Source organism: Homalodisca vitripennis, chromosome 2 (genome assembly GCF_021130785.1).
Source record: "Homalodisca vitripennis isolate AUS2020 chromosome 2, UT_GWSS_2.1, whole genome shotgun sequence".
Taxonomy (NCBI): domain Eukaryota; kingdom Metazoa; phylum Arthropoda; class Insecta; order Hemiptera; family Cicadellidae; genus Homalodisca; species Homalodisca vitripennis.
Genome location: NC_060208.1, coordinates 95990805 through 96062893, shown reverse-complemented (window position 1 = coordinate 96062893; position 72089 = coordinate 95990805). Strand labels below are relative to the sequence as shown.

The following is a 72089-nucleotide window of genomic DNA, read 5'->3' as shown; positions in this document are numbered from 1 at the left end:
GTAGTCTCTCTCGCATCAGTGTCGGCTGGATACGAAAAATAAACGGCACAACTTATTCTGCTTCGGCGTGTTAATTCAGTTATTTCTTCTGGCTGCTTTGTTGGAGTTTCGAGTGAGTAGGCGGCTAGAGACGGTCGGTAGTTCGGTTGTTTTATTGGACGCTGCTCTTGCTGTTTCACGAGTGAAGTATGTGGGAGGGCTTACTCTGTATGTAGGTATACAAAAAACTTTCCTTTCCTTTCTTAACGATGGTTAAAAAATTATTAACGCTTAACCGAAGTCGGTGGTACTCTTATGTCTTATGTCGGTGGTATTCTTAGCGTATTTTCTTTAACATTTTCTGAAACACTTCGCTAAGCTTTCCATGGTTACTCTAGAAGTAAATTACAGATTTATTCCATCCCACCTAGAGCTACATTGAATAGTCACTGTTTAGAAGAATATAATTTTCAGAAAAACGTATACATATACTATCTTGATCTGAACAAAACGTCAAATGCTACAACGACACCTGAATACCTTAGACAGAAACTATATTATTTCAAACCGTACTAGATGCATTTGGCCCAAGAATACTTTTCAGACATTTATATATATATATATTAAAGCAACAATGCAAACGCTATTACAGCACTGGAATCGGCATATACTGGCTGGAAATACAGTCTTTTGGACCATAGTACACTTTTCAGAGCAATTTTCTTCATTGGCACTATGGTTTCTAAGTTACCTTAATTTTTAAGAATGCAACTATATGCGTTTAGACGTCTAAACAACATCTGACCGGAAGTAAATTACAATGACATGAATTAGTCAATTTTGGCCAAAGCAGTCCATTAAGACCAGGATATTATTTATTATCTTAATTGAGGCAACAATGAAAATGCTACGAGCGAATAGAGAATAACGTAAACGAGAAAAAAGATTACACTGGCCGAAAGTTAACCTTTCTTTGACTGAAGTAGGCTACTTAGACAAATATTTACTTATATTTTTTAATCATGGCAATTAGGGAGTCTCTACTATGATGTCTAAGGTATAATTTAATCGAACTCAAAATAGACTTACTTTTTCACACGATTACTCTCAAATAAGTATCAATAGAAATGGGGTTAACTTTCCCTTTAATAATGAACAGTGAACACAGCATATATACCAAAAATGTGTCTACTTCCGAATCAAAATTATTATAGAGTTCCATTTTATTAAATCACAAGTTCTTCATCAAAGATTTACTACGACCGGATCAATACGCACCCACTCCGCCGTAAACTGCTGCAATTGTTACTGAAATTGTTAGAGGTAATACTTCAAACATTATGGAATATTGCAGTGAAATTTGTTTATTTCATAGATACTCATAACACTGTTCTTTACACTTAAATCCCAATCATCTTGAAGTTGAACAGGAGACGAGAATATCTTCCAGAGACCATCACTTATTTTCAAGAGTGTTTGTTAAGCCAGTTAATAAGGGCACGCCTATGACATATATCTACCATTCAAAATGATATCGCGTATAATGCCCCGGATACTTGCCAGTTATATAATGGCCAAGAAAATGAGGTAAATATATTATTAACGGACGCGTCGTGTTGTTCTACTTCAATAGGTAGACTATATATAATTCAAATCAAATTTTATTTTGTAAAATAATTATTTTCTTTATAATCAACGTGGTAAAAATGCTATATAATGTGTGTGTGCTAAAACCAACGAATCCACTACTTCGAAGTATATATGTGACTTATTATACCATTTTAGGTGGAGTATTTAAACCATTAAGTATAAAACTATATTCGACCCCACTTGAAAAGTAATAAACTTTTCGAGGGTATTAAAATATGCTTCCAATATGTAAGCCTAGATTCTACGAAATTCATGGCTCTAGGGCGAATCTATTTAAGGGTGACATATTTCAAGAATTTATATCTTATTTTTGAATATTGAGTTTAGCTTCATTTTACCTCCAAGTTGGTGCAGCGAATGGAATCTGACGCTGTCACAGACTTGACGCCTGTACTAAAAAATATATACCATGTCTAAAAAATACACTCAATTGAGGACTTAATGAGACAATGAGAATACCTCTTCCCCTAAATTGCACTATATTTCTTTAGATTTTGTTTTGAGCTTCTTCGTCGCCGAATGTTTTAAAGTCTCTTCAGACAAACGTGATACCAGATTCCAGGAGTCATCTGTGACAGCATCAGATTCCAGACGTTAGTTGCACTGAGGAAGGTGAACTGGAGTTAACGCACATAGAATAAACCCTCCATACCATAATTACGCTATTGATTTTATATTTACATCTTTATTAATATTCACGTAAAAATTCTGTTTTTACACCATACATCGTAAAACGTATGTATTCGAGTTTTTGCGAATATTATTAACATATACTGCAAGAATAAAACACTTCAGTCAAAAACCTTTTCTTGTAAAATTAAGTATGATTATTAAGTAGCTAACCACGGCCTTCTTGAGATACTGGTTGTCCATCTGTCCGTCCGAGAGTCTGCCCCTTTATACATCCGTCTGTATATGTGTCTTCGAAGAATGGTACTAGAGTCTTGAAACTTAATGGCTCAAGAAATTACGCTGCTGATTTTGGGGTTGCAAGGATAACGGACATTTCGTCTGTCTGTCTGATTGTCCATTTGGTCGTCTGTGCGATATCGTAGTAGTAAGATCATAAAACCTGGAATCCGAGTGCCTAGGTTTCTATTGGCCCAAGGAAGAACGTTACTGACGGTCAAAGGCATGTCTATGCGTCTGTGCGGTTACTCATGATAGATACGTCTTAGAGACTTTAAACCTGGCATATAAGTTATTTTTGGCCTAAGGAATAGCTCTGTTTATTTTAGCACCAAAAGACAATCTTCTATCTGTCTGTCTATTCCTCTTTCATTACGTTCTGTTGCCTCCATTAGTACTCCGTTGCATTATACTACATTCATGTCGTCATAGTTTACATTATACAAAAATTTAATGTTATCATATTATTATCAGTTAAAAACCGTCAGAACTTAAGTAGCGGAAGGCCATTAAAAATATGTAACAATTAATAATATGATATGCGTACCTTAGTGTATTTTCTTAATTCATCTAATTATAAATAGGCTCATTAATTGGTTTCTTCTAATGTTCCATATAAAGTATAATATTATTGTTTACTAAAGCTCAGTTCGTGTTACAGTTCTTCCTAATATACACTGTAACATTAAGAATATGTACATTAAAGAATATGTACAGTAGTACGTTAAAAAGAGCGTATTTACTATAAGATATTTGTACCTGTCTAAACTAAAACGTAGGTTTCAATACTCCACATACAAATATTTACTATACAACATCACACACGTTTGTGTGATGACATGTGACAATCTAAACATATAAACATTTCTGAATAGGAAAAGAAGCGCGAGATTCAATTGAAATGTTGTCTTCCCTTTCTGACAGGTAGAATAAGTGTCTCAAAACAACACTGGGTTGAAAACATTTGTATATTGTTGCATCGTTTCCTGAATTGAAATTCTTCTGTATCATTACTTTTAAATCATTGCAAACATCTATGTAGTTTTAATGTACCATTTTTGCTTTAATATGTATTACTGCTTTATATGACATATTTGTAAATATGAAGAATGCTTTATCTAAGTCGTCTCATGTCATATAAGAGTGACTAAGTATATTCTTTTGGCTTGCTATGGAAGTATGTTTTGAACGTATGTTAGTGAAAGTATGAAAGTATGTTAATCTCTTGGAGCCAAACAATAACACAATCGATTTCAATAATATTATTAGAAGTTTTGACTTAATCACCACAATTAATGAGGCCACGAGAGAAACTGAACACTCAGCTACATGCATTGATAATTTTATCACCAGCCTGGAAAACTGCAACTGTACAGTTATTGAACCTTTTATATCTGATCATCATGGAATTGTTTTAAAATTTGATATAAAACCATAAAAAAAATCAGAAGATTAAAAAGACTATTAGAAAGCTAAATCAAAACAATTTAATGGAATTAAAGGCTAGACTCAAAGGTGAAAGTTGGACTGATTTTGACAGAGAGACAGATGTAAACCAAAAATATGAATCATTCATTGAGACATTTTTGTATCACTATAACATATCATGGCCCAGTAAAAGAAGTCTATGAAAGAGAAACTAAACAAATTAAGTTGCAATGCAATCAGATTGAGGAATCTGATAACAAACCAAAAGAGTCATGGAATATAGTAAATGGTATAAGAGGAAAAAGCAAAACAAATTCTGAAAACATGTGCATCATAAATCAAAATAAACAAATATACAATCCAATTCAAATATGTGAGCACTTTAATAAATTTTTTATCAACATTGCAAATGAAATTAAAGGTGATCTACAAGTCAATCATGATGTACATGTTCATGCCCAAGTAGAAAAACAACCTCACACTTGACAGTTTTAAAACAATTGATGAAAAAACTATAAAACAACTCTTTGTCAACTTCAGTCCTAAGACTTCCTCTGGAGTTGATGGCCTCTGTATGAAGGCACTCAAATTCTGTCAGGAAGAAATTACTCGACCACTGGTGGATCTTGTAAACACATCAATTAGTAGCTGCACCTTCCCAAACGCCTGCAAGATTGCCAAGGTCAAGCCTCTTTTTAAGAAGGGGGATGTTATGGATGTGTGTAATTATCGTCCAATATCGCTCCTACCAGTGGTCTCAAAATTCATTGAAAAAACCATCTGTAACCAGCTGATTGACTACCTTGACACAAATAAGCTTCTGGTGAAGAGACAGTATGGTTTCCGAAAATCAAAATCAACCAAATTGGCTCTTATTGACTTTGTGAATTGTGTCATTGGGGCAATGGAGGCTGGTGAGACTGTAATGGCTTGTTTTGCAGATCTCTCAAAGGCCTTTGATTGTGTCAATGCTGAAATTCTTATTGGCAAACTTTCGGCCCTGGGCGTTCAAAGTTATGCCAGAGATTGGCTTGCCTCATACCTGTCAAACAGGTATCAGGTAGTTGAAATTATGCACAAAACAAAATCCAAAATCAAAACCTTTCAGTCTAAGCCAGAATTGATCCTAAATGGAGTTCCACAGGGGTCAATTTTAGGTCCCCTTCTTTTTTTGATCTACATAAATGACATCACAAATCAAATTCCAAAAGAAAACCTTTAAATTTTTGCAGATGATACCACTCTTGTGACCAAAAGTAGGGATTGTGAAATTATTGAATTAGAATTATTTCACAAAACAAATGTACTAGCCCAATTTTTTTCAAAAAACAGTCTTAAAATGAACCCCGAAAAAACAAAATGCATTTGCATCCAAACCAAACAAATGAAAATTTCTAAAAACTTTTGGACTCCATCCTTGTTCATTGGTGACACTGAAGTGGATATCTCAGAGTCATCTGAGCTGCTAGGAGTGGTGTTGGACGATGTTATGGAGATCAGCATGTCTAGAGATCGCACAGTTAAAGAGCGAAATCATCTTCAGAAACTCAGAGCAGACCTTGAAGCGAGGAGGAATGCTGGCGAGAATGACCTGACTATAAGGTACATTAATGGAGTTCCCTCTATTTCCAAGTTGAAATCAAAAAACGCTTAGACTCCAACGGTCAAAAGAAAATCAGTGTGTTTTTTCAAAACGTCAATGGACTGAGATCTAAACTTGTAACCCTGCGCCAATCTCTTAGCCATTCCGTATATGATGTGATTGTATTGGTGGAGACCAACCTTACAGGGGATATAAGTAATGTTGAACTTGGTTCCTTCAATTACAGGGTGTATAGATGTGATAGGACCTCTCTATCGAGCCAGAAAACCAGTGGTAGTGGGGTGATTGTGGCAATGCGGGACCGGTTTGATTCCTGGGAACTCTCTCAGTCTTCTCTTAACATTGAATGTGTCTTTGCAGCCATGAAGCTAAAGAATTCTATTCTTGTCCTTGGTGGTGTATATCTGCCTCCTAATCAGAACTCTACCCAATACATGGAATTTGCATCTATTCTGGAGGAACTGTCAATTACCGTTCAAGACATACACCCATTATTGATTATTGGAGATTTTAACTTGCCGAACGTGGACTGGTCCAGTCTCTTTACCCACCTCAACACATCAGCCCAACGTATTTATGATGTTATGAATTTCCTTGATCTTAAGCAGTACAATAATATCTACAATGATCGAGGTGTCCTTCTGGATTTGGTCTTTTCTTCTGTGAACTTGCGAGTCCTGAATGCCTCAGACCCTCTTCTTCCTGTGGAATGTCACCATCCTGCGCTGGAAATGGACCTGGATATTAATACTTCAGAAAACCTCTTCTATAGTGCATTTGTTCCCAATCTAAGGAAATGTGATCTAGCCCATGTGTTTGACTGGGTTCAGCGTCTGAACTATCCTGTGTTCGATAACAGTGTTCCTGTCGAAGACTTATTTTCAGAATTTTGTTTCCAACTTAGCTGCAATATCAGGAGCGCATGTCCATCTAAATACGTTGGTAAACGAGCCTTTCCTGTTTGGTTCTCCCCCTGAACTAAAAGCTGTGATCATCAGGAAGAAGATACTTCATAGGCGCTACAAACAAACTCTTGATAACCGTCTTTATTATCAATTCTGTGGTGTTCGTGCAGCATGTAGTAGACTAACGAAGGAATGCTACTCAACATATATCCAGTCCATTGACTCATCTCTGAAGAGTAACGTTCGAGTCTTCTGGAGTTTTGTCAATTCTTCCAAGAGGACTCCATCACTTCCTTCTCGATTGCAGCTCGATCATGAATTTGCTGAAAATCCTCAAGACATCTCTAACATGTTCGCCAAGTTTTTTTCCTCTGTGTACAAGGCTCCATCTTCATCTCCACCTATATATGACCTCAAGGCATGTACCACTCTCTCTTCCTGCTGTGTAACCTGTGCTGAGGTGGAGGGTGTACTGAATTCGCTTGATGTGAACAAGGGAGCTGGCCCTGACGACATCTCTCCATTGATTATGAAATTCTGCAGTAGCGTTTTATCTCCTCACCTTACCTTATACTTCAACATGCTCATGGCTGCCGGAATCTTTCCCTCTAATCTCAAATTGGGTTATATAGTACCTATCTTCAAGTCTGGTTCTCCCGCTGACGTCAAGAATTATCGCCCGGTAGTTATTCAGTCATCAATTGCCAAGATCTTTGAATCCCTGGTTCTGAAGAGGTTGTCATTCCATCTGAAGGGTGTTATCTGTGCTGAACAACATGGCTTTATGAAAGGACGCTCGACTACTACTAATCTACTAACCTTCCAAGATCACATTCTTACTGCCTTCTCAGAATCTCATCAGGTGGACTCCACATACACAGACTTCTCTAAAGCTTTCGATCGTGTAAGCCATGAACACCTGGTGGCCAAGCTTGAAGCTATTGGACTCAGTGGAAGCCTCTTGATGTGGTTGAAGAGCTACCTTCGGGATCGTTCTCTTCGGGTTCGGGTTGCTGGCTGTTTGTCGAAGCCTTTCTCTGCTATATCAGGTGTGCCTCAGGGATCGCTGTTGGGCCCTGTTCTCTTCTCAATATTTATAAATGACTTAGTCCAGTACAACCCAAGGATCAAAAGTTTTACTCTTCGCCGATGATGCTAAATTTCTTCAGAACAATAAAAACCCTCAACGATTGCCAGGCTTTACAGAACAGTATTGATCTGTTGATGAAGTGGTGTTATGATAATGACATGTCATTAAATATTTCCAAATGCTCTGTGATATCTTTCTCCAGGTCTAGCACACCTATCATGTTCCCTTACACACTTGAAGATCAACCCCTCTCGCGTTCTCTGATGATAAGGGACCTTGGAGTCATGCTTTCTCCTAATTTAAACCCTCAAGAACATATCAACTATATTTGTAAGAGAGCTAATTCTGCCCTATACTTCGTCATACGGAACAGCCGCAACATGTTCTCTATTCATGCTCTACGGATCCTTTACATCCATCTGGTGAGACCCTTACTGGAATATTCTTCACCTGTTTGGAGCCCTTACTTGATTGGCCAGATTGATGGACTTGAGAACGTTCAAACCCGTTTCGTCGTCCGTTTTGTTGGTGTGCTGCTAGGCTTCGACTACCGCACTGCTCCAGTTCATGATCTGCGACTTCAGTTAAACTTGATGCCACTTCACACAAGACGAATAATCAATGACCTACTGTTCCTGAGGAAGCTGATTAACTCGAACATTGATGCCCCTGATCTACTTGTCAAGCTGGACTTCCGCACTTCTCGACACCTGCGCCACACCTATCCTTTCGCTAGACGTCAGTATTCGACCCAGTACTTGTTCCACAGCACCTTTCCTCGCCTCCAGCTGCTGGCCAACAGCATGCCGGACGACATTGATCTGTTTTGTACAGGTGAGGAGGCCTTCAAAAAGAAGTTGTTGGACTGGAGGGCGCTGCATTGAATCTGTATTCGGCAATCAAAACTGTAGTTATTAGTATAACATATGGTGCATGTTCATTAGTTTTTTTTTCCTAATTCTATTTACTTATCATGATCCTCAATATTTATTATAAATTATTGTTATTTATTTGTTATCGTTGTTAAAATTTGTTATGTATTCTATAGATTCTATTTTGTTACTCTAATACTGTTAATATTTATTACAATAATGTAGATTTTATTTACCTTTACTAGTATAGTTATATTTATTGTAAATCATATAGCTTTATTATTGTTATTGTTGCATAGTGTTGGCTGTATTGTTCCCTGCATGTTTGGCTTGGTGCTTGAGCTAGGGCTTAAGCACCAATTAGTTTAAAGTCCAATTGCATGTTTGGCTTGGCCCTCTGTGTTTATAAGTGCTAGTCATCTTGAGAAACTATGTAAAACTGTAACCCGTTGTAAATTGGTCTTTTGACCGTTGGAAGTTAAATAAATAAATAAATGTTATGGACTGGGGCAGGCAGTTGGGAAAAGTCGCTGGAAAAGTATCCAAGGGCACCTTTGTTCTTAGGTGTCTCTCTGGACTCAATAACTTAGACCTAGTCAAAAGCGTATACCACTGCCTGCTTGAGTCACACATATCCTATTCAATCATCCTCTGGGGTGGCAAAACAAACAAATATCAAACAGATTTTTACCTTGCAAAAAAGAGCAGTCAGAGCTATGCTGGGTTTACCGCCTCTGACTCACTGTAGAAATCTTTTTATTGATTTAAATATCCTAACAGTACCATGTCTGTATGTCTATGAGTGTGCAGTGTATATTAAAACACAAAATCTTGAATACTAAAATTATGTTCACTGTCGTTATAACACCAGGCATTGAAACAATTTTGCTGTATACCATAGGCTTACTATTTTTGAAAATAGCCCTTATTATTCTGGAAACAACATTTTTCAAGTTCTGCCTTCTAGTGTAAAAGATTTAAATTCTATAAAAAAATTCAAGTGTGAGCTAAAGAACTTTTTAGTCTTAAATTGTTTCTACAGTGTAGAAGAATTTTTTTTAATTTTGTGAGGGCATTGTACCTTACCCACCCTGACCCTTTCCTGGGGCAGTTTGACCTGCAGAAGCCCAGTTTGGGCCAACTCCTGCGGAATTGGAAGTACGAAGTACGAAGTACGAACGGGGTAAAAAAACTTTCGCTTCGCGTCACGGAATGTCACGCATCACGTATATTCACTCTGTAGCCAACAGGGGCGGGACTATCGCGGCCATTTTGATGTAAGTTCGTTCCTCCGTTCAGTGGCTATCAAGACTTGTTATTTGGATTCCCCTTGGATTTGTTTATTTCCTTTCAAGCTTATAATAATATTTTTCAAACAAGACATGTAATTGTAATTAGAAATTTGTCTTGGGATTAAAAAACACACTTTAACTGAGGTAGAAGGATTCTTCAGAAACTAAATGTTTATATTTTGTGTGGATAGCCTACATGTATTTAACAAAGAAAAGTTACCAGTCCTACTTTATAATGTAAGTATAGCTGCAATTACATTGTTTTATGTATTGGGGATTCGAAAATTAATTATATTATTAAATGTATTATTCTTCAGAAACTAAATTTTTATATTTTGTGTGGATAGCCTACATGTATTTAACAAAGAAAAGTGTTACCAGTCCTACTTTATAATGTAAGTATAGCTGCAATTACATTGTTTTATGTATTGGGGATTCGAAAATTAATTATATTATTAAATGTATTATTCTTCAGAAACTAAATTTTTATATTTTGTGTGGATAGCCTACATGTATTTAACAAAGAAAAGTGTTACCAGTCCTACTTTAATAATGTAAGTATAGCTGCAATTACATTGTTTTATGTATTGGGGATTCGAAAATTAATTATAGGCCTATTATTAAATGTATTATTCTTCAGAAACTAAATTTTTATATTTTGTGTGGATAGCCTACGTGTATTTAACAAAGAAAAGTGTTACCAGTCCTACTTTATAATGTAAGTATAGCTGCAATTACATTGTTTTTTGTATTGGGGCTTCGAAAATTAATTATATTATTAAATGTATGACATTTGACATCAGAAGGTTATAAAATTGCATTTGTATAAAACGTTGAAAGTATATGATCTTCATTATTTTTTTATATAAAATACATATTTATAAACAGAAATTGGTTTTTCGAGTTTCTTTGAAAAATGCACATGTAGTTAGATACAGGGTTGCGAAATAGTATGTCGTTCGGATAACCTTAAGGGGAGTCGGATGGGCCTATCCCCGCAATGTTAATTTGATGAATTTTAGGTACCATTATCTTAAAAACTATAAATGGTAACCAGTTAATTTTTTTTATTCTGCTCCTTGTACTTTTCTTAACATTTTGAATACAGGATTATAAAAAATCTTTTCAGATAAACGTGTGACATTTTTTTTTTTCTTTTTATGCAAATAATATCATAAAAAATTACAATTTACTCTGATGTATGAAATTAAGTACTGAACATAAGGCAATAATATGTATTCAAAATGTAGATTAATACTTAGGGAACATATTTAAAAAAGAATCAACAGGCTACCTATAATAGTTCTTGAGAAAAGTGTACCTATCGAACAAAAAACATAGTTTTACAGAAAACGCATTTGAAGTTTATTGTAACAAACTCTATAAAAATATAAAAATAAACTACAGTTAATAGTGTCCAGGGGCACGTGCTGGGTTATCTGGATCCTCTTCTTCCTAAAGCAACTCTTCCAGTCTTAATTTGGTTAATTTTGTCCTCTGCCGGCACTTCTTTTCTAATTCCTCGATGGCATTTTCTACTTGTCGGATTTGGATCTCATCTCTCTGTTTCATTTGTCTGACCAAATTGTTGCCAGGCTTGTAAGCCTAATTGTTAAAGCTAAACATCTCACAATATTACCTTGATTGAAGCAAGCAACAGCCTCATATACACCTAGTTCAAGGGTTGACCTTAGCATAAATGTATTTTTAGGAAGTGGAGACCAAATTATGCTTTTGACGGATTCATTGGGGATTTGTGTACCTCCGTGTAAACATTTCCTTAGAAGGTCTGGTGAAGCCAAGTCCCTAAATATTGGTTTTATTTTGTCCATTACCACTTTAGGCAGGTGGAAATGATCTTTATGATCATAGGCCTCCTTATTAGCCATCGCTCTCTGGTACTTCCACGTCAAAATCTCTTTGCAATTCTTTAGAAAAACATCTATAAAAAATAACTAACCATCAGAAAATCTTAAGTGAAGTATTTTCTGAAAAAGAATGAAACAGGGAATACAAAATCACAAAAAAACAATTTTTGGTAAAAAAACTTTTTTTGTCCATCTGAGTCCTCAATCGCGTACTAATAAAAAGATTATGTTTGCAAGTGTGAATAACTATATTTATTAGTTTAGATAATTAAACTGAGTATCATAAACATTTAGAAACAAGGTATGTGATTATTATAATAAATAAAATGAAAACATATTTATACTATAAATATATATATTTAAAAATTAATATTTATATATATATATACAGGGTGTATATTATGTCTGGAAACACCCAAATATATCCTTTAATAATTTAAATATAAATTTGAAACCTCTTACAATCGTGATAGAGATTGGGCATCTACTTTTTGGAACAATGTTTTGTTATGTCACACCAACGGGGGACGTCCTGCCGAGGGTATCGTGAATATTCTTAATGGAAGCCTATACCTTGTGATACATAATTTTAAAGGTAATAGCTTACTGAATTGAATGCCACAAACCGCATCTCAAAGGAATTATTCTATCAGAAAATAGAGCATTTTTAGTATTGAAAATTTACTGATGTTCAACAATGTAATTTTAACATGGTTCTTGCCACAAAATGTGTTACACTAATTTTTTAGCATTTTTTAAATGTTCAATTAAAATAAAATAAACAATTTATTTTTAAGCTGGTTTCATTAGTACAAATTTACCAGTTTTTATTACAATGAATAAAACTTATGAGTCACTTTCTCTGATTACTTATGAATCTGTACTTGGTGTTTTCCAGTCAGCAGGAAGGTTTAAAGAGACAAAGGTCACTAGCCTATGAGAAACATTATTGTGTTATTAATCATCTGGTCTACAGGTTTCAGTTTGTTGAGCATGGAGCTTTCACTAGACAGGTCTAAGCTTGGGAATTACAAATGGACAAAGGTCATATCATTCCTGTCGAGTTAATCAGTGTCTCTGAAGCATTGCTGTCAACAAGTTATCTAATTACAGTAGTTCAGTTTTTATTTGGCATTTTAATGGAATTGTCTGAAAGAGAACGAATTACTCTGTTGATGATGCGAGGATATGGCGATCGTCAAAGATCTTATCGGGAAGTTTGTAATTTGTTTAATGACACTTTCCCAGAAAGGAATCCCATAAGTGTTTCAACAATATCAAAAACTATTGAGCGTTTTTGAAATGACAGGGAGTGTACGTAATCGGCCAAAGTCGGGTAGGATACAATCTGCAACAGATGAAGAACATGCACTAGATGTTTTGCAAACATTTATTGAAGACCCACATACATCGCTCAGAAAAGTTGCACAGCAACATGATATGCACCCTATGTCTGTGAGTAAGATTTTGAAAATTAATAAATACAAACCATTTAAAGTTCATTTAGTACAACAGTTAAGTGAGGATGATTACGACAGAAGAGTTGAGTTTTGTGAACTTGTGATGCGCAAATGTGATGACAATAGAGATTTTCTGACCAACATACTATTTTCTGATGAGGCAACTTTTTTCATAAATGGCAATGTTAACAGGCACAATTGCCGTTACTGGGCTAGTGAAAACCCACATTGGATTACTGAGTCCCATTCACAGCTACCACAAAAACTGAACGTATGGTGTGGAATTTTAGGTAACAAAATTGTTGGACCCTTTTTCATCAATGGAAATTTAAATGCCGAACTTTACTACAATATGCTCCAAAATGAAATAATCCCAGCTATTCAAATTGCATCAGGAGAATACTTTGATAATGTATGGTTTCAGCAGGATGGTGCTCCACCCCATTATGGGAGACAGGTAAGAGAGTATTTGGATTTAAGGTTTCCTCATAAATGGATTGGCCGAAGAGGAGAAATCGAATGGCCTCCAAGATCTCCGGATTTGTCACCAATCGATTATTTCCTATGGGGTCATTTAAAATCCAATGTTTATAGAAGAAAGCCTCATAATTTGGAAGACCTAAGAAACAGGATTATAGAGGAGATTGCTTTGATAACTGAAGAAATGTTAGGCAACTCTGTCGAATCATTTTACACAAGATTGGCTCATTGTCAAACCGTAGAAGGAACACAGTTCGAACAATTGCTTTGACACCAAATGCAGGTAAAACGTTTGTTGTAAGACTTTTCTAACAGCATACATTATTTTTTATTTGTAATAAGATCTGTAATCAATAACATAAGTATTTCCATAATTGTACTGTAATAAAAACTGGCAAATTTGTGCTAATAGAACAGCTTAAAATGAAATTTTTGTTTTATTTAATTGAACATTTAAAAAAATGCTAAAAAATTAGTGTAACACATTTTGTGGCAAGAACCATGTTAAAATTACATTGTTGAACATCAGTAAATTTTCAATACTAAAAATGCTCTATTTTCTGATAGAATAATTCCCTTGAGATGCGGTTTGTGGCATTCAATTAAGGTAAGCTATTACCTTTAAAATTATGTATCACAAGGTATAGGCTTCCATTAAGAATATTCACGATACCCTCGGCAGGACGTCCCCCGTTGGTGTGACATAACAAAACATTGTTCCAAAAAGTAGATGCCCAATCTCTATCACGATTGTAAGAGGTTTCAAATTTATATTTAAATTATTAAAGGATATATTTGGGTGTTTCCAGACATAATATACACTCTATACATATATATATGTATGTATGTATATATTAATTTTTAACTTATTAATCTTATTTATTAAAAAGGAATTTATCTTTTATCATTGTAAAATGTAAAAAATAACCATTTATTAATTAACAAACGTACTTTTTCAAGATATATTCACAGCACGTTTTAAAAAGTAGTCACTTCTGCCGGTCAGATCCGCCACTGCCTTACATTGTTTATTGTAGGTTGTTGTCCTTTCAGTTTTTCACTACCTCAGTAAAATCATGCAGTGGGAAATGAGAGGCTTGTTAAGTTATATCTCATTATTTTAAACAATTGATTTATTTACGATATTTTATCAACTTTAAATTTAATTAAACAATATTAAACATTGAAAAAAGAATTATAGATCGAATCATACAGGGCGACGAAAATGGTTGGAAGAAATTTTTTCTGCAGGTTACATTCAGGCCCATGTGAGTGGTAGTAAATGCTTGTGTAGATTGAACATTTTAAAACAAACTTGTAAGTAACCTTAGTACATATCAAAGAACATATTTGCCTATTTGTGTTGTGGTTGGTATATTAGGCTTATATCATAATTGGTAAAGTGATACATGTTATTACTAACTAATTTCAGATTTTTTAAAGCTTTCCAATATATAGATTATAATAAATTGTAATACCAAATGCTACGATAAAACAGTCAATTATTATCTAATTAGCCTTTCTCAGTCACGGAGAACATTTCCAAGTGGTATGACTGTATATTTTTAATCACACGATGGCCAATGACCAAGGAGAAGGAATGGCATTACACAATTAAAGTGTATTTATTAAAATTAATATCTAACTGTGCACAAAAAGGGAAAGAGTGTGTGTTTGTTTAGTAATGGCATTAGAGGTTATACCGTGTTATGAAAATTGAAATTAGAACTGTTAATACAATCAGAAGGGAGAATGCTATTCGTCCTATGCAAAATACCTACTTTACAATCAGAGTGGTGTAGTACCTAATTAATAAATTTCGAGACAGGGTATGGTTTTCTTTGCACTTGCACGCTCCCTGTAGTTTGGTACATAAATATTTACATACAGACAATACGGGGTGCACACGAAAGAAGTAAACAACTTTGTATATCAATTTAACAAAAACTAAATGTCCGATATCGCTGCGGTTGGTATTAATTGGTTGGAAAGAGTCCCAAGTTTTTACCACACAGCGGACTGTTGTCAGCAATGCAAAAAAATTTAGAAAAAGTAGGTTGTTTCGTTATTTGGTTAAAAAATGGTCAATTCTCTTACATGAAAGTCTTTTTGTGTGCTGCAGTTTGAAGTAACTCGATCTCCTACCACTTTTCAATGTCGTTTTTGGAGACATTATCATTGAGACCCTCCAAATTGGAATACCATCTACGATTGGTATAGTTCAAGGCCACTGGTTGTTTAAGAAAAGGAAATAGTTTCGAGAGACAAGCAACGTCTGTTGCTCAGGTTGAGTTAGTCCGTGCATTTAAATACGAGTTTTGCGCCAATTTCGTATTCTTTTTCAAAGTTGATTGCACTAAAACTGTACATAAGATTAATAACTATTATATTGTAATAAGGTTTGAATTTATTGAATTATTTCTCATATTGAGTGATTTTTCTAAAATTTTATTTGAATATTACGTAGAGAATTTATTGCATATTACGATGAATCTCTTGATTTCCTGAATGATGTATTTTCATTATTGAAATTCGTTAATAAAAGCAGCTACAGTTGTAGAGTAAACAGCAGACGCTATCCACTTTACTAAGAGAAACAGTCCTACTTAGAACGGCAATAGATTGCTAAGTGTTATTGAGACCAAGTAAAGTCAAGTCAGAGCAAGTGGTAATAGCGCTGAAGCACAGTTACTATTCCAGCACATTTTATTGAGTGAAGAAACAGTATTGACTATTCTATAATGCCTATGGATAAAACACAAGTGAGTGTATGTATAAAATTAATGATCACATTATTGTAAGATATTTACAATGTTATAAAACTTTTCATTATTTCAAGAATAACGACAATTTTATTTCAAACCGGTTTAAACAAAATAACAACACCTCACTAATTATACCTAACTCGTAAAATAAAAGTTACCGTGCAATTTTTGTTTAAAAATAAAACCTAGAAATATCTAGGTGAATAAATAATAATTAATTTAGACATTCCACGGCATTGCTAAGAGAGTATGGGCCGATGGTTTAACTTTACCTCAGCCTCTTAAAAACATCCACATCAAAAATATTAATATATTATTTCCATTAATTGCTACAGAACTAGATACATATGTCATACTGATTTAAGGGACGAGTAGGAGAGATATATTTCCAGTTAACTTTTCCTTATAGTATGAATATGATAAAAATTTTAAGAGTCATAAAGTAAAACCTTTTCAATAAAGACCTTAATTCAATAAAGCTTCATTACAGAATAATCTGATGGAGATAATTTTTGTTTTTACTCGATAAGATAAACTAACCTTTAGAAAAAGATATAACAACATAAAAAGTATTTATCAATGACAATATGATGGAAGATAAAAAGAATAACATAACTATATAATTACTTTAACCGGTTAGTCGTTTATAAATTTATGCACTTTTATTTTACCAAGGAGGAGCTTTTGTTTGAAATTTAAACTCTTTTAATATCGACAGTCATGCAGCTTAGTGAATAACTTAGTGAACGTCACTTCATAGTATGTTAACAAAGGTATACAGCTACTATATTATAATACTTTTAGCCTTAAATGATGTGGACAATATTCATTAATACATTATAAACATCACGCTACGAGTTTACAATTCGATTACAAGCTCCCGTTTATTTAAACAGAATGAAGTAAAACTTGCATAGTACTAATGCCGTTATTTAATCGATTAGTATGTGGAGTTGAGGGCAAAGGTTAGTGGCAAAAAAACACCCAAATGAAATATATTTAGATTCTTTTTGTGCTTGTGCGTGTGTGTGGGTGCTCACTTGTAGCAGGATTTGCCAATTTTGCATACAAACAATCTAATTTTACTCATTTTATTCTTGAGATGCCCTGCAGATAGTACTCTGCTTGTAGCAATGAAATGTATGAAGAATTTTAATTCTACTGTTGACGTTTTATACGATATATTTTTGTCATAAAAAACATTCCGGGTTTTGTTGATTAAATTGAGTTTCATATCAGTTTTCAAATAATAAAAGTTTACTACATACCAAGTCACTGTAATACTGTGCTGCATGTGTTAGGATAGTTGGGCTATATATGGTTACATATTTGAATCACTAATTTGTAATTTTTATTGTCTACAAATTGCTATAATTTTGTAATTTTTTTGTTGCCATCAAGATTACCCGTAAGAAATATTTAAAAATGATCGCTTATTGATGGAGTGACATGCGCCATTATCGAACTCCCATATATAAACGAAGCTTCATGGAAAATTTGAAGTCTATAGGTAAGTTCACTTTCTATGTATCGTGGAGACAGAAAATACACGTTTTCAGTCCTATAAGTGATAGATTTCGCTAAAGCTCAGGCAATTAAATTTTATATCAATCTGAATGTTCTAATCCTTAGTAAAATTCGTTATATCTTGAAGTTATATTGGGAAGACTACACTTTATATGATTAATCCATCTTAGTAATAAGTATCTTTTTTTATTAAACAACGGGCTAATCTTACGGAAACTCTTTCCTTTTGCTTAACCCGTGGCTTTGAACTCCTGATGCCAATTGTAGATTTTCTCAAACTCAAGTGCACAAAAAGACTTTTCTGTATCAATATTGACCATTTTAACCAAATCACTACACACTTACTTTTGCTACATTGTTGGCATGTTTGACAACAGTCTGTTGTGTGGGAAAAAACTTGAGGTGCTTTCCAACCCATTCATATCAATCACAGCGATGCCGGATCTGTAGTTTTTGTTAAATGTATATGCAAAGTTGTTTTACTACTTTTGTGTGCACTCGGTACTATACATTTCAATACGATTCTTGCGTCAATTTTACATTATTTTTATAAGTTTCTTACACTAAAAATATATACAGTTTATTAAATTTTAATAAACTTTTTTAATCTAAAATGTTTACCTCAATACTGTAACAAAGAGGTATTTGTGTAATGGACAAAAGATTTTATTTCAAATAATAAAATTTGACTCTAAACCATTCAATTTACCAGTGAATAATTCGATATATTATAGTCCCCTGAGATGAAGAATCTAAAGGAAGGCTGGCAAATGCAATAAATCTAAGGAATACCTTCTGCCAGCAAACTTTCTGAAACCAATTAATAATCCATTTATCGGCTCTTTAAAGTTGAAGGCAGTTATTATTACACCATTATCAACGCTGCTGTTCAACTGTGGAAATCTGCTGACCTTTTAACCGCCCGTGCTTAACTTTTTGCTACGGATAATTGCACAGTTGCAGATTCTTCACCAGATCTACAGATTGAACTCTTCTTGACTGAGGATTAGCGAACCCTATTATTCGTAGGTCATAGTTTCTCTCTGTATGTTTTTTAACATCTGGAAAACGAAATGACCTATATATTTGAAATATTTCCAGAATATATATTTTTTTATATGCAAAACTGAATTCGATGATAGTGAATGTTACTTTAAGTTTCTCTGAGCGTTATTGAGTTTTTAGAACGGTCTTATATGTTATTTTAATAGCAACGAATAAAAAGCAGAATAAATAAATATGTAAAGAATTTGAATACAGTTACACGAGATTTGACATTCGACATTTTGTTTTAACTCATCTAGCTTCATAATAAAAAAATAGAACAGAAAGTCAATGTTTAAAAGTTGATGATAATGTTTATTTTATATACTAAGCAATGCTATGAAACTTAGCTAAAGAAATGTAAATGTAGTTTGAAGCAAACAAAAGGATCAAATTTTACTGACAGTGTGTAATCGGTTCATGATGGAGAAATCTTTGTAATATCATTATTTCACTGCTGTTTAAAGATTTAATATTCTAACCCTTTTCATGACAGTGTGACAGAAGAAAAACTTATCATGTCCCATAGGCAAGAGATATCATCTAAAAAGAAACCTAATGTTATAAATCACTAACTGTTGTAGACAATGTAAGACTAATGGAATATGGGGGTCTTTTAGCTATTGATGATTATTTAATATTGACAAGATTTCCCTTCCAGGTGACAAGCTTCATTATTTTTGCAGAACAATCGCCATTCAGATAATGGTCACAGCAATTACCGTTGCCAAGTTATCGAGTGATTGCGTAATACATTGTTAAAAACCATTTGAGGCGACTGTTGTTGTGGGTTTAGTCGAATTGCTTTGTTTATTTATAGGACTCGTTATCTATTAAATATTTGCTATAGAGTTCTTTCAATAAGCAAACTTATGTATGTATCAGCCAATTTTTAAATATTAGGATATTGAAATCCTATAATAAATCAACTAATAATGTATCCAAAGTGTAAATGTATTAGACAGTACATGTTTTACCTATATTTGATTAACAATCAATGGTCAATTGTGGTTGAAGGTTTCACAAATTTCTAGTCATTAATATGATCAGTCAGTTTGTACTGATTTTGACTTCAGTGTATTATCGTTTCCAGGTTGGTGTCACCAGTTTCGTCCTAATTGAATTTGTGGGTAGCTCATTAACCCCATTAACCACATGATATGATTATACTTTTATAATCAAGCAACACCAACTGCATTACTTCTTTATCTCACACCAAGCTATATTAATACACTTAATATTGTATTTTTATTAAATAAATTTATACCAACATGTGTATTATCTCGTTAGAAAACATAAAATCTACTAATATTAATATTTTAGGCTTTAAGTTATAAATTCAAAATGTAAGCACACACATATATTTCGTACATTAGTTGAAATATAATATTATATTTGAATGATATTAAATATTTCGTCATTTATATAATTACATGAAATTGGCGAGTATTGCTTAAACAGCACTAATTTGGTTTATTGATTTTATGAAGTTTAAATACATTAGTTCTACAAAAGAATTGACACATTTGCTTGCATAGGATGGAAACATGTTTCAGCCCTGTTAATAGCTAGCTATAGATAGACCCCCAACCGAATTTCGGTGTCTTACTTTGCAATAGCATGTGTTGTTTTTGCCATTGATTACTTCATAAGTTACTCGTTCTTTCTTTTACACATGCTATGTAATTTTGACCCTTTATATTTATTTATTATTAGTTTTGATATTTATAGTGGATATCTTTAATATCTTCACTTGAATGAAATGTAAATTAGTGTTTTTAAGATATATAACTTTAAAAGTTATTGATATAAGGACTCAAGCAATAAACAATAAATATAACAGTTTTTTGACATATTGAAAATAACATTTTATCGTACACATTCAAAGCGGATTACTACGTTCCCTTTCTCTATTCATCTTCTTTGATATATACGTTGATATATACCATGCATTTTGGTTTCTTTAACTCATTGACAAGAAATATGAATCTAAATTACAAACATATTAACAAAATTTTGATACTTTTTACTGCTGACCTTGTAAATTCTTCAATATACAGGGTGGTCCTAGATGATAGGGAAAAAATGTAACTGGTAATTTTATAATTAAAAACTAAACAAAACTGTTATATAAACATATGTCTGGAAATGCTCCATAGCGAGATAAGGCTAGCGAATGATTTCGCCAAGATTTCCACTCCAAGGATAAAATGAGACCGGACTGAAAACATTAGAGCGGTAATTAAGACAAAACTTGTATCGTTTTATATGAGTTCTGACTAGAAAATTTGAATGAACTAGGTTCCAGAATTGTAAACCTCTTAGTTTATAATATATTTAATTTGCAACATAAAACATACTTTGAGGCGCTACAAATAAACACAAAGAAAATAATTCACTATAATTGGTGGATAATTGGTGGAATATATATGATATATGTATATATATATATATATATATATATATATATATATATATATAAATATTTGATATATGTTTATACACGCACACACACACACACACACATATAAATACATAACATAAATATATATATATATATATAATAAATACATAACATAAATATATATATATATATATATATATATCTATTTATTTATTTATTTGTGGAGTCGCCTGATGATAAAACCATTGGTTTCGAGAGGCCCATCCAAAGAATAAACAAAATGTTCTGAACTTTTTGAGCAGCAAAAGATTACCTTTTGCAATTTTATATAATTAAGGGTTGCTTGAACATGTGTTTATTGTCACTATTTAGTGGTGAGTCTGAACTCTGAAATCTAATATAAACTGACCATTTGGTACTCCTCAGTTATACGTAAATACGACTATAAGCTCATCTTTTGGATATTTTTCTTGGATCAATAGAAGTACACTCATATTTAATAGCATTCTTGCTATTGGATCATAGACTTCCTAAACCCATGGACTCCATCTTAAAGACCCATTAAAAATAGATATATGTGAACAATTAAGCTATTTTAAAAATTACCTGATAATTCAAAACTCTTCTGTCAGGCAACCTCTAAATCAGACATGTAACTCAAATAATAACATAAATACTATAACATTTTGAAAATTTTAATGGTTGCTATATTAAAATCCTACGATAAATGAACATTAATTTAAACTACATAAAGAACATTTTAATTTAGTACATGCTGCACAATATTTGAGATCACAAGAATGAAACAAATTATATTAAAGCCTTTTATTGAGACGCTGGGAAAGGACTTATTCAAAACAAACATATTTTTATATCAATTTCAGCATAACACATTCAGAATATGAAAACAAGTTTTATACTGCATAAGCCATAGACTAGGTATAGTTTTGCAAACGGGTTGTCAGTACAGATTAACATATACAAAACTGTTCTTCAGAAATTTGTTTTAAGGATCTTATAACAAATGGTTATAGTAAAATCTATCGAAAAAGAGGTGACACTCTTAATTTAATTTATTAAGATTTATGATATAAATATCGACCGTTTAAAGTATGTTTTTCGATTGCATAACCTTGAAAACTATTTGTTAACCTTTTGAGATATATTTATTCATTAATTATACATTGAAAGATAGGTAAAATTATAGAACCCAAAAAAAATATATCAAACATAATTTTGTAACTATTATGCAATTTGATAAATTGGTATTGTACAATATACTGTAATAGTTTGGTGAAATAAAAAAAATTAAAAGCAATGAAGAAGCCAAACTAAAACGGAAGTCACTTATAAACCAAGCAGTCGCAGATGTGGTAGAGGCCATTTCCGCTTCTAACTTGTTTTTACCTGCTTCCGGTTGTTTATAAACTAAACCCAAAACCTGTCACCAAGATGACTGCTCTTCACTATTTTTTGCGAGGCTTCTCAATTCCATATTATTCCATAGCATTATATGTAGATACGACGATTTTTGGAACTTTTATTTGTATCAAATAATAAACTAATGTTTGACAGAAATTTATGAATAAAGCTAACATAAGATGATAAATTAAAGATTTCACTGAGTATCCAGATGATTCACGTTACTATAGCTTATAATCTATAAACATCAATAGATGAACTAGTAGGGCATTTCATGTAATGCTACTTAGTAGGCCACATTACGTGTCGCGTTAAAAGGTTCACTGAGGTTACTATACAAATTTCAAATCTATATGTGATTTCATTCACGGTACGTTTTGTTGACCGATAGAGAGTCAATCATACAGAAATTTTTACATCCCTTTTTCAGGAAGAAGGAAATTTGATTAGTCTACTGCATGATATATATAGGCTTCAATGACGCTCAGTCAAATTCTATAGATGGACATGTAACATCACACAACTCATTCTCTATTTTTTTTTTTTTTTTTTAGTTAAGTTTCATGCTAATTTAATGTTTACTAATACAATCTTTCTCGTGATCGTTCCAAAATGGTGGCAATCCCCATGTATGCAACATCTGATCTCGGCTACGTCACAAAAAATCTGAGTCAGCACTTTTATAAATTTTTAAGAAGTTTAAACATTTTTTACTAGATTTTTGATAATTTTTAAAAATGTTTAGGATGACGGACCTTTAAAGTTTTAAGAGAATACTACTAAAACGAATTTAAGAAAATGCTTGAATGGCGTCACCAAGATTGCGACTAACGCTGAACCTTATAATATGGTCGCGGGTTATGGATTTTGTAACCTTTAAAATGAAAACGAATGTATGAGGCGGTTGCATGTAACGATACATGTAATTTTGCTAAATTCCAGAACTTTAAGAAGTGGGCATATCTCCCGGTCACAACTGTAAAATGCTATAAAAATGTTCGGAATACAGAGTAAATAAAACTGAGAAAACAATGGAAGAAATTTTAGCAACATTTCTCAAATAGACATATTAGCACAGGTATAAGGAAATTACAAAAATAATATAATCAGATTAAGCCTCCTTATAGAGCTAGAAAGTACTATGGTAAATTATTTTCATTTAAAATTAACGCCGATGTTAAGATATCGGCGTTAATTTAGATAGTCGTTCTAACTGGTTTATAGTTTAATTTACAAAGTGTTTATAGTTTAGTCAATAATATGTTATTAGAAGTGTAGTATCCGAAATGAATTAAACATCATTATCCATTTACCCTTATTTGGAATTATGAATAGTAACCTAATATCTTATACATATAGATATAGATGGAAAGCATTAACAAATAAAGGATAAACTTGAGAATTTTCCTGATTGTATTCCTACTTGCCATACTAAACAAAGGCGTACTTTAGTGTACATTTCCTTTATTCACGGATCTTGTAATGAAAAAGAACGAACACGAAGCGTAACACTGCAGAGAGTTTGCCCTAGGGCCCCAATTATAAGTTAGAATTAGCTGAAAAACTTCCACATAATGCTATTTTGTAACTGCAAAGTCTAGTGTATGAACTTTTAATGGCGATACACCAGCTTGTGAGCATTTCTCTCAACTGGATATTCAAGAGTTGTTCAGACTTTTATTAGTAAAGGGAATGTAATGTGCTATGTGCATTAACGCGTTATTAGGTTAACATGAAATGCAAGACTTAGAATTTATTACATTTACAACTGGCTATAATAAATTATTAATTAACTAGTTGTTTAATCTAATGAATCTGAAATTACAATTTGAAAATACTTTATTAAATTAAATTGTAAACCATTAACAAAATATACTTTAACAACTAATAAATTCTAAATTATTTTTCAAAAAGTAACCACTAATAAGGTTCTGTTATTACTTCACTCGTTTATAAAAAGCATATATTTATAAACCTACATATAAATTATAATATTTTTTATAGTAATTTTAAAGAATATATATATAATTCTGAGAAACATCCTGAAATATAAAATAATTCTTGAGAGATATCTAACAGTAACCGAGCACTAACTATGGAATTATTACCAATACTGGAGTAGTAACAGAGTATTTACTCTCCGTTCCTAAAGAGATACTTGAGAAATAATCAAGCCTTATTTTATAAGACCTATTTTTTCTTGGCTCAGCTGTTATATTAACCTTTCCCAGAACATGTTTTCTTTATCACTGTCGAATAGAAAGAAATACTAATATTTACATAATTATATATGAAGTTAGTTTTTAAACATACATATTATAGGTGTATGTATATATATACCTTCTTGCAATAAGAATATTTCTGGTACTTGTGAAGTTACAATTTTATTTATTTTATTTTTATTTATTTTATTTTCCAACGGCAGCAGCCAATTTACAAATACAAGCATGGATAGTAGATGCAGCGGAAAATAAAAATTAATACAAACAAATGAAAATCTACATAAAGTAATAAAATAGGTATCATACAAAATTTGATAATAAATAATTAGTATTCAAAGATGTAACAAGTAATAAATATCCAAAACATAACAAAAAATAAAAATAAAGATTAACAAACAACAATAACTTATTCAAGTATGGAGCGAACATAAATAAATCGTGCTAATAAATTAAAATATAATATATAACATTTAACAAATAACAGTGAAATTAAATAAGTACAACATATAATACAATGACCATGCACTTAACACAAATTTTAATTGTGGTAACTGATTAGTGCTAACTACTGTAGGTCTTAATCACTAGTCCCTCACAGAGAGTGGTGGGGGGGGGGGGGGGTGGGGGGGGGGGGGGGTGGGGGGGGGGGGGGGTGGGGGGGGGGGGGGGTGGGGGGGGGGGGGGGTGGGGGGGGGGGGGGGTGTATATATCATAACACTAGTTTAATCTTAGTATAAGTTACATTACTAACCAAATAGGTATTGCATAATAAGTGATGTTCTAGAAGAGTAACATTTGTAATGTAGGAGTTTTTTCAAGTTTTATTTAACATTACTGTTTAAATTGAAACCATCCGTTAGAAAAGCTCGCCTGCTTTGATAATAATGAGCAATTCTTTTATTAACTGAGCATTTAACGAAACTTCTCCCGCCGATTGTTTAATAAACGAAATCCGATTTCTGTCTATATGCACGGTAAGTGTCGAACAGGTTTGATCTAGAGGGTTGAAAATTTGCTGTAAATTCATACTAGGAATGTGAGCGCAAGAATAAGAGTTCTAAAAAAATAAATAATAAAATAAATAAATAAAAATGCCTTTATTTACGAGTGACACATCAGCTCAATACTGCTTTACAGCACAACTCCTAGTCAAAGAACTTACACTAAAAATAACAATTAAAAACATATTCAACACAAATTCAAAACTGACAACAAGAGTAAGAAAGTAATTAACACACAATCAAAATAATATCAAAACATATGAAATAACAAATAAATAAACTATCTATATATGTGAGACTGATATTGCTTCAGTCTCTCTTTTTGAAAGCCGAGAACCGATAGCTGCTTGAGGTCACAGGGGAGATCATTATAAAGTTTTAGGCCCGAAGTAGGAGAACCCTCTCCTTCCCACCTCAAGCCTAACCCTTGCAAAAATGCAGTAGCGCGTCCTGTCGGGTACCGCGGAGAGCAACCTCCCCCCGGGTCACAAGTCTATCCACCAGGTACCACGGCTCCCGCGCCGCCAGCACACGGTGGAACTAGAGTGCAAGTCTGCATCCTGCACACGGCTTTGTGTTTGGCAAAAGTCCGGCAGCATCCCGAAATGCAGACACATGCTCCCGTCCACGGAGGCTGAAAACAAAACGGACAGCTGCGTTTCTGCAGTCTTTGAATACGGCTCATTTCATCATGCGTGATGCTATTGCCGTATGCAGGAAAACAGTAATATAGCACTGACAGAATTAATTCAATTCAATTCAATTTCAAAACAATCTTTATTTACAATTTGTACATTATACATTATACAATTATTGATTGTAACCAGTTGGAGCTTAGCTGCAACTGGTACAATAAACCAAAATGTTTGGTTTTCTTCTAAAATCGGTTTCCTTCCCATTTGGCACTGTTCTCTGCTTAACAGAAATAGTTGACACATGGTGTAACATGAATGATTTTCTAGCTGTGGAATCTTCAATTTGTCAAAATTCTGAGTTGAGTACTAGTATTCTTTCATTAGAGAATTTGCTTGTGCACTTATGTACACAAGTGTTGTTGCAACCAGGTTTAACATTGTGTTTTAGTACAACTGACTTAAATTTATTTATTTTTCTCTGTTCAAGAGAAACATTATGCTTTTTTCTCTTTCTTAATGTACCCTTTTTTGTATAATCAAGAACATTATTTTGTGCGTTATCAGATACTGCACTGCCACTTCTCAGTATTGGTTCAGATGGCTTGGTATTTTGTAACACATTCAAATTGGTCATTTCGGTTGCAACTGTTTGAAGAGGTTGTAGCTGTACTAAGTTGTTTGCTTCCCTGTTGGTAATGTTATCATTGTTCAAAATTATACTTGGATTTTCATTTTCATTAAGTACTACCTGTGTACATGTAGGTGGTTGAGGCATAACTTCAATAAGGTTTTCTTCATAATTAATTTGTAGGCCTAAATCTTCCTTATCCTTAATACTAGACGTACCTTAAATTTCCAATGAATTAGATATAGAGTCCTCACTATCAAACACAAAGTCTGGGATGTAGTCATCATCATCACTTCTTTTTCTTTTTTAAAGGGGGTTTTGCCTGTTCGATCCAGCAAAACTCCTTTTTCGTTTCTTGATTCAGAGCTGCCATAAGCATTTTTCTCCCTCTAGATCCCTCCATGACTGGGCTGGAAATAAACAGAACAATTAGAAATCAATTAAAACAAACAAGAAATTAGGCTAGGCTACCGAATCCATTAGGGTCTTTAGATTTGTAGGTTAGAAAAGTATAAGTTTGCATAGTAAAATGGTAAAATTTGGGCTTCAATCTGAGAAGTAAGTTAGTAGGCCTACTTGCTTAACGGGAACAACTGCAAGCCAGTGCATTAAATATATATCATTTAACAAATGTAAAACAGTAAATCTTAATACCTTAACTATCTAGTAAACTTGTAGGCCTATCAACACTCATTTCTAAACCAATTACTTGCGTAGATTTTACTGCCTCTAAAGTGAAAACAAGTATCTGCCCAACATAACCTCTCTTAAAGTTTGAGTAAATAACCTATTAGTTTGTTAATTGAGTAAGCTTGAATAAGCTTATGTTTAATCACAATTAAGAAGAGGAAATTTGTTTCAAAGAATATAATACTAATAACTTAAGATGAGGACAAAATGTATTGCAATTTATATTTACCTGTATACTGAAGAGTGAAACCAACAAAACTGTTACTGACACAATTAAAACAACACAGCCATCAGCTGATTACCCAGCATTCTCCACTGTGAGCATCAGTGTCTCCTAATCAAACAAGACGTATATTCTAGATACGACTATTTTGTTTAGGAAAGGACAATCATTTTATTTCTAAGTTGTGAAGCGGAAAAGTCGTATCTCTGAGATGCGACTTGTTGGCTTAGGAAATCGAGATACTGCTAAAATGCTTAGGATTTTCATGTTATTTTGAGATAGGTCTTATTTTTTTATCGATTTTATACTGTTTGGATGTGAGATACGTCTTTTCCGCTTAGGGAAAAGATGGGTTAGCTCCCCAACATTACTTAGACGTCAAAAACGAAAAATCGAAAAAAATAGAGATAAGTCTTCTACGCTTAGGAGGGCAGTATAATCTAATTCAGTTCATCATTTTAGTAGTTTAGATAGGCTATTCAGAAATATGTATAATTCGATTGTGATGGTGGCCACTTATTATACTTCAGCCCTATAACGGAATACTTATTTAGTATTTTAGATAAATTAAATTCTGTTGGCCAGTTTCGATACTATACTGTAATTTTAAATAACTATAATGAAATTCGGTAGTTATATAGGCTATTCAAAAATATCAATAATTCGATTGTGATGGAGGTCACTTATTATACTTCAGCCCTATCGGAAAATCATCTAATTTGTTTGTGTATACTCCTGAAGGATTAACAAAAAATATTGTACATTCAATGGCATTACGATAAATTAAGTTGTAAATTTGAAAAAATATACCTGTTATAAAATAGTTTGTTTCCACTTTTTTACCTTCAGATTAAGTAAGTTTTAATTTAAAACATCTTCTACATTTCACATCACTCATGTTATACTCACTCACTTTCGGTTGGTCGAAGTGTAATTAAATGTACATGTGATGAAGTTAGATATGGTAATAACTTTTTAATAGACATTTTTATCAAAACAGTCCAGATTGTTACAGATTAATCAAAGTTTAAAATTTTCGAATTAAAGACGTGTGTACAGGACAACGTCTGTCGGGTCTGCTAATATATATATATATATATATAATATATATATATATATATATATATATATATATATATATATATATATATGTATAAGAGTACACTCCTCTTCATTTAGGAAATCCTGACGTGATTACTAAATGGCAACCTTTATGGCCGTTGAATTGGTTTTGGAAGTGACTTTTTAGATTGGCCACCCCGATCCCCAGATTTAACTGTGTGATTTCTTTCTATATAGGGTTACACAAAGGAACAAGTTTATACTCGTAGCTTCATTACTGACGAGGAATTAAAACAATCAATTAAGGAGGAACTTCTCCGGATACCACACAATTTTTTCGTAAGATCTTAGGATTCATTCTTAAGGCGGTGTTATCTCACTGTGGATAAATGACAGTTCAAATAATTGTGGACTATAATTTTAGGTTTTAAAATTGGCTGTGTTCTAGTTTTCTGATTAAAATGCTTTAGTTCTCTGGTATATGTAACAAGGTGTTGTTGGATGTAATTTCTTGGGAATTGGCTAAGCATTAGGGAATATGTTAACATTAATCTAATGACATAATAACAACCAGAAAATATCAGAATACAAAAATTTATAAAAAAGACTGGATACAATCACATTATATTAGAACATGTAACATTTCTATTTATTTGCATCTATTATTTATATAAGTAAAACGGAAAAATTCTAGAGAGAACGTTGAGGCTCGCTTTAGTGGAATCGACACAAAAGCATACAACTTTTTAATAACATTTAACACTCTAATTTATTGTTCAATGTCAAAGTTAATTCATCACTATGCACTAACAAAGAAAATGTGATGCAACTCTGCAAAGACTTCCTGTTCCTGTTTGTAGCAGCTTCCGTTATTACAGAGTGACTTCCGGTATGAGACTTTACTGCCAAGATAAACATTGAAGGAAGTTGTTCCTCTGTGTACCAAACTGTCCTAAACATTGTTCTACCTGTTGTTGACGGTTAACTAAAATGTAAGTGTTATTTTTAATTTTTAAAATAATTCATGCACTTAAAGTAGCTATTTTAATTAAACTATATATACAATTTAGTATTACAAATATTCGAATACTAAATTAAGGTAGAAAGACTTTAAGTACTTAAGAAAAAGTACTAGGTAAAAGACCACAATCAAATCTGATAAATACTATATTGAGATTTAGAAATTAAAAAAATAGTGGTGAATATAAATGATATATGAATAAAATTTGATCAATAATACTTATTAGTGGAACATCTAAATAATAAATCTAAATTGGAAACGTAGAAACTTTTGTGATGTATTCAAATCAGTAAAATACAATACAAGTAGTATTTAACCAGGTGTATGTTTCTGTCCTTTATATTATTATCAGATTAAATGAAGAAATGCAACAAATCCTAAATATCTTAACGTTTTTATTTCAGTAACAAATTTAGTACCCTCTGATGCTAAATGTTGTGCTATATAAAGCATTAAATGTCATGAGCCACATTGTAAACCCTAATACGGTTATCCAGATGCGTATATTATGCGTATCCATTGGCAACACTGATTGCCTGAAGAATACAATCATAATTATGTGTCTGAAATTTTATTGATTAAGAGTGGTTTTTACTCACTGTTGGGTGTTGTATTCGTGCTGTCTGGAACTGGTTATTTATGCACGATCGAAATCTGCTTGAACGTCGATCGGAGGAACTGTGAGTAGTTGGTGCATATTGACTTTGCTGATGGTTGTCTTACGACATTATCATCGATCTGCATGCAGTAGACGGTAGCTGGTCTGTTGATCGGCGAAACTGATCTGTGGCGCATGCGCCGCGGTGAACCACTGCTGCCACGCGCACGGCCTGACCTGTACCTGCTCAACTCACGGCTGGCGGAACGGAGCATTTACTGCTGCGCCTGCCGCTGACTGAATACGTCCCGCCTGACATCGCTGCCTGCGCCGTGCATCGCTCCGCATCGGGCGACATGGTGATTCATACCCGTTCAACTTTAGCGCAGCTTTCATTAATTGAGGCTGTTCTAAATGACGCCACGGGTTTTGACGACGCTACTGAGTGCGTGATTACTCGTATATGTACGCAATTAAAAAGATTGCGAGTAAATTTTCCTAACGTAGATTTTGATGAGCTCGAAACTGATTTTTGCGAATTATTAAAAAAGCTGAATGACTCAAATATTTTGAGTCAAACCTTACATTCTGAAAATGAACATTTAAAGTTGCATACTGGTGCCTTGGAAAAAAAAAAACTCCAAGATGAGAAATGTCAAAGACGTTCTGAGCTGAATGACTCCTTGAACGCTCAAGATGTGATTTTAGAAGAGAAAGACGCTATTTTAAGTGAGAACTTAATGTTTAAAAACTAGTTTCTAGTAAACTTAGGTCTAAGTTAGATGAACTTATGATTGATTATTCATGTGTAAATGCATTGCAGTCCGAAAAAGATATGTTAATTAAACAACTTATTTGTAACATTGATGAGTTAAACAGAAAGCACGCAGATTTATCCTCTTTGGTAAATACATTGAAAAATCAACTAAAATCGGCAGAAGCCGGGACGTGGCTAATGAATAGATGGGTAGACGATAGAGTCCTAGACTCATACTTTGAAACATTTGCAAAAGCCTTTTCTGATCTACCTCGTAAAAATCTTATTTTTGGGCCCAACTCTTGTTCAGATGGTAAAATTGGGGGCAGAAGATGATGCTAAGGCGCTTCTGTCGCAGGTGTCCCTTTCATCTTCGCATTATGTTTTCTGTTGTGTTAGTAACAACGTCGCGACCCTGAAAGACGACTCAGGGACGCACTGGAGTTTGTTATTTGTGGATGTTGCTGAGGGAGCAGCTTATCATTTTGATTCCCTAAACCAGTCAAATAATTTATCTGCTAAGTTAACGGCCTCAAAGTTGGGGGTGGAAGAATGTAACTTTACTGAAATTAGCTGTATGCAACAAAAGAACAGTTTTGAATGCGGTATAAGTGTGCTAGTGAACACTAGACTTGTAACTGAGGGGTTTTGTGCTCGGGGGCCCACGTCTCAATGTTCTTTCATGGACTGGTACAGGAACTTCTTTACGCCGGACTTTACTGCTGACGAGGAGTCTAGTGACAGACTGTCTGATGGTTCTTTAGTGCTACCCCTGCTGAGTTGTGCAAGCCCTAGCAAGGTTGAATCATTGCCTGTAAATAATGTAAATAGAACTGTAGGTTTAAGTAAAACACAACCTGAATGTAAAAATAGCCAAAACTATGAGTCATACAATTTAGATCCCAGTGAATGGAATGTTGTCAAACGAAAGCGAAATAAGACTACTAGTCATAAATCCCAAACATACTGTGTAAAAAAGAGGCCTGGGCCGCTATGTAGAAATCGTTATCATGTTTTAGATGGTTCAAATAATATAACATGTGAAAATGATATTAGAGTTATTAAAAATGTATCAGGTGTATGGAGAGAAAAACCTAAACAGAAATCGCAGTCTAGAAATAGTTTTAAGCGAATAAAACGACTGAGGGCAAATGTAGTAACAGAGTCAACCGAAAAGCCGGCTTCACCCTATGCATGTTCTGTAATGGGATCAAACGGTGAAACACCAACAATTACTTGTAAGTGAGGGTTGTACTCCTGAGCGGTCGCGGGGTGGGTACTGATCGGCAGGTTGGCGGTGGGACATTAAAGAATGTCTTGGTCATCGGTGACTCATTGTTGCGATATGCTGGGAATCTCTGCTTGAAAAATGGGGCCACCTTAGATATCAATCCAGGTGCAAAAATTGAGCATATTAAGCAAAAGCTTTTGAAGTATGTGCCAAACCAGCCAAAAATTATTTATATTCATGTTGGCACCAATAATCTTGTTGATGGTTATAACGGACGACCTGGGTACAATGGCGGTTGGGGGAAGCGCGCGGCACTTCATAGCATGGCGGACCTGTTGAGTACCGCAAAAAAACACTTTCCAATTTCTGACATTATGTTGAGTAGTGTTTTAACTAGGCGAGACATTGCACCACTACCACTTTGTAATTTTAATGAACAGCTAGAAGTTATGTGCATTAATTTTAATGTCACTTATGTTGACGCGAACTGCCTGGTGAGGGGGTATCACCTTGCTCGTGATGGTCGTCACTTAAATAGGGCAGGAAATTTCTGGTTCGGGAATTTTATTTTCAGGTGTTTGCACGAGAGAAAAACTTTTCCGGGTGGATGTTCGCCGGTTTCCGCAGTTCCTGGCGACTTTAGAGCTGTTCCTGAGGTGTCGCAGGCTTCTGTTCAGCATAAGGAGTCGGGAAACGGCATCAGAGGGGCGAGTTGTTTTCCAGAGTAGGGCACTTAAATGTGAGATCAATGAACACAGGTTTCCAGGAGCTGTGTGCGGTTATTGATGATTTCAAATTTGACATTCTTGGTCTCTCGTAGACGTGGTTGACTCCAGATGTTTCCTCAGATTGTTTCATTGTAGATGGCTACTCTTTATGGCGCAAGGACAGACAGGGCGCTGAGGGTATCCCGGGAGCCGCTGGTGAAGGAGTGGCACTCCTGGTTGCAAATCATCTGCAAAAGACGCAGGTTTATTTGAACAATGTTGATAGTCGCTTAGAATATATCTGTGGCAAGTTTAGTTTGAGAAACAAGAAGCTGTGTGTGTGCGTGGTATATAAACCACCCTGTGTTATATATTCCACCCTGAGTTCTATTTTGCATTCTTTGTTTATTGATCAGATGTTGGATGTTGATGATGTTGTTTTGTTGGGTGACATTAATGTAAATCTTATGGATACTGGTAAGGCCGATTGTAGATTCCTGAAAAACCTGTATGAATCGTTAGGGTTGGTACAACTCATAACCGAGCCCACTCGTGTCACCGAGAGCTCTTCGACATTGATCGACCATATTGTTGTGAATAAAGGTCTAGACATAGTCAAAGTTGGTTTAGTGGATACGTCCAAAATTCTTGATTCAAGACGTAAACAAATTACGGACCACCACCTGGTATATTGTGATCTCAGGTATGGCAACTATAGGCCAAAGGAGAAATTTATAACTTATCGAAATTTTTCCAATTTCGATGTGTCTCTTTATGTTTCTTTATTGTCACGTATTGATTGGGATGATATTGAGACAAAGACCTCAGTCGAGGAAGTTATTCAATTGTTAACTACCTACATTGTCCAACTGCTTGACACCTGCGTACCGTTAACAAGAAAGCGAGTCACCAAGAAGAAAGCCCCATGGCGGAGTGACGAGATAAGAGAACTCACAAAAGAAAAAAATTATTTCAAACGCAGACTGCATGATAGTGATGTTTCGGCTGCTAGAACGTTGTACTATAAGGCACGAAATAAATTGAACTGCGCCATCGGAAGAGCAAAACGAAATTACTTTCACGACAAGCTGAATTGTAAGGACTCTAAATCATTCTGGGGTGTTTTACGGTCCGGTGGAGTGCAGGAAAATGACCGTAATAGTGACGATATAAGATTCTCAGCTGATGACCTCAACAGGTACTTTGCAGGCATGGGTGGTGGAAGCGGGATTAGCCTCGAGAAACTGAATTTCTACATAAACAATGTTTGTGAGGATCTAGCGCATGGTTTCAATTTTGTGCCAGTTACTGAGGGTGAGATCAAATGCATAATGAATAACATTACGTCAGTGGCTGTGGGGACTGATGGAATATCTATCAGGCTAGTGAAAGCCATGAGCCCATATTGCTTGGGAGCTATTACGCATTTGGTTAACCTGTTCCTTGCTTCTGGGTGTTTTCCATCATGCTGGAAGCAAAGTCTTGTCACGCCCATAACCAAAATAAAGAATCCAAGTGTGATTTCCCAATTTAGGCCGATATCGATCCTTCCGGCCATGTCAAAAAATCCTTGAGAAGGTAGTGGTGAATCAGTTGACAGCTTTCATTGAGGCTGAAAATATTCTTCCTGTACATCAGTCTGGTTTTAGGAGGTCTTTCAGCACTACCTCCGCCTTGATAAACATTATGGATGAGCTGCATGTAGCGAAAGATAAAGGTTTTGGAAGTATTTTGGCGACGCTTGATTTCTCTGAAGCGTTCGACTCAGTGAATTATGAACTGTTTCTTGCCAAATTAAATTTCTATAGGTTTAATGAAATCGCTATAAAATGGTTTGGCTCATATTTGAGCGGACGGAGTCAGGTGACGAAGGTAAAAGAAAACTGCTCTTCCTCGCTGTCGAAGGATACAGGGGTTCCTCAAGGGTCATGTTTAGGGCCTGTTATGTTCATTTTATATACTGCTGATCTTGAACTTGCATTGTCCTCGTGTTCACTCTACTCCTATGCGGATGACTCTCAGATGCTTCTAACATATCCCCCTCCAGGTGTCCATGAAGCGGTGCAGTGTTTCAATGCTGATCTGCGTAGGGTTAAAGAGTGGTCGGAGGGACATGGCCTAAAGTTGAATGCAGATAAGTGTTCTGTGGTGCATTTTTGCTCACCATACATTAAAGAGACCATGAACAGGAGTATTCTCTCTGTTTCTGTTGAGGGTATTTGTTTGGAGGATCGTGTTTTTGTTAAAGTCCTGGGAGTTATAATTGACAATCAGCTAAACTTTCTTAAACATGTTGAATTGATTTCTCAACGTGCAATGTGTAAATTGAGAGTTTTGAATAGATACAGAGCGTTAATTCCAATGCTTTCAAAGCTGCATATTGTAAATTCTCTGGTATTTCCATCAATATATTACGCCCTTCCAGTGTTTGGTAGCTGCTTAACTCAAGAGGCAAATGTCATCCTTGCACGGATACAGAACAGTGCGCTGAGGTTTGTTTATAATCTAAAAAAATTTGACCACATCTCACCTTATCGCAAAAGAGCAAATTTACACTCTGTTCAAGATATTTGTAGGCTCCAAACTGTGACATTCGTGCATAAGGTTTTGGTAACTGGTGAACCCTCTTACCTGAGACGGAAACTAGTGGCGCGAGCGACTCTAAGAGAACGGCACACTCGACAGGACGACAAGCTGCAACTGCCGCGTGTGCGGTTGGAGGCTACAAAAAGGTCCTTCTCGTACTTTGGACCCCAGGAGTACAATGCCTTACCACCAGTTATAAAGACTTTGTCTGTTTAAAACTTTCAAAAAGGAAGTAAAAACTGTATGGGTACCTTAATGATGTATTGTTGTTTAAGTATGAATTTTCTATGTAAATTACCAGCACGCAATATTTGGGTGTCACAGTTTTAAAATAAGAATTGTACTGTTATGATTAGTTTGACGTGAGCCGATTTGTAAAACAGATTGTAAACTGAAATCCGCTCAAGAATAAAGGCCTTATTTATTTATTTATATTTTATTGAGCATTATTGCATTTACATTTTTGTGTTATGGGTATATTAGTTTAATAATTACATATTGATATTTACCACAGTTTCATTTATAACAAACATGTATAAAGTAATTTAAAACTTACAGGATCAAAGATATGGCACGTGCTCACAAAAGTTGATGATTTTAACATAGGGTTAACATTCAAATACGAATAAATAATTGCAGATAAAGAACTGAGAGTGAATTGTGAACTCTAAATGAAAACAAATATAACTGTAGTTGGGATAAATTATTATATTACATAGTAATCGTATTAGATCAAGCAGTTGTCATGTCAGCGTTACATCAAAGCGTTATTAAAGTCTATCACTCGAATGGCGAAAAAAATCATTTCTGTTTGTCTCTATTCCGCATGATATCTCGTGAGCGAAATGGTCTATGGACTTTTAAAACATCATATCTATAAAGGAAAAATCGAGTTTAATGATGGAGCGTGCAACTCCATTCTATTTTGTTGAGAGGTAACATGTATATTTTAATTGATCTTATAGGTAACCATTGCCCACCGAAAGAAATAGACCTACCGTAGATAAAACTAATTAAAAAAGCAGAGTGTACATTTGACCTTTTAACACATAGCATAGTAATACATGTAATCTAATTATCGAAAATATCTCGAGGAAAATTTCGTCTGTGACGACATTTTTGATGGGACTGTATTTATAAAATAGATAAGAACCAGTACGTCGATAGTGTATATCCATAGGATATTGGTTGAGCGTCATTAAAAGCTATTACCCAGTAAGTTCTCGCAGTTTTCGTCTGCTTACCTGGGTGCTTTAGAAATATCTTCATTGTCTCATTTCCCGCCTATCTGTCTTTCTTCAGGATCTCAAGAATTAAAGAATTCTACAAAGCGTCTAGCGTGACGTACATTTACCTCGTGTTATAACAAATTTGGTGGAAAACTTTAAATTTTATTGAGTGAATGTTTGATTGTTATATTTGCTAGGATAGAAATTGTTGTTTAATTATCACCGTTTTCACAAATAAGAACAATTAAAATGTACAAGTCACTGGAAGGTGATGTTATCTGTAGGTAGGATGGGCGTGATCCACCCAATAATCCTTAAATGATAAAAATGCCTCTCGCACATGTCATGATGATCTATCAATCTTATGTAATAAACCGGTAAAGTATCTGAATCTTCTGTGAGAAAACTTTATTTCTCATTGCCAATGTTTTGAACAGAGACAATAAATAAAATTAGTAGAAATTAACATACGATAATATTGTAAAACTCTTAAACTATGATTGACTCTATGAACAGCAGTTACACAATACCGATAAGTTATAAAATTCAGCGTTCGTAAGAAAAGATTCTAATATGAATATATTATATAAACCTAAGTCAGGAACTTTTAACTTATTTTTTCTTGTATTATACTGGGGGTGAAATGAAATATGGTTTTATGATTGAAAGCGTGAATGGAAATACATTTAGTAACAGTGAGATAGAAGACAAGATTTACTCACACCGAAAATATCAAAGAGGTCATGTTTCTGTACGTTTGGGATCTACCTATATGCCAGTAACTATTTGGTTTATTGATAAGTTTGCCGTAGCTAAAGTGGAGGATGCCCTTATAGAATGAAAGTGAGAACTCGACAATATCACGAGTTAGACAGCGTATCAAACCGTCTCACATACCCGGGCCAAACTTTCTACTGAGACGCATTGTGTTCTGCTATCAGATTCCCATGCTACTATTAAAGGATTCTCCTATACACAGCCTATATATTAACTGAAAATAACAAAGAAATATTGTTTCTAGTTACTTGATTTTAACTTAATTTTGATTAATTTTAACTAAATTTAACCAATTGTTAATTAAATTTTAACTGTTTTATGCCAGTAAAGCACATTTTCCCATGTCTTAAGGTTTAAATATAAAAACATAAATAGATTGACAAATTAGTAGAATGTTTTAAGTCTTAATGATTCTTAGTTTAAAATGACCTAGGAGAAAACAGGTAAAATAATCTAGATTTTCTGATGATTTGTATTGTACTTTAATCTATAAACATGTTGTCAATAATTTTTTAATAAAGTTAAATAGATATGGTAAAAAATCAACTAAAATATTTAGTTACTATAAATGTAGTGCTATAATTTTAAAATTAACGGGGTAAAACGGAAACAAAATAAAACTATTACAGTATTATTTATTTGTAATTAACTGTTGATAAATACCACTATAGAAGCATGATGTCTTTGAAACTGGAATAATGATTAAAAAATGTCCATTAACACCAAGAAGATAAATCAATGTATCTTTAGACTTATAATTAAATCATCGCGAAGTGAATAATTGAGTTCTTGTCTTAGTTAAAGACTTCTCAACGAGAGAATTCAAACGGGATAACTATCAAAGCATTTTTACTGAAATATATTTTGTATTACTTATTTTAACAGATCATAAATACTAAAGTAGATGAATATTCCAGCCAAAAGTTTAAATTTACAGTTAGTTTAAACCATTAAGTTAACAAATCTATTATTGTTTTCACCCCTTCAAACCTTTGCATATTTAGCTAAATTAATCTTCTTCAAAACAAATTCTAATCACGAATCGTTATTTTTAAATTGTAAAAGCGTCTGCCTGCTTTCAACTCGAATATCTTTAGCAACAGTTTATTATTGCTTCTATTCTTTTTGACCTAATATTATAGGTTTAATTGTAATAAAGAACAATATTTCCTGAGTAATGAGTATGTTCTCTCAGAATATGAAGTCTCATTGTTTCAGTAATTAGTGTTTAGGCAGAGTATTAACTGAAAGGAACGCAAATCAGACAACATGCCTCTGCCCAAGCCATATTTGCATTGTGTCATATCACTCATGTATGACATAACAGGCTTAATTCTGAGTTGTTCGTATCCTCGGTGGCTGAGTGTTTAGCAAAGCCTCTTCCACCAATTACTGATGACCTAAATCGCCGCCTGGTCGCACGCTAAATGTATAACAAGTTGACCAGGAGCAGTGGTCTCCAAACTAAGGCCTGCGGGCCATATCTGGCTTGTGAGTGTGTCTCAACACCGTTCTGTTCTGCCCGCCAGTAAGTAAGAATTATTTACTTCAATAGTGATTTGCGATGGTTTTTAGTGGTGTGATTGAGGGATTTGCACCAGATAGTGTGACTAATAGTTATCGCTTCTTTTAAATAACATTTCTTATATGTGTGGTGTGTGCTGTAATTGTGTATTACTATTAAGGTATACATGAATATTGGCTACACCAGAAATGCTCAACTTAGCAACCTGATATCAAAAGCCATTAACCAGCCTATTGTTGACGGTGACTGAACGCTGCTTCTGCTAGTAGTTTTCAGCTCCTGCTTTTTATGTGGTTTTAAACATTTCTGCAAGGGTTAAGTTTCGTCCTTGGCTTAGAATTTAAAAGCTTTTAGTAAATGCCATGTGATTAACAACATTGTGGTTGAACACAATGTTACTTTGTGTTTTATTTATAGAGTAAAAAAATACCCGTGTTGATAAAATACAGATTCATAGTCATTTTAATTAAAAAAGAAAATATTTTAAGATAAAATATGCTCAAACTATGGGACAGACTTGAGGGGATCGAGTGACAGAAAAAGTACTTTTCAAAGTGCCATTTTTTATTAGGAGTACACAACAATGGCAGTTAACTTTAGAGCAGTTCTAAGATATATTACATATTCGTCTTAGCTGGCGAGCCTATTTATAGGAATTAGTAAAACATTTTAGGAGTGATGTCCCTAAAACTAAAATACGTTTAATTCACTCGAGTTGTCTATAAATACATTTGCGCGCCCAATATAATATATAAACACCTACTGACATTATTCATCACTTTGAAAGATTAGAAGAAACTTTGAAACCATTAAATAGTTGGCTATTGTTCATCAAGGACAAAAAGCTTTCGGGTGATGGCTGGCTTTAAAAGCCTGCATTTGCAGTAGTTTTTACCACTAACTACAGTTTTCAAACTTAAAACTTGATCAACCACCAATGTTTGTAAATGATCAACCACTAAGTATACCTTTTATTACATTAAGACCAATTTGATTACTACTATTGAAAAAGAAACAAATAGGAAATCTTGAAACAACGCTCAAACAAACCTCAACAGTAGAGAGGAAATGTATGTTCTAGAACACAAGGTCACATGACGTCATCACTTAGGAATGCGGAATCAACAATCCCCCCCTCCCCCCTCCACCCCCCTCGCCCCACAGAGGTCAATGACCTCCCCCCTCCCGCCTACTCAGGTCGTTTGACCCCGCAAGGTCGGTCGTTGACCCCGACAAGGTCGGTCGTTGACCTTGACCTTGGCATTCAAGGTCACGCGATGACCTTGACCTTGGATTTCAAGGTCACCCGATGACCTTGACCTTGGCCTTCAAGGTCACCCGATGACCTCGACCTTGAGTTGTAAGAACATTTCGTCATAAGGCTTGTGTCGTCATACAACTGCGACAACACACGGCTATACGTAGTTTACTTATGACGTCAATATGAGATCATTGTAATAGTTTTGTGGTATTACTGATATTGTATGTTGGTACAAAACATGGGCAGGAAGTAGTTTTCCATCTGGAGTTTTCCATCATTCATTAATAATAATAGAGCGGATGACTAGAGTGATTAAGCCACGCGCGCAAGTTTGTTGCAACAGCATAATAATAAGTATTTATTCACTATGGTAATGGATTCGACGAAGTGTGTAAACAAGTGTAGTTATGCAACGTGTGATACAGCCTTGAGGTTTCTATATAAGCTGAGGAGTAAGTGTTTAGCCAGCAGTGCAAGGTTGTTTGTTGCATCAGCACAGGAAATACCAGTGTGATTAAGTCATGCGCCCAGAGATATCAGGTGATTAACAATATGTTATTATTATATAAGTATACATTATAGGATTGATATGATTGGTTAAAAATATTATAAGTCATGATTCATAAGAATGACGTCATAATTTTAGTATAAAAACCGAGTTATTTGTGAACGAAATCATTAGTAACGAACAACATTTCATATAGTGATTATTTAGTTTTTGTGTGTGGTGTGTGTTAATACAGGTAATTAAATATGGAAACTTCCTAAAGAAAGGCTATTTCAACTTACCAATGTGTTTAAAGTTTTTGTGCGAGAACATTTAAATGAAACAAAAGTTGTTTTAGAATTAAACAATCAAACTCTCATATTAGATATTGATAATTGGAAAAAGTTTAAAAAATATTTTTCTGTTATTGATACTGAATTTAGACTGAGACATAATAATTTTAATGATGATGATGATGATATAACTGATTGACTTGATTATAGAACAGTATCATTTTCCAATCCTGTAGTCAGTAAATGTTATATGTTAGATGAGTATGAAGATAGAAAATCCGAATGGGAACAAATTGCAAGAGACAGAGATCGTTTTAGAACAAGAATAGCTGAATTTGAAGAAGTGTTTAAATCAATTTTGAAAAAGCCAAGTGCAACGTGAGTGGAAAACTTTCATGTGTGTTAATGAAAGACGAGTTGTGTGAAACTTATACCGTCTCAAAGTCGCCAACCTTGTGAATAGTAATGAGTGATTTAATAAACCATTATATTTCTTCACTTCCACTTGAGGTTAAAATTTAAAATATTGCTTAACCTTTCATATGAAGATGTTTATTTTATAGAAAACGATTACTTTTGGTATCTATTTTGTAAAGAACACTGTATTGAAAAAAAACATGCAATATTTTCTTGGAAAAGTAATGTTATTCTTAATAAAACTTTAAATAAAGATTGTGCGCATGTAGTTTCTTTTTATGCATCTAGATTGTATTTGGGTCAAATTTATTCACATCAAATTTCTTCAGATTTTGTAGCTTACGTAGGTAATCATTTACATAAATGGTTACATATATTTTATAAAAAGGGAAATTGTTATGTTAAGGATGGGTGTATTACAAATTATGCAATATTTGTAGGTGATACTGAATTTAGTGTTTAGATTATTAGATATTAATATATTACGAAGTGTTACAATAGATTTTTTTAAGAGTCAATTTTTATGATAATCTTAGAATTATAGACTTTTCAGAACACAATGATTATTGTTATGTATCAATATATAAAAATCTTCCAATAAATAAGATCATTTTTCAAAAATTTAACGATTTAATATGGCTACTTAAAGAAAATGAAAATGTAGTTGGTTTTTTTAGTTTCAATGAAACTGCTACTGTTATTGGTTAAATATGCTTGAGTGATAATATTTTAGTTCATATTCATTCTACTTGTTGAACTGAACAGGTAATATGGAGTATTCTTACAGTAAAACTTTTATTGTTACAGGAGATATGAAAGTAGTTGTTAGCGGCTGGCAAAACCAAGTTCAAATTTGTATTGTAAATAAAGATAATAAACATAATTTCGCTTATATGGATCTTGATAAATGGACTGAATTTAAAAAACAAATTAATACTATTGATGGTGAATTTTGGAAAAGATTAAATTACCAATATAGTACTTAAAATATATTATTTTAATTTTTTGTTTTATAGGATGGAGTTTATACTGGATTTCCAAGGATTCAAAAATATTATCAACGATTTTGTCATAAAAGAGCTTGCTCTAATATCAACGGACGAGCAAGTGTACCAACTGCAGTTGTTTCAACCACCTTGTAATTTTAACAATCTCCCTACACATTTACAAAAACAAGTCAACTGGTTAGAGAAACAACATCACGGTTTACAATGGAGTTCTGGTGTTAAACACTATTCTGAATTGAAAGACGTTTTTAAAAATATAAAAAATACAAGGTAAAATTTATGTAAAAGGCACTGAAAAAGAAACGTTTACAAAAAAATTGCTATCCGAATTCAATGTTGAAGTAGTTAATCTTGAAAATCTCAATTGTCCTAGTTTATGTAATTTAAGAAAACAAATGAATGTAGATATATTGAAGCCATGTGTGTTTAGTCATAATTCATCAAATTGCGCATATATAAATGTACATGCAATTTTAAATTGGTGGAAGAATACAAAATATGTTAAGGAAAATTTGGAAAAAATAAATACAGCAATCAAACTTTTGTTCCACAATTGGTTACACAAATTTGTCAAAAGATCAATTAGAATATCTACCAAAAGAATATATATTAAATCACATTGTTAACATTGATTGTATTTATGATAAGTTACCTGTTTATTTGAAAAATGACAAGGACATATTAAAATCACTACGTTGTCAAGAACATTTTTTTCCAAGACTTTGTGAAAATGATGGTCCACAACCGAAAATAAAGGACTGTTACTTTTGTAACTATGGTGAAAATTGTGTATAATAAATAAATGTGTGTGCTTTTGAAAAAAAAAAAAATGTTTTCTTTCTATTTACCTTGCACTTATTCTTTATAAATATAAATTAGTGTTATTTACTTTTTCATATCAGCTATGAGTGTAAAAGAGGAAATAGCAAAAGAACTGCACAGACAAGCACGTAAAAATTTTCCTCGACGATATGTAGAATTGAAGGGATTAAAAGACTTATATCAAGCGGATTTAGTTGAAATGATACCTTATTCTAAATGTAATAAAGGTTATAAATATATAATGACAATGATTAATTGTTTTTCCAAATTTTGCAATAGCTGTTCCGTTAAAATCAAAAAGCGCTACTGATGTTGCGCTAGCATTAGACCCGATTTTTATCCAAATTTCCAATGAAACATATTCAAACTGATGCAGGAAAAGAATGGTTTAATGTGAAAGTTCAATCTCTATTCAATAAATATAATATTAATCATTATAAATCTTTCTCTGATTTAAAAGCAAGCATCGTAGAACGTTGGAATCGCACATTGAAAAATAAAATGTGGATTTCGTTTAGTGTACAAGGTAAACTATTGTTGGCTAAATATTTTACCTAATTTGGTAAAACAATATAATAATACCGTACACCGTACAATAGGAATGAGACCAATTGAAGTTAATAGTAAAAAATGAAAGAAAAGTATTAACTAGAATTATAAATGCAAGAAAAACATTTTACCTGAAACAATCATTTAAGGTTGGTGATCGAGTCAGAATAAGCAGAGTTTCGTAATATTTTTGCAAAAGGTTATTTACCAAAATGGAGCAATGAAATTTATACAATATGGAAAGTACAATCCACATTTCCAGTTACTTACATTTTGAAAGACGATAGAGGAGAAATAGTACAAGGTGGATTTTTATCAACAAGAATTAAGTAAAACTAAATTTAACGATATTTATTTGATAGAAAAGATAATAAGACGTAAAGGTGATAAAGTTTTTAGTACGCTGGCTAGGATTCGATGAATCACACGACAGTTGGATTAGTAAAGAAGAGCTGGTAAAATGAAATTTATTAAACAAACTGTTCAGTTACCGATATTAAATTTGGATAAGTTAGTAGAAGGAAATTCTGGTGAAATGCAAAAAAGTAAACGACACGGTGATTTACTACCTGATACAATAAGATGTATAATATGCGGTCCTTCTAACTGCGGTAAAACCAATTTAGTTTTAAACTTATTATTTTCGCCAAAAGGATTATTTTTCTCTAATGTTTATATTTTTTCAAAATCTTTATTTCAACAAAAGTATAAATTTTTACAATGTGTATTGGACAATATAAGTGGAGTAGGATATTTTTCTTTCTCTGATAAAGATGAGGTTCCATTTCCTAGTGAAATTAAAACCGTATTCAATTATGATTTTTGACGATGTTATTTGCGATGGACAGAAAAACATAAAAAATTATTTTGCAATGGGACGTCATTGTAAGATTGACACTTTTTATATTTGTCAAACATATAGTTTTATACCAAAACAATTAGTACGAGATAATGCAAACTTGATAATACTATTTAAACAAGATGATAAAAATTTACACCATGTATATAATGATCATGTAAATATAGACATGTCATTTGAACAGTTCAAAGAAATGTGTATCAAAGTTTGGAATCGAGGGAAAAATAAATTTTTAGTGATTGACAAGGATAGAAGTTTAAATAATGGACGTTATCGTTCGGGTTTTGATATTTTTATAACAGGATTTTAATAAAAGCTACAAACTAGCTAGAATTTCATTATTGTAGTCACACGTTTTTGTTGAGTTAACATCATGGAGAAATTTGATGATTCTTGGTTTCAAAACAAAACAAAAGACGATGTAGTTAAAGAAATACATAAATTAAGAAAAAAATATAAAAAATAAACATAGATCGATTGAACGAGAACAATTTGACACGGAAGAATTGTGGGAAAAACAATTGAAACCTGTATCAGAACCGTTTTTTAAAACAACTAATAAAAGAAGAACAACAAGAACAAGAACAAGATAATACTAAAAGAATTGAACGGAAACGAAAATTATTTAAAAACGAAATTGAATCTGATTCAGTTCCTGTGAAATTACGAGTTGTAAATCCTCCTCAGGGTTTAAAAAGAAAACAGAAAATTAATCTACCGACAAAACATGATTTTGAAAGTGATTATGAATACGATGATGGCACTTTAGACATTCCAAAAATCTAAAAGAGGAGCAACTCAAATTCCGAATGATGATAACAGTGATATGGAAACAGTTGGAACGGATGAAGAGGAAGAAGAAGAAATGGAAACAACAACAACAACAACTGCTGTTACTCCAGCAAGATCAGACGTTTTTTGAAAAAATATATCAAACCCGGCCTACGGGTGAGGAATTATTAAAAACACCCGAAGGAAAACAACTTGCTAAATATTATATTGAAAAAAATTTTACAGGTAAAATAGCCAAAGAATATTTTTCTAAATTAATAACAGGCACTAAACATATTGATCATAATTATGGGTTACATGTTGAGGGTGATTCTTGGAAAATCGGTGATAAACTTGTAGATATTGACGGTGATGATTTAATTATTGATGGAATACGATATGAAGGAACACGAGGACTTTATGAATTAATATTTATGAATAATCCTAATGCATATATTTATTCTGAAGATGATTTAGAAAACTATTATTTAATTTTAATGCAAACCAATGTACATAAATCTAATTATTCGTCTTCGGGAAAAATAAGATCAAAATAGAGGCATCAAGTATAAAAAATATCATTTCTCGATTATTAAAGAGAAGAAAACCGAAATCTACGAAGTCCACTAATACCGATGAAAGTGCTAATCAACAACAACAACAACAACAAGCGGCCTCAGGTAGTGGAATAGTATTGTCTAATTTTTCTTCTTTAGAAAAAACAAAATCACAGTCAAACAAAGATAATAATAATAATTTTCCAATACTTAAGAAAAGAAAAGCAAATTCTGCGATGATGATGAACACTTATACAGATGAAATTAATCAAACGACAGCAGACAGTGGAATAATATTATCTAATTTAAAACCAGATGTAATTTACTATGATGATCCTAACGAACTGGTCGATAGGTTGAGAATACTATTGGCTTCTCAAAAGGCGGGCAATACAGCACATTCAAATGAAATAAATTCAATATTAGAAGAGTTATATGAATTAAGAGATAAATTATTTTAATAAATAATGATTACAATACTTAAATTTTCCATTTTTATTTCAACCTTTGTATCTGATAGTAGCTATGAGTGTTGATAAGTTTGGTCACTTTTCGAATGGTAGTGGTATTAGTTCTAGTAGTAATCTGAGAGGACCTAAGGGTGATGGATTCCATATCGACGATGATGGAAACTATGATGTATTAAATAAGAGAATTTGTAATCTAGGTGATGCGGCAAAACCTAATGATGCAATAAATTTTAGTATTTTCAGCGATGCTATTCAAAATTGTCTTACAGTAATAAATGATAAAGTTGAAGAATTAAAAACTGATTTTCAGGGAAAAGTTAGCGGTTTAATTAATCATCTTGAAACTAAATTGAAAAATGAAATAAAAAATAGAGAGCAATCGATTTTCAATATACAAAATTATTACATCGCGCTGGTTAAAAAAAGAAGGATCGTCAATGTTAGTGCCAGTATTAATGATAACGATGTTGTGATAAGACAAGAACTAAACGCAACTAGAGAAAAATTAGAGCAAACCGATAGAGAAATAAAAATAAACACTTTAGATTTAAAAAACGATTTCGAAAATTTTACTAAAAACGATTTTATAAATTTAAAAAATGATTATTTAAATTTTAAATCACATGTTCGTGATACGATTCAAGAAATATTAGAAGAATTGGAAGACGATAAATAAGACGTTTAGTACAATTATATATATTATGGCTAGGAGAAAAAACAGTTGTGCTAGTAGTTATCAAGGCTCTGGACTGATAACATCACTTGCCAATGCAGCAGGTTCAGTTTTAAATAAAGCAATCGATATTTTACCAACGGAAATACACTTACCAAATTACCAATTTTGCGGTCCAGGAACAAATTTGAATAAGAGACTTGCATTAGGTCAAAAAGGAATTAATAAACTTGACTCTTTGTGTCGTCAACACGATATAGCGTATGCAAAGTATAGTGATAATAAACAGAGATCTATTGCGGATCGTATATTAGCTGAAGGCGCTTGGGAAAGAGTTAAAGCATCTGATTCAAGTTTAGGTGAAAAAGCAGCCGCATGGGCAGTTACTAATATCATGAAAGCAAAAACCAAACTTGGAGGAGGAGGACGAGGTGGAAAAAAGAAAAAGTCAAACAATTGCTTTAAATGTAAGAAAAAAATAAAAAGGAAAGTTAGTAAAAAGAAAACGGTTAAAAAAGGTAAAGGTCTATATTTAAGACCGTATAAAGGTTCTGGTCATTCAAAAAAAAAATCACAATGTACTCGTCAAAAATAATCGATCGTTTAGGTAATAGACCATTGACGAATAAAGATATAATAAAATGTGCAAAAAAACTTAAATTACCACATTTCAGAGGGGTTTTTATGCGCGATTTATTACCAATTAAAATACGCAATAAAGAATCTGCAATTATAAAATTTAGACAGTTATGCAGGACAAGGTACACACTGGGTATGTTTTTACAAAATAGGTTTAAATGTTGAATATTTCGACAGTTTCGGGAATTTACGTCCACCAATTGAAATTCAAAAATATTTAAAAAGTGTTGATGGTAACAAAGTGAATATAAAATATAATTATTTTCCTAGACAACGAGCCGGCACAGTGAATTGTGGTCATTTGTGTTTAGACTTTCTAGCCGTGCGAAGATGATTTGTGTTACTGGAAAGCATTCAAATTTAAAATGTTCTCTTTTTCCACCACTGGATTTGAGTTCGTCTGATGAGTGGGAAATGGGATTTTTAGATTTAATGACGTATAATTCAATTCCAAATGTTGAAGAAGATATAAATAATAAAATCAAAAATTGGTACAGACGTGCTGAGTTTACCAACTGGTGCATACGAGATAGAAGATATTAAGAATTATATTATAAAAGATTTAGAAGAAAAAAAAATCTTCTACCACTTTTAATCTTGTTGCAAATAATAACACACTTCATTGTGAAATATTATGTAATCAAATTGTAGACTTTACAGTTCCAAATTCTATAGCGAATCTATTAGGATTTACAAATAGTCAAAAATTAGAAGCAAATAAATGGCATATATCAACTAATCAGGTCGCCATTAATAAAGTGGATATCATTCGAATCACTTGTAATATTGTTAAAGGATCTTATAGAAACGGGATAGAAGGCCATGTGCTTCATGAGTTTTATCCTGCTGTAGCACCTGGTTATAAAATTGTTGAAAAACCAAACATTGTTAAATACTTACCAATTACAAAACAATCAACATTAGGTGAATTTTATATAACATTAGAGGATCAAGAAGGGAACTTAGTGAACTTTAGAAACGAAGAAATCAATTTAAGAGTTGATATAAGAAAAAAACAGAAATAAATAATAATGGGTATTGTATTTCCGAGTAGAGAAAATAACAATAACAGTATTACAACTAGCGTTTCTAGTATAAGAAATAGTAAATTTAAAAAAGATATTAGTCATGGTCGAACTTTGAAACCGTTAACATTGAAAAATTTAATTTTTCTACAGAATCTTCCGGAATTTAAACGAATTAAAAATGAGTAATATATTGAATGTTAATGAAAATATAGAAATTGATGAATCGCTTATAGAATGGGAATGGCATTCTCACAATCCATACACATCTAATTCTTTTAGAAATAGTGATGAAATTCGTATTCCTGTTCATCAACAAGACGCATATACATGTCCTAATAAAAGTTTTTTACTAATTGAAGGGAAAATTATTAAATCTGCTGATTCAAAAGATGATACTACTTCAAGTCTAGTTAATAACTGTATGGCTTTCTTATTTGATGAAATTAGATATGAAATTTGTGGAACGGAAATTGATCGTGTAAAAAATGTTGGTATAACTAGTACTATGAAGAATATACTTACACTGAAACCGGGAGATGAAAACTGGATTAAGAATGCTGGCTGGAATCCACCATCGATGGACGTTCTTGCAGATAAAACTAATTTTTCATTTTGTGTACCGCTCCAATTGTTATTGGGGTTTGCAGAAGATTATAAAAAAATACTTTTGAATGTAAAACAAGAATTAGTGCTGATACGCGCATCAACTGATAAAAATGCAATTTTTCAAGCTACACCAAGTCTTCACGATTGTTCAGTTCAAATAAATAAGATTGTTTGGAAAGTTCCTTATGTTCGTGTTGATGATAATATAAGATTATCATTACTAAAGATTACTGACTCTGATCAGCCAATAACAATGGCGTTTAGAAGGTGGCAAATTCATGAATATCCCTCACTTCCTGTTTCTAAAGCTCAGACTTGGACTGTTAAAACTACATCTTTGGTGGAAAAGCCTCGATATGTAATAATAGGCTTTCAAACAAATAGAAAAGATAAAAATGATAAAAATTCTTCACATTTTGATTTTTGTGATTTGGAAAATGTAAAACTTTATTTAAATAGCAAGTATTATCCTTATGATAATTTCAATGGATGCACAGCACTGATGTACGAATTGTATTCAAGATTCCAGTCTTCATATTATGCAGGAAGTGATAACCAACCTTGTCTGAGTAAAAATGAGTTTCTACAAAAAATTTCCACTTTTCGTTATTGATTGTTCAAAGCAAGTTGATACAATAAAAACCGGAGCATTGGATATAAGAGTTGAATTGCAGGCAAACAAAGACTTTCCAGCTGGAACCGCAGTTTATTGTTTAATTATAAATGATGCAATTGTACAATACACACCGTTATCAGGAATTGTAAAGAAAATTATGTAAAAATAAATGTTGATTTATTTTTTTTTTGATCAATTGTTGATTATTACTTCCTTTTCTCTGTACTGAAAAATATAGGAACTAAAAATAAAATAAAAACAAAGGTAAATGTTAGTATAAAATATATTTGTTAATTTTATGTGTTATACATATCATAATACAGCATATTATATATATACAATAAGAATATACAGTAATGGATTCATTTTTTTAATAATTTATTTCCATAAGCTAGCGTATTTTATTCCATCGTTAGTAATGAAACGTTTGTCATCGTTTCCATTTAACGCTAATTTATTTATAGTTACAGTTCTTAATATATGCTTTTTGGATTGAAAAATTCTCATTTTTCGTCTTATATTAGTTGATAAAAATAAACAGTTTTTATAGTCATAAAAAGTTATATGTTTTTTTATTACTGGTTTAGTTACTCCTTTTGCTTTTTTCAAATTCATTTTTTTACACTTTTCTAAATATAAATCATTAACAGTTCTATACGTATAAAGTTTGCTTCTTAATCCAATAAATTCTACTATAGGAACACCCATACATTCATCTTTAAAACATCCTAGTTTTTTTTTATTCTCATTAAAATAACATTCATGGTTGACAGGATAGTCCGACATATCAAAGTAATTTTTAATATTTTCATTTTTAAAGTCTTTGTACAAATCATCAGTGTAAATTTCATAGAAAAAAGAATCCGTATCAATATACAATAAGTTAATTTTATTATTAGGATAAAAAGATTTCATAATTCTATAATGAAAATCGTACATATGATATTTACTTAGTTCTAAAACAGTAAATCCTATATAAATGGGTTTGTTAAATAGAACAATATCTTTAGTACATTCTACTAAACATAAATTTTCAGAATATATAATTCTATTTTTAAAATTTGGTCTAGAAATAAGTTTTGTTAATCTTCTGTCGTTGTTAACTAATTCTATATTAAGTCTATCTCTCACATTTTCAATTGATTTACCAAACATAGCGTTATTCAGTAATTTATAAAAATCTTTTTCAAATTCATTTTTAGCCTGTTTTTCTTTTTTCTGTATTGAACATAATGTACGATTTGAGCCAAGCGCTTTGATTAAACGCTAAAACTCTGTGAATTCGTTTCAACACCAATCCGTTTTCCAGTGCTTGTTTCAAATTCATATAATGGCATACATAAAAATCTTTATCCCACAATGTGGTTAACAGTTTAGGAAATTTCGACTTTGGAGGACACTTTTTTTCAGAAAAAAACGGAAGATCATCATGGTGTTCGTGTAAATAAGACGGATAGCCAACATCACATTCTACAATGTATCCTAAAGGATTATCATCTGAAATTGATAGTACATTGAAATTTCTTATTTCCGATTCGGACAACCAATGAAATCCGTCTTTAGGCATACATTTACACATAGCCCATCCGTATAAATTGTTTGCATCAATATATGTCAAATATTTTGATGGTTCGTTAGAATTATATGAAACCTTATTATTTAAATCCTTATTATTAGCCATAGCATGTCTTTTGACACAACTTGTAATACCGCCTCTTATTCCTTTTTCTATAAACATGTACATATCATAATTATGAAATAATTCTAATTCTACCTTTGTGAATTTTAACATAGCATCAAAAGTTAAACTAGGAAGCGTTAAATAGTTAGCTGGATCCAATTCATAATTATTCACACATATAGTTCGAAAATTTTCGAAGACATCGGCTAACAAGAGCACATCGGTTCGTAAATACAGATCTGAATATTCACCTAATGTTTTACAATTAAATCGCGACCAAATTTCTTTGGCATGATTGAATTCTTCTTCCGAAATATGTTCCTCTGTCATTTTATTAAAAAATAACTCTTTTTCAGGTAATTGATTTTCATTTAGTTTATCCCACGAATCAGTATAGTCATAGGGATATACACCTTTTTTAGTGACAAAAGGCATGTCATCATGATTAAAAAACAACTCTGTATGATGAAACTGATCATTTGGTAAGTTATTAGCTAATTGTGCTAGACTAGCGTTTAAAAAACGAAAACTGTCCAAAAAACGTAATTTTATTCCACCAGTCGTCTGTTTTGAAAAACTAACATATTTCTCAGAAGAATTCGGAATAATATCTATTTTCTTTTGATCGCAACCTAATTGTTTGACAATAAAATGTGTATCATAATTTGAACTACCGTGTAAAAATACAGGCAAAAACGATTGATTTCTTCTTTTCAAATTACACGTGTTACAAAGAACGTTTCTAAAACGTCCTGTTAAATGACAGTGATCTACTACAGCACGATCAATCATTGAAAATTCTAAATCACAGCATTCGCAATTAGTTGATGTACGAATTCTATTCTCTTCGTCTCTTGTAAGAGGAAGGATAGGTTTATGAATTCTAATTAAATCAGAAATTAAATTTGATATTGAAATTAAATAGTCCATAAACTTTGATGCAGCATCTTCACCTCTGTAAAGATAAGGATCATTGGGCAATTGAGAAGCAATAATTTCTGGCAAATCATTATCACAAACCAAATACACACAAAAACTCATCGGTTCATGTATTGCATTTACTGTTGTAAATTTTGATTGTTTTTCGTCAACTTTTTTTAAAATACACTCAAAATCGCAATAAGCAACAATCGGAACCTTATACTTGAAATGAAAATTAGTGAATTTCAAAATTGATGGACTATCGTTATTTTGAAGAGGCGGCATTTTGGCTATTAGTGGTTTATGAATTTTACAATTCTCTTTGTGATTTTTTAGTCTCTGTAATTTATCTGGTCCTGAATAGTGGGCGAAACACCTTTTACAAAATAGCATTTTTCTCGTCGATTTTGTCACTTGAGACCGTATTAATCTAGAGAAATTATTTATATAACAATAATGATTGTTTCCTTGATCGTTTGAAATTAATAACAAATCAAAATGATTTACATTCTCTTTATCACATACTTTGAGTGGATAAATTTCTTGATGTTTATTCAATCCATAAACATTAACACTTACAGTGAGGTTATTTTTTTTCAAATTTTTTTACTTGTTTTAAATTACAAGGAAATGTTAAATCATTAAAATTAAATTTATTAACATTAGCGATATATCTGTTGTCAATACGATATTTGCTATCTCCTGTTACATAACGTGCTAAAATGGCCCATTGAAAACATTTATTATCATCATTATTTTGTGGATTAATAATAGCTTTTTTATTTTCAATACAATGTGGAAGTGGTATGTATGAAGATCCGCCTAGTGGACGATACTTGCTGAATCTTAACAAAATTCCGTCTAACGAGCGAAGTGTCCAACCACTTCCTTTTCCCAAATATTCATTTTCTTCTGTACAAATTTTACTAATCATATTTCTTAAAATATCATCCAACGAATCACTATGAAAAACTGTGAAATTCGATGTTTTAAAAGCGGTTTCCTGAGTTTGCTCTGTTAACGGTTTAATATATGTACATTCAACAATAATATTAAATTTCAAAGCTCCATATTCGTTTAGTAAATTTTGAATAATTCTTTTAATTTCTTCTTTTGAAATTTGAAGGATTAAACAAATATCTTTCAAATCTGAATTATTATTTCTTAAATAATAAGTTTTTAATATATTTTTAAAAGCATTTTCGAGTTCTATAAATGTATTATTCGAACAATTTAAATTTAATCTATCTCTTTTTCGTTTTAAATTAGGAGAGGGGGGACATTGTTCCGGCTCGATATTAATTTGATGCGGTTGTTCCTGCTCTATTTCTTCATGTTCCTCTTCCACTTCCATAGGTTCAGGAATTGCATGGTTTCTTTTTTTAAAAGGTAGATGTGAATTCATTATTCTGAAAACAAATTATTCTAGATTATTTTAAATTTTGAATTTACTACTGTTTCAATTAAACACCGGATGAACCAAAACCCTTGTCTCCTCTTTCTGTCGCTTCCAATTGAAAAATTTCAATAAGATTTGGATACACTATACGTTCACAAATTATTTGAGCAATTCTATCTCCGATACTGACATTGAAATCCCTGTCGGAGAGATTAAATAGCAATATACCAATATTTCCAGTATAATCTGCATCGATCACGCCTGCGCCTACGTGTATGCCATGTTTTAATGCTAGACCTGATCTAGGTGCTATACGACCATAACAACCAGTTGGTAACACTAAAGCTATATTAGTTTTAACTAGTTTTCTATCCCATTTTCGGACAACGATGTTCTCCCCACTCCGCAAATCAAATCCGGCTGCGTTTAGTGTACATTTTTCAGGTGGAAATCCATTTTCATTCAGAAGAATGAATTTCAAATCTAAAAAAAAGAATACATTTTACATTTAAATTAAGTATTATCTTATTTAACAAACCCATCTTTTTTTGCCGTAATCCTATTTAACAAAGCCATCTTTTTTTTCATAAGATATACAATCTTGTTTCACATTTTCTATCTTAAGCATATTTTGTCCAACATTTGTTAAAATTAAATTTATCGAATCTAAGATTTTTTGATCATTTTGATTTTCTTTTATATTAAGTAAAAAATAACCTTTTTTAGATACCTTTTGCCAATAGGTCTTTTCATTTTTACATTTTCTTAAATCTTTAACATCAGTAATTTCAATTTTTATCAAATGTGTTCCAGTTTCACCTGGAGTAGTTATTTTTTTTCTTTCATTTTCGCATTGATATTGTAATTGTTGAGATATAAAAACAGACTTACTTTTGTTTTTTTTCTGACTGAATAATTTAGCGAAATCATCTTTACAATTATTATCATATTCAGAATCAGAATCAGAATCAGATGATGATGAGCTAAATGAAACAGTCGTTTTTAACCGTTTGGTTCCTTTTTGATTAGAAGAAGAAGAACATTTCTTAAACTTGTTTTCATTTTCAATTTTTTTTTACACCCTGTTCTAATTCGATTAATTTATTCCGACCAATGTCTTGTACTCTCTGAATAAGATTGAAAGGAAAACTTACTGAACTATGTTTTTTAATTACGGATTCAAAAATAGACATTAGAGTTTCACAATTTTGCTCTTCGAGTAAATAATAAATTTGTTTATCCTGAGACAAATCGCCAGAAATCATATAATAATTTAGTAACGTATCACATAAATTTTGAAAAATCCACAAAAGTTGAACGGCAACAGGACTCATAATGATTTCTTTAGATTTTTGAAGTTCTCCAACCAGTTGCTGCCAGGTATCTAGACTCCTAAAGCCTATCATGTACAGATTTTCTATAATCTGCGTTAGAGTAAGTACGGTTAAAAGTGATTGTGTCATACCAGATGTAGACTGTTGCTGTTGCTGTGGTTGTTGTTGCTGTTGCTGTGGTTGTTGTTGCTGTTGCTGTGGTTGTTGTTGCTGTGGTTGTTGTTGCTGTTGCTGTTGTTGCTGCTGCTGCTGTTGCTGCTGCTGACGATCTTGTTCAGTTTTCATATGCTGTGGCTGCGTGAGTAGCTGTCTTAATATCGTTGCGTTTTGTGATCCTGACGACGAATCTGTTGTCAAGTCGACAATCTGTGACTCCATTACTAAAACAGTATTTAAAAATATAATAGTAATATGAAGAGCTATATTTTTATAAACATCATATGTTGTTAAAATATTAGAGTTAGTGTAAAATTTCAGATGACAAATCCATTACAATCAATACATGAATAAGAGAAACAACTATATTAGTGTTAAATTTCAATTCGCTTACCTGTATATGAGTGTTGATAGATTGAAATCCTGCTAGCAAATCAGACACTGGAGCTAGTCAACTTGCTGGACTGCTTATAAAGGATAAACGTATGACGCAAGCTCGTGCGCTCTCTCTCTTCCTGTCCATGCTCCAGCCACTTATTCATTAACAAGTACTCGCAATTATTCTACTTATACTGTTTTACAAAATTTACTTTTTTTATTTTTATATTTAACTTAAATAATATTTAAAGGTAAATCCTTTCCAAACACATTCGCAATTTTGTGGTATAACACACAAGCCATATATCCTCATCTGTCGATACTAATGAAACTGTTTTATCAGTCTTCATTTGTAAATCAATTCTATTCTGTAATATTTATTTATTAAAATGTTATTTAAATTATTAATTTCACAGTAAAAAATTTTTTATCGGTAAAATGAACTGTAATGTATCAATGCTTTCAATGCATTCTGATTCCAATCTTTCAAAAAAAAACTAAGTGTAATACAACCGTCTATAGTATTTTGGATTTCACTTACGAAAAATTTGTATCTCTGTTTACACATTTCCAAACAATTTCTATCTAAATAGAGCATATTTTTAAATCGAAAAATATGATACCAATAATAATTTTTATCTATAATATAATTATGATTTGAAACAAAATCTGCAACAATAACACCTTTCTGTGTACAAAAAGTTCTGAAAATACAAATTTAAACCGTACATAGATGTTACGTACTCTAAATTATCTTCATAATTTTTATACAAAAAATAACTAGCTTTCCAATCAAGATTCAATATTTTCTTATTCAGATTAATTCCCAATACTATACAATTGTAAAAAATAATCGTAATCTATTAGTTTCAAACTTTCAAATTACACTTTACAGTAAAATTAAAAGTTTCAGCTCATCAGGAAGTTTATTTATCAAGTCCATTAGCATAGTGGACAAACAATCATTAGTATGCTGTTGCAACACACTTGCACTGCGCGTGGCTTAATTGCACTAGATTTTCCGCATACTTATGCAACAAAGTTGCGCGTGGCTTAATCACACTGGTATTTCCTATGCTGATGCAACAAACTACCTTGCACTGCACGTGGCTGGTATTTCCTAGTCATGCGCGTTTACACTGCGCAATCATCTAAGTATTACATCGTTACGCTAACACGTCACAGTTGTATGACGACACAAGCCTTATGACGAAATGTTCTTACAACTCAAGGTCGAGGTCATCGGGTGACCTTGAAGGCCAAGGTCAAGGTCATCGGGTGACCTTGAAATCCAAGGTCAAGGTCATCGGGTGACCTTGAAATCCAAGGTCAAGGTCATCGCGTGACCTTGAAGGCTAAGGTCAACGACCGACCTTGTCGGGGTCAACGACCGACCTTGCGGGGTCAACGACCTGAGTAGGCGGGAGGGGGAGGTCATTGACCTCTGTGGGCGAGGGGGGTGGAGGGGGGAGGGGGGGATTGTTGATTCCGCATTCCTAAGTGATGACGTCATGTGACCTTGTGTTCTAGAACATACATTTCCTCTCTACTCTCAACGAACAAATCCCGTACACACTCCGTGATTTTGATGTTCGGGACTAATACATATGTCCGGAGGTGCCTGCCTTTATACCTCCCCCCTCGACCATCGCCTTCCTGTTCATATTGTTTCAGATGACGGGCCACAATATACAGGGAATCCCGACAGTAATTTTCTTGTCAGAAAGATAAAAGTGTGTGTGACGTGTTGTTTAGTGCTGTTGGTTCTGTGTCATGACATCGCTTAGGTTAATCTTACCAGTCTAACTTCATGCTGTTGGTATCCATAAGGTATTACTTGAGTTTTTCGGTGGAAATTCATTGCCGCACTTTTTATTTTATAAGAGTTTGTGCACGTTTATGTTTTATGATTTTTGTAACACCTGAATAATTAAGTAGTTTAAAAATACAGTAATTTAAGTTATACTTTAAGTATGCATACGTAACGTATAATATGTATATAGATTAATAAAATTGTTATAAATGGCAATAGCCTAATTTAATTTAAATAAATACTGAATCACAAAATGTACTTGCTTCACCGGGACTCAGTCCCGGATCTCTCACTTGCCGGGTAAGTGCGTTACCAGAACACCATATTAATTTGTTGAAATTTATACGTGTGTGTGTGTGTTTTCAATGTTCAATGGTGTATGATTTAAGCCTGCGTTGATCGTAGACTCGCTTAAAATCATTGATGTATGATTTTAATGATCCTAGACTCCTAGAGAACTGTTGATAAACATGACTTGAATCAAATATATACAAATTAATATATAAAAGAGAAATCACCTTAATAGAGTGCGCTTCTTAAAAGGCAAAATAAAGAAAAAAACTATTTTGGATATGGGATACGCTATTGTATTCCTCATGTTTGATCAATTAAAAACTAAGTAAGGAGAACAGAACAAAACGATTTTGGAAACTTCGACATAATAGTTAAAATTACACACGCTGAAATAGCGTATGAAAATAAGTAAACTTAGTCAACCAAGCTCGCTTAAAGTAACTGATAATGCTATTAAATTGATAATATTGTACTTTCTCGTAATAAAGTGGGACGTTTGTTATTATGTTTGTATTAGAAAACATGAACACTTGCTATTAAAACAAGAAGTAATGGTAACATTAAGATAGATTAAACCGTAATTGACTTGGATGGAACATTTGTGTATGTTTCTCTATTACGCTTGTATACCGTCTATCACATTAGCCTAGTTTCGTTACTACCTTATTTTTCTATGTTTGTCTGCATTATGAATTTGGATAATATTTTGCAAGGGTTCTACTATGATTAACTACACAGTCTTAACGCTCAGACAAGAGATTAACTTTTATACATGTAATCATAGAAGCAAAAGAACACGCTTTGTAGATTCCAGAAAATAAATGGTAGACCTGTAGAGTGTAGGTGCAATAAATATACTTATCCTCGGGAATATTATGTCATGTCGATATTGGGTGGCGTAATTGCACCACCTCTGGAACTAAACCTCCTGATGCCTCTGACGTTATTTTGACATCGAACTTGAGAGGGTATAACCTGGGCCAGGATTAACTCCGGGCCGGAAGGCTGTTCTCCCACCACCATTGCTACGTCATGAACGATGGCTGACTTGTAGCGACAGTCAACTTCACCGCGCATCAGAACATTGCAATTGCTTCGATAATACGTATTCCAGTAGTGACAGTAAGTAAACTAATGGTTTTTATTTGTCTAATCTGGAAGTAAATAATAATTTTACAGTGATGTACATGTAAATAGAAAAATGCATTAAATCTTTTCATTTAGACAACTTTAATCCTAATAAAGATTCTGCAGTTTGTGAAGATCATTTTACTATTTGAATTATTGTTAGAGAAGATTATCTAAAAAGGCCAGATGGAACAGTTATTACCGGCAAAAGATCAGTTCAAAAGTTAAGAGAAGGATATTTTTCTGCATAATTTAAAAAGAAAGGTTAGTTACATGCTACATAATTGACCAAACAAAAGGGCGCCTTAGATTGGAAATTAGAAATTGACTTAATAACAAAACAAAAGGAATATGAAGAGATCGAACAGGATAAAATAAATAGTTTTTGTAATTTTAGTATAAACCAATATAAGTTGTCCAATACGAATCTTGATTAAATTCCAATACAAAATTAAAATTCAACAGCATTTTGTAAAATCTACATACTTATTTTACGGACCTTCTAAAATAAGTTTGTCGGTGTCTATGAATACAATTTTAAAAAGTTAGTATTTAGTTGTAGGATTTTGACATCACAAACAATGTGTTTAGCTTGGTATACAATACGAGTGTCTTTTCATGGAATGCATGGAGTATTAAACGATATATTAAGAGTATATATAATATTTGTAGATTTGCCGTTACAACACTCCAAAACGATGAGTTTAAATGCAAATCGTATTCGAAAATATATATTAAAAACTTATCGAAGCACGGTAAATAACAGTAGCGTTCTTAGAAATAAAAAAAAAAACAAATATGACTTCTTCTTATGTAATTCCCCCGTTATAATTTTAGAATGCTTGTGTGGCCATCTGTCCTAAGTTTTCCTAATCCTTCGAGTTAAAATTCCCTTCGGAACGGCAATTCTTTAACACTGCTCTATAAACACTACTTTGATACATAAAAAAATAAAACTAGTCTGTACAAATGTTGGTGTAAGCGATCATCAATGTACTTCCTTAAAAAACAATTCCAATAGTAATTCTATATTAGCCTCTTTCTAGGCTAGGTTTATATAAGACCTCACGTTACAAACAAAGCCGGTAAAATCGAAGGTTTGGTAATAAAAAGTAATGGTTCGATAGCAGTAGGAACTGTTCAAACTTGTATGATTTCTTCAATTTTATCTTACTTTAGAGATGTTGTTGGACCTTTCCCCACATATGTAGTGAAGGTCTTTGTGAGCTGACAATGTATTTACTTAATCTTCTGTCTTCGATTGGATTTCCGTAATGCTACTATATCTGAAAATAATCGTGTAAATAGAAAAATGTTGAAGGACTTCGTGCAGGGGCAATGGAATTGTCAATTAAAAACCCATTCAACGATCAAGATACAATTTTCTTTTGTTGGACAAAGTAACGTTCATATCTTTAAATCAGTAAGTGATAACTGGTTAAATCATAGTGATTACAAAAAAAAACTTAAGTTTCCTGAAATTGAGGTTTTGTTAAATCACATTGACCATGTAGAGTCTGATCCAATGAAAATAATTTATCCTCAAATTTCATACTAGCAAAGGTAAATGATCTAAATATGTTTACAAAATGGAACAAAACAAAGTTGTTTAGCGAGCTGAATCCTTATGTCTAAAGTGCTTTACCCGAGCAATATAGAGAGGCAAAATTTGCGTTGTGTTGAAGAAATTTAACTGCTCTACATATCATTGGAGGAAACATAACTGGTATTGTGAATTTATTAAAGTAATATTAAAATGGTGTAGCATAGTAAATACAAAAAAGACAGTAAAGGGACTCAAGTTAAAAACACATTTTCAGAGAGCCAATTAAGTGTGAAAACGACCCAGCTATGGTTTCTTTGAAGGATTTGTTAAGTGGTTAGATGAATGGTCTTCATTTGTATAAAAATGAAAACAGGGTAGCTTTTGCGGAAGCTTAGCAACGAAACATATTTTTTACTTACAAACCTTAACAGCTATGTGTAAATATCTAAAGAAATCTTTTACAATATGTTCTATTAGGAAAATTTCAAAATTATGATACTGAATCGTTTGGCCAGTATCGCCAAATGGCGAAAACTATCTAATCATGATAACTGACCTTTTAGAATCCGAAAATAAACTTTAAGCCGTTTCTTTGCTCAAATTAAAGTGTTAAAAAGAGGGAGGGTTATCTATTAAAGATTTGAGCTTAAAAGAAACTAATAGTGAAGTAAAATAAATGCAATGATTTTATATTTGTCAACATACCTAATGTGCTATATGAAGTAAGGAATTATTATGGCACGTCTGAAAGTTAGCTGATATAGAAAGCCAGTTATGCAGCAAGAAGAGTAGTAACATCCCATAAGTGTTCAGCTTGCAGAGACATTATTATTTATGATAAAGAATTAACTATTGAAGAAACTCTAATTAAGGATTCAGAGCAATATTTATCTAATTATAAGTCGTGGTAGATTGGAAAACGCTAAAACTGATATAATATGTACAGTATCTTCACTGAAATGTTAAAATTATTTGAGTATATTATAACAGTATAAGAGAAAATTGTTCTCAAACAGAAGTCGCAAAGAAAATTTGTGTACACACACTCATTAGAAAAGCTACAAGAAAAGAGTACTTTGTATCTACATGTGTTCAGTTTGAAATATATAATTTTATTGGATTTAAGAAGTGTGTCTATATTTTGAAACATACTGCTAAACAAATTATTCAAAGAATTTCAAAAACATATTACATGATTTAAAGTTACAAAAGAAAAGTTTTAAAATATCAGCTGACGACTATATGGTGCAGATAAAGTTTATAATAATAAGTTCTATTGCGACAGTTAATTTGTTAGGATTAATTAGTTCCTAGTTAGACATAATTGAAATTATTATGTTCTCTAGCATATGCAGATTTAAATTATACAGTTCATATATTTTTTAGCAATACGTATTAAACTAGGCCAGTAAGAGTGCGCGAGTGCGGGTCCTCGTAATGCTTTGTGAACAGGCACAGTTCAGTTTCTCAGCCACCGTTTGTGACGTCACAATGTAGTCTGCCGGCTTGGGTATGCCCTAGACATAACACCCCCTCATTCATGACGTCAAATTTACGTCACAAAAGGGGTGCCAAATCAGTGTAGTTGTACCGATTGTATTAAATAACAATTCTGGGGTAACTGGATTACCGGTGGAAGGAGTAGACCCAGATGAATGATAAGGGCTGGACTGTACAAAAGAGGCTGCTATCGGCGAGGCGCGAATCGCATATGGCAGTGTTTCAATAACAAAATTGAGTGTTGGGGTGAGGTAGACGTGCCGTACCTCTGTCTCCGTTAATCGGAAGTGATTGGAACGAGTAGAGTTGTAAGTGCTTAGAGTAAATTTTTTTGCTAATCGTCATCGAACCTGCGGATACTTTCAGCAATTTTTGATTTATTAAATCTCTAACACTGAAGAATTTTTGATTTTAAATCTCTAAGACTGAAGAATACTTTTAAAGTTAAGTTAAGAAAATTAGTAACAAATATAATTGAATTTTTAAGATAAATTATAGTGAAGAATTGCCAGATCAGATTAGAGTGTGAACGTTTGAATTTAGAAAATTGAATAAAAGAAAAGCTGTAAGAACTTTGTACATTTTTGGGAATAAAGAATATATTACAAGTTTGAATTTAAAAGTCATCAAGAAGTTTTTATTTTAATTTTAATTCCAATTATTATTTTTAAGAAGAAGTTTTATTTTAGTTTGAACTTTATTTATTTCAGAGGATTTACTTTTATTTTTAAACCTTCACAAAAGTTTATTTTAAATTTCAAAGCTAATCCCTCATGTGCCAGTAAAACGGTACACAGTGGCCGTGTCCATGTCGTAAGTAAGCACCCCCTTAGAATAGGGGGTCCTTTTTCATCGCCTTTGCCGTGTCGATACCTTAGTTTAGAACTCCCTTGATTATATTTCCAAAGTTTAAGGACTCGCTGCTCTCGCTTCGCGTTATTTAACTTTACTATTTTATTTTGTTTCTTCCGATACTGTAAATATTACGTGCCAATATGTCTAAGAATCCAATGATGTCTTCCTTTACATGTATATATTTACAAATTAGTTCATTACATTGAACGTTATAACAATGCTTAAATAATATCTATTTTGATGGTATACATTCTAGTTGATGCCTATAATATTACACTTTTATCTTTCGAAATACTTGGTATTTTCTTTTTCATTTAAAAACTCTGAAATCTTCAAATATTTTCAAAATGTTCCATAAAAAGTTAAATATAGACTATTTTGGCTAACATTTTAAAAATAAAAATACCCCCATCGGTCAAGCCCTTATTACTAAGGAGAAAAGTTGTATTTTGATGTATTAGCTTAGTCTAGTAAGCGTTGAATTGATTTAAATTTTTATGCCTTTTACATCAAGGAAGTAATTTGTATTTCCATGACGGGGCAACTCTGTTAACGCGGCAGGCTTTTATCCCTTAACAGTACTGAATTTATTCTAAAATAACACATAAACTAAAATGTTAGTTAATTGCCCTTTGTAATTAAATGCAAAGAATTACTGTTAAGTAACGTGGAGTTCATTTATGTTAAAATGTCTTTAGAAAATATATAGGACCTTTCAGGCAATGGACTTTGCTGGTCAAAAATAGTTTATACCTTACACATACCTTTGAACATGTAAATTATTATAATATAATTGTATGTAATTGTAAAGTTGTGTACAAAAAGTTAAGTGGATTTCTTTCATATTCATCAAATTTTACGTTTTAAATTTTTCCTTTCCGGTGTTAAAATCCTTTACGCAGCTAAACTATTATTGTGCTAATTAACTCAATTTATTAGTTATACTAACTTTAGGGATAAGAATAAATATTTTAAATACCCATATAACAAATCAATTTATCAGAATAAAAAAAATAAAATGTGAAATATAGAGATATAATGGCCTTGAGTAATTAAGAAATTAAAACATATAATTTACAACGTAATTATAAAAAATAAATGTATTTAATTTATTATGTTATTAACTCCACTTATAGGGTTATCTATTCATATTAATATAATGAAAATAACTAAACCCCTTTAAATTAAAACTTTTTATTACATACACGTGTTTTCGGTTTTTAACCATCTTCAGTGTACATTAACCTCTAAATAAATAAATAATAAACAATTAGATATACACATGTGGACCTTTTAAACATATGTATTTAATTTAATATATACATCTAGTTTTAAGTTTTTTACTTAGGAATAAAACAAACCTCGAAACGTACTGTTTAATTGTTATAACAGAAAATATCCGAAAAATGGTTATCTTTTAGAAAATTGGTATTAAACACATTGTTTACTTTATTGCAACACTAATGCACTACTTATTAATGTCCTACTACATAACTAAAATATATTGAAACTGAGTGGCGCTAGTTCTGCACCTTGATCGTAATCCGTCAACTGAATACGCACCCCCTTGAAATCGGGGGTGCTCATTCAGTACCATGGTCGTGTGAATCCTAGGCTTGATGTCAGAGCTCAGGAGGGTGCTTAAATAAAATAAATACAAAAATAAAATTAGGTTGGATATGCTTACCCAGTAATTCGTACTCGAACAATTCATAAAACTCTCACATGTAGGAGAGATGAAAGGTTTGTCCGCAGAGGCTCTGTATCGCCGTTGGATAATATATTTCATATAATAACTGAGAATTTGAATTCGATTTCTTAGACTATCTCGATCTCACATTACTTAATCACGCACCAAGTAAATACGCACAATAGAAACAGGATTTATAAATCTATTGATTTACATTAAGAATTGCATAATGTAGTTAATTATAGAATCCAACCGCATTACTTAATGCTTTTATCAACATTGCAATTTTTGTGCCATGGAGTGACAACAATTCCTATCCATGTAACTAGTACTAGCAGCTGTGTGCCAGAACGCTGGGTATTCCTTCACACACAAAAGACGCAGAACAGTACTATGTATATGCCATTAAATATTTTAAGTTAAAATATTATATTGCTTAACGATTATCCTATAAGAGTATTTAGTAGATTTTCAAAAGATGGTTCTAATTCATCTTTTGTAGAGTATATTGGAATTTGTGCTCTAAATGGTCCCGCACAATTACGGGTCAATAATCTAAATAACCTAAACAAAGTACCCATAGTAATATGTCTTAACATGAAATTTTTTAATTTCACGCTTCTTTGAAACAAGCTCCATACAAGAGAAGTATTCGTAGAGTGTACATTATACGTCTATTTTGATTACTGGCCACATTTTACTGAACGCTGAACGCACAACTTACTGTGGTGGAGTTCAATAATTACTGTAATCTCTGAGGAAAATAAGTACCTAGCTAAAGAACTTTATTATTAGACAATAACTATGTAGGTCATTTCAAAAAACATAAATCCACAGCTGTTATTCTGTAAATGAGATATCCACAATAACAACATCGTTCTATACGTTTAATTGAAATTTAGCAAACAGCGGTATATGTGTGAAATCTTCTCATAATGGAATTATATCAACATAAACGTATTGTAATTGGATGAATTTTAGCACATTTTGTATTCTGAATATCATCTATTTAATACTTATATTTCTATTTTGTAACATTTGGAAATGTTGTTAATATATTTTAAAGGTTCCAAAAATTTACAACAAAGAGCTGATGGTGGATATATATTTTTAAATTGACACTTCATAACACTGAAACTGGACATTAGGTCACTCTATACATTGCTGACAGATATAATCAGAATTTATACTACTGAACTAACAATAATTTAATGCAGTATCTATCAACATTATTTTCCCGCTGTAAGTTTAAGGCTCAGGTGTAAAGGAAACACAACTTTGCAGAGTTACCGGTCAGAGACTGTTGAACTGAAACTAAAGTTGGGTTCTCCCAAGTTTCAACTTCTAAAGTACGTGAGATGCGTACTTACAGGACAGCTACCACTATATACCACATAGTATGTAAACACAACTTTACAGAGTTACCGGTCAGAGACTGTTGAACTGAAACTAAGGTTGGGTTCTCCCAAGTTTCAACTTCTAAAGTACGTGAGATGCGTACTTACAGGACAGCTACCACTATATACCACATAGTATGTAAACACAACTTTACAGAGTTACCGGTCAAAGACTGCTGAAAGAAAGCTAAAGTTGGGCTTTTGCAGATTTTAACTTATACACTACATGACATCCGTACTTACAGGAAAGCTACCATAATAAACCATATAATATGTAAACACCCAATAGGAATAAATCTATTTAGTTGAAACTATTTTCTTACTCTCTTATGTATACAGGATAAAGCTTGGATGTTCTTATTCCTTCCTGACATAAAATATTATAAACCTAATTTCTGCGCCAGCATGCTGATTCTTCTTTGGTATTTACATCTCTTTTGAATTGTATTTATTTATATTTATTATTATGCAGTTAATATCTTTCTGCAGAAACGTTTGGATAAATAATATATTTTGAGACATGTAATTATGAGATTTTTAAACATCGATTGTTAATTAATCTGAATTGTATGTACATATTTTATAATACAAGGTTATATTGCATTTAAAGTTATATTATGGGCTTTAGTGAAAACGTTTTCTAATAAATATTAACGTCTCTATCGCGATACACACATACAGAGTGAGTCTGACAAGGTATCCTAAACGTATAACAGGGGAACGGTTAAAGCACAGAAAGAATTTTTTTTTAACATAGGGGGAATGCATTTGCGCACGGAGTGTGGGACTCCCTTGTGGACTACCCACTAAACCCCCTACGGGCCATGGAGGGCCCAGGCCGGAACCCTTTCGGATGACATCTTGCCTGGTCCGTGTGTCTTATGTCCCAACCAGGACAAAACTATTTGTTTCGGAAGCTAGGGGTCAGCCAGGCATCCGTCTTCACACTTCTGATGAAGGCTCACATGTACATGAGTGGTGACTGCATTCCAGGCGTCCTCACTCTGCAGCATCATCTCCACAATGGCGTCTGCCGAAACATCGCCAACTGTGTTGGCGAGCGTTCGCCTGGCCTCGGTGAAGCGCTCGCAAGCGAAGAAGGTGTGCTGAACATCATCATCTTCCTCCAGGCAGTAAGCACACCGAGGCGACCTGACTTTTCCCATCCTGTAGAGGTACTTCCTACAGTAACCGTGCCCCGTCAGGAATTGACACAGGTAGAAATATATCTCCCCGTGGCCACGATCTATCCAGGGTTGAAGCTCTCGAATGAGACGGAAGGTCCAGCGACCGTCCGATCCTTCCGTCCACCTCCGCTGCCAAACCTGCAGAGTCTCCACCCTGGCAGCAGACAAGGCATCCTCTCTAATCCGCTCGGCAGCCTGCCGGAAGACGGTCTGTCTCTCGATGGCCAGCAGATAAATAGGAATCACCCCAGTCAAGACCGCCACGGCCGAACCGGAAACAGTGCGATAGGCGCAGGCGACCCTAAGTGCCGTTCTTCTCTGTACCGATAACAGCTTTTGACTGTATCGCCTTATCCTCATGACACCCACCCAAACCTCTGCGCCATACAGAAGGGTTGAGTTTACAGTAGACATGAGGAGGCGTGTCTTACTTGACCTAGGGCCTCCTACGTTAGCCATCAGCCTGCCGAGAGACATAACCACCTTAGAGGCTTTGTCACACACCGTCTGAATGTGCTCCCAATACCGAAGACGGCAGTTGAGTAACACACCCAGGTACTCGCCGCAGGCCTTGTCCGAACCTCGACACCCCCCACATTCATAGAGATCAGAGTGGGGATTCTCCGTCGAGTGAGCATAACGATTTCGGTTTTGGCGACCGCCAGCTCAAGTCCATGGCTCGTCATCCAGGGATTGACACGAATCATTACCTGAGTAAGGCGTAACTGTGCCAATTCCGGAGTCCTCGCCGTGATGACTGCAGCCACGTCATCAGCATAACCCACGAGGAAGACGTTGTGGGGCATCTCGAGGCGAAGAAAACCATCGTATGAAACATTCCATAGGTCTGGGCCGAGAATAGACCCTTGAGCCGCACCGGCAGTGACCTCTTTCGTTCTCCTTCCATATTTGGTTTCATGCAACAGCCGTCGGATATTCAGGTAGTCCTGCACAAGGACCAGGAGATAGTCGGGCACGCTGAAGTCTCGCTGCAACGCCTCTAGCATGTCCTCCCACCGAGCAAAGGTAAAAGCGTTCTTTACGTCAAGGTTGACCAACAGCACAATCGGCCGAGCCTGGTGACAAGCTGTTTTGGCGTGCTAGACGGCACTGATCACCTCTGTAATGGCGTTCAGAGTTGAGTGTCGCTTTCGAAAGCCGTGCTGCCGGGGGGCGGCTTCAATGGACGACTGCAATCTGGGTTTCAGCAACGTTTCATAGAGATTCCCCGCGGTGTCAAGCATACAAAGTGGCCTGTATACCGACGGGGAGTTCGGGTCACCTTTGCCTTTGCTGATCAACGCCAACCTACCAACCTTCCAGCGCGACGGGAACACACCCGCTACCAAACAAGCTTTAAACATATTCAGCACAAAGAGCGGATAACTTCAAAACCTCAGCTGGAATGCCATCAGGTCCTGGAGCCATCTTGATGCGCATGGTAGACACCGCCGCTACAAGCTCCTGCTCCGTAAAAATGGGAACGTCTGGAACCGGTCTCACTACTCTCTCCTCCCGCCTAACAGGGTGATTTGGGAAGAGAGCTTCCACGATCGCCGAATCATTCCAGCAGGCATTTCCGTGCTGTTCCCTATTCCTCCGAGCTTTTTCCTCACAAGATGTATCCTCTTCCCCAAGGGTCCGAGTCCACCTCTTGGCAGAGCTATACGCCAGCTTCGCGCCTTGCTCAGACGAATTGCTGCACTCAGAGCTTTTATAACAGCCTTATGATCTGCCGACCTAGTTATAGCTTCAGGCCGGTTTCGAGCTCGCTGCGCTCTACGTTTGCACATATGCAGTTCTCCTGAGCTCGCCGATTTCGTCCGTCCACCAGAAGGCTTGGCGACGGCCCCGGTAGGGTCGTTTCCTCCGAGGCATTGACGAATTTCAAGCGTGTTCTATCAGTTTCATGGAAGAGTCGATATAGGCCTCAACCTCAGCTGTTACAGTGGCCTCGGAAACCCCGGAACACTAGCCTCGATACTACGATCTAGTTGCTCGCCGAGTTTTCCCCTGTCCAACTTAGCCAGATTCCAGCCAAGAGTGTTTCGGGTATTCGCTCGCCGCGGCAGCCGATTATCGATAAGGTGGAAAACCGATGACCTCGTGGTCACTAGCAGTGTAGACGTCCATCACTCGCCATTCCACTACTAAAGGGAACAAATCGGCCGATACCATCGTAATATCTGGTGTTGACTCACCGAGAGTGCTTCGGAAGGTCGGCCTTGTCCCTCTATTCACGACTTCAAAATCGAGTCTCGAGACCAACTCCAAAATATGTCTTCCCCTCACGTTAGCCACAGGCATACCCCATTTGACCGCACGGGCGTTGAAGTCACCCGCCACTATAACACGCCCAGGGACGTTTCGGAGACTGTCTTCCAGCGCTTCCAACCTTTCCAGATACTCTCGCGCGGAGTAATTGGGGGAGAGGTACACTCTGTAAATGGTAACGCTGTTTCAACTTAACCCAGGTATAAACGTCACCGGAACCATGACTCAGTACATGGACCCCACGACTGTCTGATATCAAAACAGCCGCAGTTCTGAGTCCATCGTTAAAACCAAGATGAGCTGGTTTTGGTGCGGACGGGTTCACTGACGATCACTATCTGGGGCTTTGGTCTCACAGGCCAGCTCTTCAAGGAATGCGTCCGCAGCGTGATATCTCTGCAGATTGGCCTGAATAAACCGGATCATTTTCGTAGCCTAGCACGGGCCTTCCTGTCGTCTAGGGCTTTCTTGAAACCCCCGCAGGCACCTGATCCTGGAACATTATCCGTCTTTGCTCTAGGTTTTCCGATACATAAGACGCAAGATGGAACCCCCGTGCAAACCGCCGCCTTATGTTCGGTGCTGCCGCATTTCCAGCAGTTACTGCTCCTATCGGGTCCGGAACAGTTCCTCCTGGTGTGACCGTAGCCGAGACAGCGGACATCTGTTTCACCTCCACACGGCCCCGAATCTGGCAGACGACCCACCCGACCTTGATCTTCCCCTTTCGGAGTACTGGCAAGGAGTCACTCTCAAGCAGCTCAACCACGCTTTCCTCTGTTCTTGCCGGTTAGGCTTGAAGAGGGAAACCATTATTTCGCCACCAAGGACAGGAAAACTCCCTGCTTTGGGCGTCCCGAGATGTTGGCTTTGGTGTCAAGGCGTCCAGATCTAGGATCTCTAGCCTTACCTTAGGAACAATGGGAGCGAACATCGCCCCTGTCACCCACTGCCTTCTGTATTGCCTCCTGGAGTTTCCTTCTGTCGTCGCATTTTGCGAGTTCCAGTAATACTCCTCCAGTGACAGTCTTCCTTATGTGGCGTACCACGGTTCCCGACTTTTCGGGAGTAACTCCAGCCCCTCATTGCCAAGAATCTCGGCGTATGACTAGCCAGCTTTAGGCTTGACAATCACCACCTGCCTCCCAGGCGTGGAATGCGGGAGTTTCTCCGGCTTCTTTACTTGTGGGAGAGGAGGTGGAGGTAGGTCTTGCCTCTTCCCGCTCTTATCTACGGCCTTCGCTTTTCTTTTTTTTCTCTTTTTTGAGACTACCGGGCGAAACTCACTCTCTTCTGTCACTCGACAGAAGTAGGCTCTCCGGCGTCTCTCTGCCGCGTTTTGCTCCCTTGGATGTTCAGGGGGACTTCCGGCCGTTCGTTTCCCCCAGCCGTGGTAGAGGCTGCTGCCACCATGAGTCTCTTTTTCGCGGCTTTCCCTCTGCAATCTCTCTATCGATATCTTCCAGACCTTCCAAAATGTATCGATCAGATCTAGAGACGACTCCAGAGAGATCATGCCTTTCCTGACTGCCGTGCTTCGGCTCTTCTGTCTCGACGTAGCTGCTCGCATGTCGAGAAGAACGTCTGTCATCCTCTTTACCTCCGTAAAGATGGTGTCCGCTGCATACACCATGTTCTTCCCATCGGGGGAAACCAATTGAAAAGACATTTCCTGACTTCTGACTGGTGTCTCCTCAGACCGAAACTCATCTGACACAAACCGGTGTATCTGTCTCTTGTGAGGCACAGGAAGCCATGTCCTGCAGAGATGCCGAAGGCGGAAGTCTCGCTATGAGGTCGCGAAGGAGGGGACCTCAATACACGACTACTCTTAATAAACGGGTCTGCAGTAGACGAAGGGAGAGGGGAAAATTCCTTCCTCAACCTCTGT

The 72089-nt window shown here is 34.0% G+C and overlaps 2 protein-coding genes across 2 annotated transcripts in view; one reads left to right on the top strand and one right to left on the bottom strand.

Moving 5' to 3' along the window:
• Positions 1-7627, top strand: part of LOC124355732 — a 13521-nt gene extending 5894 nt beyond the window's left edge. Inside the window, exons 2-5 of the mRNA XM_046806889.1 lie at positions 4507-4880; positions 5418-5568; positions 5796-6511; positions 6645-7627. Coding sequence (XP_046662845.1) covers positions 4507-4880; positions 5418-5568; positions 5796-6511; positions 6645-7627 — 2224 coding nt within the window. The remainder of the gene's footprint in view (positions 1-4506; positions 4881-5417; positions 5569-5795; positions 6512-6644) is intronic.
• Positions 7628-32204: 24577 nt separating this feature from the next.
• LOC124355731 (putative uncharacterized protein DDB_G0268364) lies at positions 32205-70624 on the bottom strand. The gene is made up of 3 exons (XM_046806888.1): positions 70555-70624; positions 56112-56360; positions 32205-32347 (listed from the first exon to the last, which is right to left on the bottom strand). Exons 1-3 carry the CDS (start codon positions 70622-70624, stop codon positions 32205-32207), a joined length of 462 nt encoding a protein of 153 aa, XP_046662844.1.
• Between the last annotated feature and the right edge of the window lie 1465 nt (positions 70625-72089).

Excerpts from the sequence above, each read along its gene's own strand:
- LOC124355731 (XM_046806888.1), bottom strand. The coding sequence starts at position 70,624 with ATGATCCGGTTTATTCAGGCCAATCTGCAGAGATATCACGCTGCGGAC. Across the intron at positions 56,361-70,554 it reads ATTCCTTGAAGAGCTGGCCT|TAATGGAGTCACAGATTGTC; the intron begins GTGAGACCAAAG and ends ATACTGTTTTAG. Across the intron at positions 32,348-56,111 it reads ACAGCAACAGTCTACATCTG|GCAATGATTCAACCTTGCTA; the intron begins GTATGACACAAT and ends CATTATTTACAG.